Source organism: Zalophus californianus, chromosome 7 (assembly GCF_009762305.2).
Source record: "Zalophus californianus isolate mZalCal1 chromosome 7, mZalCal1.pri.v2, whole genome shotgun sequence".
Lineage (NCBI taxonomy): Eukaryota > Metazoa > Chordata > Mammalia > Carnivora > Otariidae > Zalophus > Zalophus californianus.
In genome coordinates, this window is record NC_045601.1 from 146,139,967 (window position 1) to 146,212,055 (window position 72,089).

At 39.8% G+C, this 72,089-nt stretch overlaps 2 protein-coding genes across 3 annotated transcripts; both read right to left on the reverse strand.

The window, feature by feature from the left end:
- Positions 1 to 24,662: 24,662 nt before the first annotated feature.
- On the reverse strand, positions 24,663 to 25,607 carry LOC113927492 (olfactory receptor 2W1-like). The gene has a single exon (XM_027603359.2). It carries the CDS (start codon positions 25,605 to 25,607, stop codon positions 24,663 to 24,665), a length of 945 nt encoding a protein of 314 aa, XP_027459160.2.
- Positions 25,608 to 47,041: 21,434 nt separating this feature from the next.
- Positions 47,042 to 52,674, reverse strand: LOC113927419 (olfactory receptor 2W1-like). 2 transcript variants are annotated; one of them, XM_027603238.2, is made up of 2 exons: positions 51,761 to 52,674; positions 47,042 to 47,048 (listed from the first exon to the last, which is right to left on the reverse strand). In XM_027603238.2, the coding sequence occupies exons 1-2, from the start codon at positions 52,672 to 52,674 to the stop codon at positions 47,042 to 47,044; spliced, it is 921 nt and encodes a 306-aa protein (XP_027459039.2). The 2 variants fall into 2 exon arrangements, with proteins under 2 accessions (XP_027459039.2, XP_027459038.2); XM_027603237.2 differs by lacking the exon at positions 47,042 to 47,048 and having other exon boundaries at positions 51,730 to 52,674.
- Positions 52,675 to 72,089: the final 19,415 nt, after the last annotated feature.

Sequence of the window (72,089 nt, forward strand, 5' to 3'; positions counted from 1 at the left end):
TCCTTCTATTTTCAATGACAGCCTGGCTGGATATAGTATTCTTGGCTGCATATTTTTCTCATTTAGTGCTCTGAATATATCATGCCAGTCCTTTCTGGCCTGCCAGGTCTCTCTGGATAGGTCTGTTTCCAGTCTAATGTTTCTACCATTCTAGGTTACAGATCTCTGGTCCCGAGCTGCTTTCAGGATTTTCTCTGTCTCTGAGACTTGTAAGTTTTACTATTAGATTTCAGGGTGTTGATCTATTTTTATTGATTTTGAGATGGGTTCCCTGTGCCTCCTGGATTTTGATGCCTGTTTCCTTCCCCAAAATAGCGAAGTTCTCTGCTATAATTGGCTCCAGTATACCTTTCCCCCCCTCTCTCTTTCTTCTTCTTCTTCTTCTGGGATCCCAATTATTCTAATGTTGTTTCATCTTATGGTATCACCTATCTCTGGAATTCTGCCCTCGTGATCCAGTAGTTATTTATCTCTCTTTCTCAGCTTCTTTGTTTTCCATCATTTGGTCTTCTGTATCACTAATTTTATCTTCTGTCTCATTTCTCCTAGCATTTAGAGTCTCCATTTTTGTAGTCTCCCTCTTTTTTAAATTTTTTATTGTTATCTTAATCACCATATATTACATCATTTGTTTTGGTGTAGTGTTCCATGATTCATTGTTTGTTCATAACACCCAGTGCTCCATGCAGAATGTGCCCTCTTTAATACCCATCACCAGGCTAACCCATCCCCCTACCCTCCTCCCCTCTAGAACCCTCAGTTTTTTTTTCAGTGTCCATCATCTCTCCTGGTTTGTCTCCCCCTCTGACTTACTCCCCTTCATTCTTCCTCTCCTGCTATCTTCTTCTTTTTCTTTTTTCTTAAAATATGTTGCGTTATTTGTTTCAGAAGTACAGATCTGTGATTCAACAGTCTTGCACAATTCACAGCGCTCACCGTAGCACATACCCTCCCCAATCAATGTCTATCACCCAGCCACCCCATCCCTCCCACCCCCGACCACTCCAGCAACCTTAAGTTTGTTCCTGAGATTAAGAATTCCTCATATCAGTGAGGTCATATGATACATGTCTTTCTCTGATTGACTTATTTCACTCAGCATAACAGCCTCCAGTTCCATCCACGTTGTTGCAAATGGCAAGATCTCATTCCTTTTGATGGCTGCATAATATTCCATTGTGTATATATACCACAGCTTCTTTATCCATTCATCTGTCGATGGGCATCTTGGCTCTTTCCACAGTTTGGCTATTGTGGACATTGCTGCTATAAACATTGGGGTGCACGTACCCCTTCGGGTCCCTACATTTGTATCTTTGGGGTAAATACCCAGTAGTGCAATTGCTGGATCGTATGGTAGCTCTAATTTCAACAGTTTGAGGAACCTCCATACTGTTTTCCAGAGGGGTTGCACCAGCTTGCATTCCCACCAACAGTGTAGGAGGGTTCCCCTTTCTCCACATCCCCGCCAACATCTGTCGTTCCCTGACTTGTTAATTTTAGCCATTCTGACTGGTGTGAGGTGGTATCTCATTGAGGTTTTGATTTGGATTTCCCTGATGCCGAGCGATGTTGAGCACTTTTTCATGTGCCTGTTGGCCATTTGGATGTCTTCTTTGGAAAAATGTCTGTTCATGTTTTCTGCCCATTCTTGATTGGATTATTTGTTCTTTGGGTGTTGAGTTTGATAGATTTTGGATACTAGCCCTTTATCTGATAGGTCATTTGCAAATATTTTCTCCCATTCTGTCGGTTGTCTTTTGGTTGTGTGGACTGTTTCTTTTGCTGTGCAAAAGCTTTTTATCTTGATGAAATCCCAATAGTTCATTTTTGCCCTGGCTTCCCGTGCCTTTGGTGATGTTTCTAGGAAGAAGTTGCTGCGGCTGAGGTCGAAGAGGTTCCTACCTGTGTTCTCCTTTAGGATTTTGATGGACTCCTGTCTCACATTTAGGTCTTTCAACCATTTGGAGTCTATTTTTGTGTGTGATGTAAGGAAATGGTCCAGTTTCATTCTTCTGCATGTGGCTGTCCAATTTTCCCAACACCATTTGTTGAAGAGACTGTCTTTTTTCCATTGGACATTCTTTCCTGCTTTGTCAAAGATAAGTTGACCATAGAGTTGAGGGTCCATTTCTGGGCTCTCGATTCTGTTCCATTGATCTATGTGTCTGTTTTTGTGCCAGTACCATACTGTCTCGATGATGACAGCTTTGTAATAGAGCTTGAAGTCCGGAATTGTGATGCCGCCAGCTTTGCTTTTCTTTTTCAGTATTCCTCTGGCTATTCTGGGTCTCTTCTGGTTCCATACAAATTTTAGGATTATTTGTTCCATTTCTTTGAAAAAAGTGGATGGTATTTTGATGGGGATTGCATTGAATGTGTAGATTGCCCTAGGTAGCATTGACATCTTCACAATGTTGGTTCTCCCAATCCATGAGCATGGAACGTTTTTCCATTTCTTTGTGTCTTCTTCAATTTCTTTCCTGAGTATTTTATAGTTTTCTGAGTACAGATCCTTTGCCTCTTTGGTGAAATTTATTCCTAGGTATCTTATGGTTTTGGGTGCAATTGTGAATGGGATCGACTCCTTGATTTGTCTCTCTTCTGTCTTGTTGTTGGTGTATAGGAATGCCACTGATTTCTGTGCATTGATTTTATAGCCTGCTACTTGACTGAATTCCTGTATGAGTTCTAGCAGTTTTGGGGTGGAGTCTTTTGGGTTTTCCACATACAGTATCACATCATCTGCAAAGTGTGAGAGTTTGACTTCCTCTTTGCCGATTTGGATGCCTTTGATTTCTTTTTGTTGTCTGATTGCTGTGGCTAGGACTTCTAATACTATGTTGAATAGCACTGGTGAGAGTGGACATCCCTGCCGCGTTCCTGACCTTAGGGGGAAAGCTCTCAGCTTTTCCCCATTGAGAATGATATTCGCTGTAGGTTTTTCGTAGATGGCTTTTATGATATTGAGGTATGTACCGTCTATCCCTATACTCTGAAGAGTTTTGATCAAGAAAGGATGCTGTACTTTGTCAAATGCTTTTTCTGCATCTATTGAGAGGATCATATGATTCTTGTTCTTTCTTTTATTAATGTATTGTATCACGTTGATTGATTTGCGGATGTTGAACCAGCCTTGCAGCCCAGGAATAAATCCCACTTGGTCGTGGTGAATAATCCTTTTAATGTACTGTTGGATCCTATTGGCTAGTATTTTGGTGAGAATTTTTGCATCCATGTTCATCAAGGATATTGGTCTGTAATTCTCCTTTTTGATGTGGTCTTTGTCTGGTTTTGGGATCAAGGTAATGGTGGCCTCATAAAATGAATTTGGAAGTTTTCCTTCCATTTCTATTTTTTGGAACAGTTTCAGGAGAATAGGTATTAATTCTTCTTTAAATGTCTGATAGAATTCCCCTGGGAAGCCATCTGGCCCTGGGGTTTTGTTTGTGGGGAGATTTTTGATGACTGCTTCAATTTCCTTAGTGGTTATAGGTCTGTTCAGGTTTTCTATTTCTTCCTGGTTCAGTTTTGGTAGTTGATACATCTCAAGGAATGCACCCATTTCTTCCAGGTTATCTGATTGGCTGGCAGAGAGTTGCTCATAATATGTTCTTATAATTGTATTTCTTTGCTGTTGGTTGTGATCTCTCCTCTTTCATTCACGATTTTGTTGATTTGGGTCATTTCTCCTTTCTTTTTGATAAGTCTGGCCAGGAGTTTATCCATCTTGTTAATTGTTTCAAAGAACCAGCTCCTAGTTTCATTGATCTGTTCTATTGTTCTTTTGGTTTCTGTTTCATTGAGTTCTGCTCTGATCTTTATTAATTCTCTTCTCCTGCTGGGTTTAGGCTTTATTTGCTGTTCTTTCTCCAGCTCCTTTAGGTGTAGGGTTAGGTTGTGTATTTGAGACCTTTCTTGTTTCTTGAGAAAGGCTTGTATTGCTATATACTTTCCTCTCAGGACTGCCTTTGCTGTATCCCAAAGATTTTGCACAGTTGTGTTTTCATTTTCATTGGTTTCCATGAATTTTTTAAATTCTTCTTTAATTTCCTGGTTGATCCATTCATTCTTTAGTAGGATGCTCTTTAGCCTCCATGTATTTGAGTTCTTTCCGACTTTCCTCTTGTGATTGAGTTCTAGTTTCAAAGCATTGTGGTTTGAAAACATGCAGGGAATGATCCCAATCTTTTGGTACCGGTTGAGACCTGATTTGTGACCTAGGATGTGATCAATTCTGGAGAATGTTCCATGGGCACTAGAGAAGAATGTGTATTCCTTTGCTTTGGGATGGAATGTTCTGAATATGTCTGTGAAGTCCATTTGGTCCAGTGTGTCATTTAAAGTCTTTATTTCCTTGTTGATCCTTTGCTTAGATGATCTGTCCATTTCAGTCAGGGGGGTGTTAAAGTCCCCCACTATTATTGTATTGTTGTCAATGTGTTTCTTTGCTTTTGTTATTAATTGCCTTATATAATTGGCTGCTCCCATGTTCGGGGCATAGATATTTACGATTGTTAGATCTTCTTGTTGGATAGACCCTTTAAGTAGGATATAGTGTCCTTCTTCATCTCTTATTACAGTCTTTGTTTTAAAATCTAGTTTGTCTGATATAAGGATTGCTACCCCAGCTTTCTTTTGGTGTCCATTAGCATGGTAAATGGTTTTCCACCCCCTCACTTTCAATCTGGGGGTGTCTTTGGGTCTAAAATTAGTCTCTTGCAGACAGCATATGGATGGGTCTTGTTTTTTAATCCAATCTGATAGCCTGTGTCTTTTGATTGGAGCATTTAGCCCATTTACATTCAGGGTAACTATGGAAAGACAGGAATTTAGTGCCATTGTATTGGCTATAAGATGACTGTTACTGTATGTTGTCTGTGTTCCTTTCTGATCTTTGCTGCTTTTAGGCTCTCTCTTTGCTTAGAGGACCCCTTTCAATATTTCTTGTAGGGCTGGTTTCGTGTTTGCAAATTCCTTTAGTTTTTGTTTGTTCTGGAAGCTTTTTATCTCTCCTTCTATTTTCAGTGACAGCCTAGCTGGATATAGTATTCTTGGCTGCATATTTTTCTCGTTTAGTGCTCTGAAGATATCTTGCTAGTCCTTTCTGGCCTGCCAGGTCTCTGTGGATGGGTCTGTTGCCAATCTAATATTTTTACCTTTGTAGGTTACATATCTCTTCTCCCGAGGTTTTTTCAGGATTTTCTCTTTGTCTCTGAGACTCGTAAGTTTTACTATTAGATATCGGGGTGTTGACCTATTATTATTGATTTTGAGAGGGGTTCTCTGTGCGTCCTGGATTTTGATGCCTGTTTCCTTCCTCACATTAGCGAAGTTCTCTGCTATTATTTGCTCCAATATACCTTCTGCCCCTCTCTTTCTTCTTCTTCTGGGATCCCAATTATTCTAATGTTGTTTCGTCTTATCGTATCACTTATCTCTCGAATTCTGCCCTCGTGATCCTGTAGTTGTTTCTCTCTCTTTTTCTCAGCCTCTTTATTTTCCATCATTTGGTCTTCTATATCACTCATTCTCTCTTCTGCCTCATTTATCCTAGTAGTTAGTGCCCCCATTTTTGATTGCACCTCATCAATAGCCTTTTTGATTTCGACTTGGTTAGATTTTAGTTCTTTCATTTCTCCAGAAGGGGTTTCTGTAATAACTTCCACGCTTTTTTCAAGCCCCGCTAGTATCTTTAAAGTCATGATTCTGAACTCTAGGTCCGACATCGTACTAATGTCCGTATTGAGTAGGTCCCTGGCTGACGGTACTACCTCTTGTTCTTTTTGCTGAGGTGATTTCTTTCGTCTTGTCATTTTGTCCAGAGGAGAATAGATGAATGAGAGAACAAAATGCTAACAGGTTTACAACGTCCCCAGCAAATATACTGTATACAAATCAGAAAAGACCTGAAACCGGGGGAAGAGAAAGGGAAAGAACAAAAAAAGAAAGAGAAACAAAAAAAAAAGAAAAGATAAAAACAAAAACAGAACAATACAAAAAAAGCAGAATATGATCAAATATGATCAGGCTAGTGCATAGATCAGCGTCACACACTAGATTTTTGGCGTATTTTGGTCTGTTAGAAAAAAGTGCCTCCTAAAATTTTACAGGAAGAAAGACATATATGTACAAAATAAGGGTTGATACAATGAAGGGATAGAAGATGACTGTAAAGATGAAAATTATAAAAGATTTTATAAAAGGACTTGATAAGAAGTTGTTTGAAAAAACAAAGAAGATTTAAAAAAAAAAAGAAAAAAAGGAGAGAATGTGATCAGGCAGGAGACTAGAACAGAGCAATACACTAGTGATTTAGGGTATATTTTGATCTGTTAGAAGAAACTGTATCTCAAAATTTTAAAGAGAGAACAACTTATATATATATGCCAAAAATAAGGGTAACTACTATGAAGGGATAAAATATGACTCTGAAAATGAAAAATAAAAAATGTTTTTTTTTTTAAAAGAGATTGATAAGATGTTGGTTGAAAAAGGGAAAAAGAAAAAGAAAAAAAAACAGTTAACAAAAATTAACTTTGATGAACTAATGAATCATGGTAAAAAAAAGCCATGAATTCTCTGTGCAGTATTCCCCTAGCGCTGGAGTTCTCCCGTTCTCCTTGATCGGTAAACTTGGTCTTGGCTTGCTGGCTGTTCGTGCTGATCTTCTGGGGGAGGGGCCTGTTGCCGTGGTTCCCAAATGTCTTTGCCGGAGGCTGAATTGCCCCGCCCTTGTCGGTCCGGGCTAAGCAAGCTGCTCGGGTTTGATCTCAGGAGCTTTTGTTCCCTGCAAGCTCTCCGTACAGCCTTGGAGGACCAGGGCGAAAATGGTGGCCTCCCAATCTCCACCCGGAGGAGCTGAGAACTCGGGGCCCCGCTCCTCAGTGCGCCCCCAGAGAAAAGCAGTCACTCCCTTGTCCCCTGTGTCCGGCCGCTCTCCGTGCTCACCCGGCCTGTGACCGAGCGTTTGTATCTCTGGCACCCGACCCCGTGTGGAGTCTCCAAACCCAGCAGATCCCTGTGGTGCGCTCCCGCGCTGCTCCTCCCCGGGAAGGAAGGGGAGTCTCCCCGGATCTGCCGCCTGTTGGGTCCCTGCTGGAGGAGCAGTGGCCCGACTGGGCTGCGGATCACAGTTTATGGCCACCCCGAGCTGAGAGCCCGCGCCTCAGCTCCGTCTCTGCAGCCGGCTTCCCCGCTCCGATCCCTGGGAGCTCTGGCGCACTCAGGCACCCCCGGTCTTTCTGTGACCCCAAGGGTCCTGAGACCACACTGTCCCGGGAGGATTCCACCCCCTGCTTAGCCACTGCAGCGATGTCCGTCAGCGGAGCCGGCTTATAACAGTTCCGATGTTGTGCTCCGCGGCTCTAGCACTTGCCAGAAGCGGCCGACGGAGGCCCCCTCCCCCGCCGTCTATCCTCCCGAATATCGCCTCGGATTCACTTCTCCGCACGTCCTACCTTCCAGTAAGTGGTCGCTTCTCTGTTCAGAGAGTTGTTGCTACTCTCCTCTTTGGTCTCCTGTTGAGTTTGTAGGTGTTCAGAATGGTTTGATCCCTATTCAGCTGAATTCCTGAGACCAGACGAAATCTAGGTCTCCTACTCCTCTGCCATCTTGCTCCGTCTCCTAGAGTCTCCATTTTTGATTGCACCTCGTTAATAGCCTTTTTTGATTTTGACTCGGTTAGATTTTAGTTCTTTTATTTCTCCAGAAAGGGTTTCTCTAGTATCTTTCATGCTTTTTTCAAGCCCAGCTAGTATCTTTAAAATCATCATTTTGAACTCTGGTTCTGACATCTTACTTATGTCCATATTGATTAGGTCCCTGGCAGTCGGTATTGCCTATTCTTTTTTTTGAGGTGTTTGTTTTCCGTCTTGTCATTTTGTCCAGAGGAGAATAGATGAATGAGAGAACAAAATGCTATCAGGATAACAATGTCCCCAGAAAATATACACTGAACAAATCAGGAAAGACCTGAAACTGGGGGAAAAGAAAGGGAAAGAAAGAAAAAAGAAAAAAAAAAGATAAAAACAAACAAAGAAAAACAGAATATGATCAAATATGATCAGGCTGGTGCATAGATCAGTGCCACACACTAGATTTTGGGCGTATTTTGGCCTGTTAGAAGAAAGTGCCTCCCAAAATTTTAAAGAAAGAAAAACTTATATATGTACAAAAATAGGGGTTAATATGATGAAGGGATGGAATATGAGTATAAAGATGAAAATTATAAAATATTTTATAAAAGGAATTGATAAGATAATAAATTGGTTGAAAAAAGAAAGAAGAACATTTAAAAAAAAACGAGAGAATGTGATCAGGCAGGAGACTAGAACAAAGCCATACACTAGAGATTTAGGGTATATTTTGATCTGTTACAAGAAACTGTATCCCAAAATTTTAAAGAGAGAACTATATATATATACCAAAAATAAGGTTAACTACTATGACGGGATAGAATATGACTCTTCCAGAAAGTGGTTGCTTTTCTGTTCAGAGAGTGGTTGCTATTCTTTTCTTTGATCTCCTGTTTAGTTTGTAGGTGTTTAGAATGGTTTGGTCCCTATCCAGCTGAATTCCTGGGACCAGACGAAATCCAGGTCTCCTACTCCTTCGCCATCTTTCTCCTCCCCCCATAATTATTCTTCTTAACAGGACTTGAAAACACCAGCTGTAGAAAAATACATATAATGCCATATACTTCAAGTTTAAATACCTACATCTTATTTCATTTTATGTTAGGATATATTACTATGTAATAAAATGTAAAGAACAGTAAAGACAAAATAAAATTCATAATAGTGATCACCTCTGAGAAGAGGGACTGTAATTGTGCAGGAGTAAATAGGATGCTTTTATTGTATTGATGATATTGTGCTTTATTTCTTAAGTTGAGCAATGTGGGTAGGTGTGCTTTCAAGAAGAATGAAATGATAGCAGGGCCAAACCTCAGATTCAGTAACAGTCTACTTCTGTGCTGTCTCAATTTTAACCAACTCTGGACTATGAAATCCTATGTCCATTTTTATTTTTTCCTTTTTTATTTCTTAGATTTTATTTAATTTCAAGTTAAAGAGGTAAAATTTAGTGATTCATTACTTGCATATAACACCCAGTGCTCATTACATCAAGTACCCTCCTTAATTCCCATCACCCAGTTACCCCATCCCCCCCACCTCCCCTCCAGCACCTCTGTTTGTTGCTAGATTGAGTCTCTTATGATTTGACTTCCTCAACGTTTTCATCTTATTTAATTTTCCTTCCCTTCCCCTATGTGCATATGAGTGAAATACATGGTATTTGTCTTTCTCTGACTGATTTATTTCACTTAGCATAATACCCTCTAGTTCCATCCACATTGTTGCAAATGGCAAGATTTCATTCTTCTTTATGGCTGAGTAATATTCCATTGTATTTATACACACCACATCTTCTTTATCCATTCATCTACTGATAGACATCTGGGCTGTTTCCATATTTTGGCTACTATTTACATTGCTGCTATAAACATGGGGGTGTATATGCCCAGTGAAGTCACTATTTTTGTATCCTTTGGATGAATACCCAGTGGTACAACTGCTTGGTGGTAGGGTAGTTCTATTTTTAACTTTTTGAGGACTCTCCATACTGTTTTCTAGAGTGGTTGTACCAGCTTGCATTCCCACTAACAGTGTAAGGGGTTCCCCTTTCTTTGCATCCTAACCAAGGATCTGTTGTTTCCTGACTTGTTAATTTTAGTCATTCTGACTGGTGTGAGGTGGTATCTCATTGTGGTTTTGATTCATATTTCCCTGATGCTGAGTGATGTTGAGCATCTTTTCATGTTTCTGTTAGCCATTGGAATGTCTTCTTTGGAGAAGTGTGTTCATGTCTTCTGCCCATTTCTTGAGCAGATTTTTTGGTTTTTGGGTGTTGAGTTTTATAGATTTTGGATATCAGCCCTTTAACTGGCAAGACATTTGCAGTATCTTCTCCCATTTGGTAGGTTGCCTTTTAAGTTTTGTTATTTCCTTTGTTGTGCTGAGGCATTTTTGTCTTGATGAAGTCCCAATAGTTTAGTAAGAAGTTGCTGTGGCTGAGGTCAAAGAGATTGCTGCCTGTGTTCTCTAGGATTTTTATGGATTCCTGTCTCAGATTTATGTCTTTCACCCAGTTTGAATTTATTTTTTGTATATGGTATAAGAAAGTCATCCAGTTTCATTCTTCTGCATGTGGCTGTCCAATTTTCCCAATACCATTTGTTGAAGAGACTGTCTTTTTTTCCATTGGATATTCTTTCCTGCTTTACAAAGATTAGTTAACCCTAGAGTTGTTGGTTCATTTTTGGGTTTCTGTTCTGTTATATTGATTTATGTGTCTGTTTTTGTGCCAGTACCACACTGTCTTGATCCCCGTAGCTCTGTAATGTGGCTTGAAGTCCAGAATTGTGATTTGCTTTTCTTTTCTTTTTCAAGATTGCTTTGGCTGTGTGGGATCTTTAGTGATTACATACAAATTTTAGGATTGTTTGTTCTTGCTCTGTGTAAAATGCTGGTGGTATTTTGACAGGGATTGCATTAAATGTGTAGATGGCTTATGGTAGTATAGACCTTTTAACAATATGTGTTCTTCCAATCCATGAGCATGGAATGTTTATCCATTTATTTGTGTCATCTTCAATTTCTTTCATAAGTGATAGTTTTTCAGAGTACAAATCATTTACCCTTTGGTTAGGTTTATTCCTAACTCCCTTATGGTTTTCTTATGTACAGTAAATGGGATCAATTCCTTGTTTTTTATTTCTGCTGCTTTATTTTGGTACATAGAAATGCAATAGGTTTTTTTAGTTTGATGTTGTATCCTACAGTGTTATTCAATTATTTATCAGTTCTACAAAATTTTTGGTGGAATCTTTTGCTTTCTTTCTTACTTTTTATTTCTTTCTTCCTTTCTACCTTTCTTTTCCTTTCTTTTCCTTTCCTTCTCCTTCTTCCTTTTTAAAAAATCTATTTATTTGGGCGCCTGGGTGGCTCAGTTGGTTAAGCGACTGCCTTCGGCTCAGGTCATGATCCTGGAGTCCCGGGATCGAGTCCCACATCGGGCTCCCTGCTCAGCAGGGAGTCCTTCTCCCTTTGACCCTCTTCCCTCTCGTGCTTTCTATGTCTCATTCTCTCTCTCAAATAAATAAATAAAATCTTTAAAAAAAATCTATTTATTTATTTATTTTTAATTTTATTATGTTATGTTAGTCACCATACAATACATCATTAGTTTTTGATGTAGTGATCCAGATTCATTGATTTCCTATAACACCCAGTGCTCCATGCAGTGTGTGCCCTCCTTAATACCATCACCGGGCTAACCCATCCCCCCACCCCCCTCCCCTCTAAAACCCTCAGTTTGTTTCTCAGAGTCCATAGTCTCTCATGGTCCATCTCTCCCTCCGATTTCCCCCCATTCATTTTCCCCTTCCTCCTAATGTCCTCCAGGCTATTCTTTATGTTCCACAAATAAGTGAAACCATATGATAATTGACTTTCTCTGCTTGACTTATTTCACTTAACATAATCTCCTCCAGTTCCATCCATGTTGATGTAAAAGTTGGGTATTCATCCTTTCTGATGGCTGAGTCATATTCCATTGTGTATATGGACCACATCTTCTTTATCCATTTGTCTACAACCCAATTTTGAGTCTCTAAACCTTATGGACTTCTGTAGCATGAACCCATGCCATTCCTCCTAGGGGAAAGAGGTGGAGGGGTCTCACTGTGCTTCTGCCTTTTGCTGGGCCCCTGCCCAGAGAGTGGTCGTGTAACTATATAGTGGTTTGCAGTTTATGGCAACACAGAGCAGAAAGCCAGTGCCTAGATTCGCTGTGGTCAGCTGGCTTCCCTGCCACGCTCAGGCAGTCCCATTCTTTTTGTGACCCTGAGAATCCTGAGACCACGATGTCCCACTGGGATTCCACTCCACTTTGCCACCTGAGCAGCTTTAAGCAGGGATGTTCCCCACCGTAGCAGACTTCTAAAAGTTCTGATTTTACACTCTGCCAATTATGATACTTTGCTGTAGCCTCCTTAAGCAGGCTCTTCCCCATGAGGTATCCTCTGATATATTCCCTTGGATTCACATCTCTGCACCTACTACCTTGCAAAAAGTGGTCGCTTTTCTATTTGTAGAATTCCAGCAATTCTTTTCTCAGATCTCCAACTGATTTCACAAGTATTAAGAATGATTTGGTAACTATCTAGCTGAATATCAGGCACCAGGCAAAATTTGGGTCCCCTACTCCTCTGCCATCTTAACTATGATGTATTTTTTATATTGATTTTTAATCCTGCAACTCTACACAATTTGTTCAGATGTTCTAACAGTTTTTTGGTGGATTCTTTAGGATTTTCTATATATGATATGTCATCCACATATACAGATGATTTTATTTCTTCTTTTCTGATTTGGATGCCTTTATTGTTTTTCTTGCCTAATTGTTCTGGCTAAAAGTTCTAGTATTGTGTTGAATAGAAGTGGTATGGGTGGACATAGATCATTGAGTGTGATATTAGCTTTGGGTTCATCTTGTAGTCCTTTATCATGTTGTGGTATCAGCCAACTCAGAGACTGAACGCAGGGCTCACAGGGACCCAACTGTCATGAAAAAGCGGGGAGGGGAGTGTGCCTCCTTTGAAGGTGCACTGAAGTTGGTGCAGAGACCTGGAATACTGGTCCTTATTATGATGGGGGTGATCAGGGCGTATACCTGAAGGGCAAGCATCCCCTAGCAGTTCCTGTGGCACCTGTGGGATCTGTGACATGACCCTCCAATAGGCACCATGGCATCTGTGGCATGAAGTAGAAATGCTGGCAGTGCACTTAATGCGTGGACTATACTGGTTTGCATGTATACTGGTAGGCATATAACATTTGGAATTTGAAGTTTGGAGATCTTTCATGAGGAAGGGAAGCCCAAAATGGAGACACTGCACATTCTGGTAACACGAAATTGGGGGCTGACACATAAAAAGAAAAATAATGGTAATAAAGAAAAGCAATAGGCCATATTATACTCGGAGTTCATGGAACATTTCTTACCAGCAAGATACAATGATACAAAGGACAGAAACTTTTTTTGATGTTTTCATTGGCTAAGAAGAACATAAAATGTGACCCATGTTTTCCCATGGCTACTATAAATGTGTGTACTTAAAATTGTCGATTAAAAAAAGTAAAATAAAATCTTAGATAAAAATAAGTGAAAATTATTCTTTGTCAGTATTTCTTTTTATGCCACCACTGCATCCTAAAACAGTGTCTAATTTCTTTTGGTCCTCAACTCCAAAGAAAATCTATGGTTTTATAAAGCAGTGATAGTAATGAGTGTCCTCCTTAGGAAGTATCTGCTGTTTTTGACAAATGACAAATAGCTAATATTATACTCTCTTACAAAGGAATTGTTTTCTTTTAACACTGAGCTGCCTTTGTTTAACAGAACTGAAAGCAAATAGCAGAAATATCCTTACATCTGTTTAGGACAGGTTTACTGCCAACAGAATTATGAACATTTTCAGTTTTCCACCCTGTTTAGATTCAGAATTGTGGGGAAGGGATTTTCAACCTATGTCTGTTATTTGTAGCATTCCTGCTTGTATCTTTAAAAAATGTTTATGTGGAAGCACATAACTACTACAACCAGGAATGACCAAGGTGTCTATTTCCTACAATTCCTGATAGCACATTGTGTTACCAACCTTTTTTTATAGTAAGCCAGGGAGTCACCGTTATTTTAACCTGATTAACTGAGGTGATCATTGGGTCCAAGGTGTCAGTCACTAACCTAGAAAACCATTCAAGCCTTTCTCAGGCACTAGAGCCTGAGTATGTGTGCCTATGAGTCAGTTTGGCCCCAGGGAGGCTGGGGGGAGATCACAGTCATCATTGCAACAGGGACAAACAAGTGATATAACACTGAGATATTGTTTTTCTAATCTTGTCATTATCAGCATCTCCCTACTGATGACATTTTCACATCACAGTTATACTACATGTCTTTTCATGCACAGTGGCTCTTAGGAAGGTCACTAATAATCACTGTATGAGCTGAGAATATTAAAATAAGTGTTTATGTGGCAGCAGATAAACTAATATAACCAGGAAAGAGTGAGATGTCTGTTTCCCCAAACTCACAATAATACTTTGTGTTATAAAAACTTTTAAATGTTATTCCAGGGTATCTCCAGGTTTTGAACCTGATTGAGGCCATCCTTGGATGCAAGGTGTCAGTCACTTTCCTAGAAGACCGTTCATGCTTTCCTCAGGCGCTAGAGCCTGGGCAGGTTTCCTCATCCATCATTTTGTCTCACAGGAGATCTCTGTCATCTGTGCAGACAGTGTCAAGCACATGCTATAACACCAAGACATTGTTTTTCCAGTCTTGTCATTGTCGGCATCTTCCTCCCAATGACATTTTCACATTACAGTTACTTGGTGTGTCTGTTAACATACAGTGGCTCTTTCTAAGGCCACCAATCACTGTACTAGCTGAGATTTTTTTCCACTCCTCTAGGAGCCAAGTTTTTCTCCCTTGGGAGTGATTTATCTGATGTGAATGCATACATTGGGAGAAATAAATCAGCTACTCAGTGTGACCCAATAGTATGGAAGGGAATAATTTAAAAGGAAATCAACTAAAACATTAGCAGTCATTATTTCTAGGTTATGAGATAATGAGAAACTTTTTCTTTTATTCCTCCTGTTTTTCTCATGTCCAGATACACACTTACAAGGATTCTATAGTATTATGCAGGTGAATGAAGAACTAAACTATTTCCCTTCTTCTAGGTTTCAGGTGTTGCAAATGTCCTGAATGTTAAAAGCCTGAAGATGTTGCTCCTGTATTCATTACCTAATGAATATTTGCCATATTCTGTAGAATAAGAACATTTTTGTGTATATTTATTAAACTTTTCATTCACTTAATCATTCTCCAGATACTTGCTGAATATGTAATTCAAGTCCAGAAGCCAATTTAGACATAGGAAAATCACACATGAATAAGAGGTTCTCTGTTGTTGAAAAGCTCACCAATGCCTTTCCTCAGACATACATACAGAAAAATATATAAAAAGATATCAAATAGTGACAGGGACAAATTTTGGAGGGAATTCACGGGGCAGATTGATGAGGTTTGTAAGGAATTTTCAGAAGAGTAAGATCTCAATTGAATGTAGATATCAAATAAGAGGTTTGTAAGTGATAAATCACTAGTTTATCAAGGTTGGGGATGAGCTTTTCTCAGAAAGAACAGTTGATATTTGTTTCTAGGGGCCACAATTTTCATCATTCTGTATGTTCTCCTCCCAAAGTCCTTACAACACCATAAAGTTTTATATTGTCTCTAGGCCTTCTTGTCTTTGGATATCATCATCCTCTCTGATTCCTTATTATTCCCAAGGCTTACACAACTGGCATGTTAAAATTACTTGCAAAAAGGAATCAAAACTTTAAAATAAAGGCATAGGCGCAGCCTTCAGGTGCCTTGAGCTGGAGGCGTGCGTTTGGGGGGCCTGAGCGTGTGGGCGGAGGCGGTGTGCCTGGAGATGCCCCGCAGAGGTAGCTCTAGTGGCCGGAAGGAGATTGAAGAAGAGAGTAGCAACAACTCTCTGAACAGAGAAGCGACCACTTACTGAAAGGTAGGACGTGCGGAGAAGTGAATCTGAGGCGATATTCGGAAGGATAGACGGCGGGGGAGGGGGTCTCCGCCGCCTCTGGCAAGTGATAGAGCCCCGGAGCACAAACCGGAACTTTTAAGAAGTCGGCTCCGCTGAGGAACGTCGCTCCAGTGGCTAAGCGGGGGGTGAAACCCTCGCGGGACAGTGTGGTCTCAGGACCCTTGGGGTCACAGAAAGACCGGGGGTGCCTGAGTGCAGCAGAGCTCCCAGGTATCGGAGCGGGGAAGCCGGCTGCAGAGACGGAGCCGAGGTGCGGGCTCTCAGCTCGGGGTTGCCATAAACTGTGATCCGCAGCCCAGTTGGGCCACTGCTCCTCCAGCAGGGACCCAACAAGAGGCAGAGCTGGGGAGACCCCTTCCTCCCCCAGGAGGAGTGGCGTGGGAGCGCACCTCAGGGATCTGCTGGGTTTGGAGACTCCACACCGGGTTGGGTGCCAGAGATAGAAATGCTCGGTCACAGGCCAGGTGAGCACGGAGTGCAGCTGGAGACTGGGGAGACGGGAATGATTGACTGCTTTACTCTGGGGGCGCACTGAGGAGCGGGGCCCCGAGTTCTCAGCTCCTCCGGGTGGAGAGTGGGAGGCCACCATTTTCACCCTGGTCCTCCAAAGCTGTACTGAGAGCTTGCAGGGAACAAAAGCTCCTGAGATCAAACCCGAGCAGCTTGCTTAGCCCAGATGACAAGGGCGGGGCAATTCCGTCTCCAGCAAAGACGTTTGGGAACCACGGCAACAGGTCCCTCCCCCAGAAGATCAGCACAAACAGCCAGCAAGCCAAGACCAAGTTTACCGATCAAGGAGAACGGGAGAACTCCAGCGCTAGGGGAATACTGCACATAGAATTCATGGTTTTTTTTACCATGATTCATTAGTTTTTCAAAGTAATTTTTTTTTTGAATTTTTCTTTTTCCCTTTCTCAACCAACATCTTATCAATCCCTTTTTTAAAAAAACATTTTTTATTTTTCATCTTTAGAGTCATATTTTATCCCTTCATAGTAGTTACCCTTATTTTTGGCATATATATATAAGTTGTTCTCTCTTTAAAATTTTGAGATACAGTTTCTTCTAACAGATCAAAATATACCCTAAATCACTAGTGTATGGCTTTGTTCTAGTCTCCTGCCTGATCACATTCTCTCCCTTTTTTCTCTTTTTTTCCCTAAATCTTCTTCTTTCTTTTTTCAAACAACTTCTTATCAATTCCTTTTATAAAATCTTTTATAATTTTCATCTTTACACTCATCTTCCATCCCTACATTGTATCAACCCTTATTTTGTACATATATAAGTCTTCCTTTAAAATTTTAGGAGGCACTTTCTTCTAACAGACCAAAATACTCCCAAAAGCTAGTGTGTGGCACTGATCTATGCACTAACCTGATCATATTTGATCATATTCTGTTTTTTTTTGTTTTGTTCTGTTTTTGTTTGTTTTTATCTTTTTCTTTTCTTTTTCCTCTTTCTTTTTTCTTTCTTTCCCTTTCTTTTCCCCTGGTTTCAGGTCTTTCCTGATTTGTATAGAGTATATTTGCTGGGGAAGTTGTTAACCTGTTAGCATTTTGTTCTCTCATTCATCTGTTCTCCTCTGGACAAAATGACAAGACGAAAAAAATCACCTCAGCAAAAAGAACAAGAGGTAGTACCGTCTGACAGGGACCTACTCAATACGGACATTAGTACAATATCAGACCTAGAGTTCAGAATCATGACTTTAAAGATACTAGCTGGGCTTGAAAAAAGCGTGGAAGTTATTAGAGAAACCCTTTCTGGAGAAATAAAAGAACTAAAATATAACCAGGTAGAAATCAAAAAGGCTATTAATGAGGTGCAGTCCAAAATGGGGGCACTAACTGCTAGGATAAATGAGGCAGGAGAGAGAATCAGCGATATAGAAGACCGAATGGTGGAAAATAAAGAGGCTGAGAAAGAGAGAAACAACTACAGGATCACGAGGGCAGAATTCGAGGGATAAGCGATACGATAAGATGAAACAACATTAGAATAATTGGGATCCCAGAAGAAGAAGAAAGAGAGAGAGGGGCAGAAGGTATATTGGAGCAAATAATAGCAGAGAACTTCCCTAATGTGGGGAAGGAAACAGGCATCAAAATCCAGGAGGCACAGAGAACCCCTCTCAAAATCAATAAAAATAGGTCAACACCCTGACATCTAATAGTAGAACTTATGAGTCTCAGAGACAAAGAGAAAGTCCTGAAAGCAGCTCGGGAGAAGAGATATGTAAACTAGAATGGTAGAAACATTAGATTGGCAACAGACCTATCCACAGAGACCTGGCAGGCCAGAAAGGACTGGCATGATATCTTCAGAGCACTAAACGAGAAAAATATGCAGCCAAGAATACTATATCCAGCTAGGCTGTCATTGAAAATTGAAGGAGAGATAAAAAGTTTCCAGGACAAACAAAAACTAAAGGAATTTGCAAACACGAAACCAGCCCTACAAGAAATATTGAAAGGGGTCCTCTAAGCAAAGAGAGAGCCTAAAAGCAGCATAGATCAGAAAGGAACACAGACAATATACAGTCACAGTCACCTTACAGCCAATACAATGGCACTAAATTCCTATCTTTCCATAGTTACCCTGAATGTAAATGGGCTAAATGCCCCAATCAGAAGACACAGGCTATCAGACTGGATTAAAAAACAAGACCCATCCATATGCTGTCTGCAAGAGACTCATTTTAGACCCAAAGACACCCCCAGATTAGCATTACCATGCTAATGGACACCAAAAGAAAGCTGGGGTGGCAATGCTTATATCAGACAGATTTTAAAACAAAGACTGTAATAAGAGATGACGAAGGACACTGTATCCTGCTTAAAGGGTCTATCCAACAAGAAGATCTAACAATGTAAATATCTATGCCCCGAACATGGGAGCAGCCAATTATATAAGGCATTAATAACAAAAGCAAAGAAACACATTGACAACAATACAATAATAGTGGGGGACTTTAACACCCCCCTGACTGAAATGGACAGATCATCTAAGCAAAAGATCAACAAGGAAATAAAGACTTTAAATGACACACTGGACCAAATGGACTTCACAGACATATTCAGAACATTCCATCCCAAAGCAACAGAATACACATTCTTCTCTAGTGCCCATGGAACATTCTCCAGAATTGATCACATCCTAGGTCACAAATCAGTTCTCAGCCGGTACCAAAAGATGGGGATCATTCCCTGCATATTTTTTTAAAATTTTTTTATTGTTATGTTAATTCCCTGCATATTTTCAGACCACAGTGCTTTGAAACTAGAACTCAATCACAAGAGGAAAGTCGGAAAGAACTCAAATACATGGAGGCTAAAAAGCATCCTACTAAAGAATGAATGGATCAACCAGGAAATTAGAGAAGAATTTAAAAAATTCATGGAAACCAATGAAAATGAAAACACAACTGTTCAAAATCTTTGGAATACAATAAAGGCAGTCCTAAGAGGAAAGTATATAGCAATACAAGCCTTTCTCAAGAAACAAGAAAGGTCTCAAATACACAACCTAACCCTACACCTAAAGGAGCTGGAGAAAAAAAACAGCAAATAAAGCCTAAACCCAGCAGGAGAAGAGAAATAATAAAGATCAGAGCAGAAATCAATGAAATAGAAAGCAAAAGAACAGTAGAACAGATCAACGAAACTAGGAGCTGGTTCTTTGAAACAATTAACAAGATGGATAAACCCCTGGCCAGACTGATCAAAAAGAAAAGAGAAATGACCCAAATCAACAAAATCATGAATGAAAGAGGAGAGATCACAACCAACAGCAAAGAAATACAAACAATTCTAAGAACATATTATGAGCAACTCTATGCCAGCAAATTAGATAACTGGAAGAAATGTCTGCATTTCTAGACATGTATCAACTACCAAAATTGAACCAGGAAGAAATAGAAAACCTGAACAGACCTATAACCACTAAGGAAATTGAAGCAGTCATCAAAAATCTCCCCACAAACAAAACCCCAGGGCCAGATGGCTTCCCTGGGGAATTCTACCAAACATTTAAAGAAGAATTAATACCTATTCTCCTGAAACTGTTCCAAAAAATAGAAATGGAAGGAAAACTTCCAAACTCGTTTTATGAGGCCAGCATTACCTTGATCTCAAAACCAGAAAAAGACCCCATCAAAAAGGAGAATTACAGACCAATATCCTTGATGAACATGGATGCAAAAATTCTCACCAAAATACTAGGCAATAGGATCCAACAGTACATTAAAAGGATTATTCACCACGACCAAGTGGGCTTTATCCCTGGGCTGCAAGGTTGGTTCAACCTCCGCAAATCAATCAACGTGATACAATACATTAACAAAAGAAAGAACAAGAATCATATGATCCTCTCAATAGATGCAGAAAAAGCATTTGACAAAGTACAGCATCCTTTCTTGATCAAAACTCTTCAGAGTATAGGGATAGAGGTTCCTATAGACCTACCTCAATATCAAAAAAGCAATCTATGAAAAACCTATAGCAAATATCATTCTCAATGGGGAAAAGCTGACAGCTTTTCCCCTAAGGTCAGGAACGCGGCAGGGATGTCCACTATCACCACTGCTATTCAACATAGTATTAGAAGTTCTAGCCACAGCAATCAGACAAAAAGAAATCAAAGGCATCCAAATTGGCACGAGGAAGTCAAACTCTCACTCTTTGCAGATGATATGATACTTTATGTGGAAAACCCAAAAGACTCCACCCCAAAACTGCTAGAACTCATACAGGAATTCAGTAAAGTGGCAGCATATAAAATCAATGCACAGAAATCAGTGGCATTCCTATACAGCAACAACAAGACAGAAGAGAGACAAATCAAGGAGTCGATCCCATTTACAATTGCACCCAAAACCGTAAGATACCTAGGAATAAATCTTACCAAAGAGGCAAAGGATCTGTACTTCAGAAAACTATAGAATACTCATGAAAGAAATTGAGGGAGACACAAGGAAATGGAAAAATGTTCCAAGCTCATGGATTGGAAGAAAAAATATTGTGAAAATGTCAATGCTACCTAGAGCAATCTACACATTTAATGCAATCCCTATCAAAATACCATCCACTTTTTTCAAAGAAATGGAACAAAGAATCCTAAAATTTGTATGGAACCAGAAAAGACTCCAAATAGGCAGTGGAATGTTGAAAAAGAAAAGCAAAGCTGGCTGCATCATAATTCTGGACTTCAAGCTCTATTACAAAGCTGTCATCATCAAGGCAGTATGGTACTGGCACAAAAACAGACACATAGATCAATGCAACAGAATCGAGAGCCCAGAAATGGACCCTCAACTCTATGATCAACTCATCTTCGACAAAGCAGGGAAGAATGTCCAATGGAAAAAAGACAGTCTCTTCAACAAATGGTATTGGGAAAATTGGACCGCCACATGCAGAAGAATGAAACTGGACCATTTCCTTACACCACACACAAAAATAGACTCCAAATGGTTGAAAGACCTAAACGTGAGACAGGAGTCCATCAAAATCCTAAAGGAGAACACCGGCACCAACCTCTTCGACCTCAGCCGCAGCAACTTCTTCCTAGAAATATCGCCAAAGGCAAGGGAAGCAAGGGCAAAAATGAACTCTTGGGACTTCATCAAGTCCCTGTTTCTTTTGCATAGCAAAAGAAGCAGTCCACAAAACCAAAAGACAACCGACAGAATGGGAGCAAATATTTGCAAATGACATATCAGATAAAGGGCTAGCATCCAAAATGTATAAAGAACTTATCAAACTCAACACGCAAAGAACAAATGATCCAATCAAGAAATAGGCAGAAGACATGAACAGACATTTTTCCAAAGAAGACATCCAAATGGCCAACAGACACATGAAAAAGTGCTCAACATCGCTCAGCATCAGGGAAATCCAAAACAAAACCTCAATGAGATACCACCTCACACCAGTCAGAATGGCTAAAATTAACAAGTCAGGAAATGACAGATGTTGGCGGGGTTGCGGAGAAAGGGGAACCCTCCTACACTGTTGGTGGGAATGCAAGCTGGTGCAACCCCTCTGGAAAACAGTATGGAGGTTCCTCAAAAAGTTGAAAATAGACCTATCCTACGATCCAGCAATTGCACTACTGGGTATTTACCCCAAAGATACAAATGTAGGGATCCGAAGGGGTACGTGCACCCTGATGTTTATAGCAGCAATATCCACAATAGCCAAACTGTGGAAAGAGCCCAGATGTCCATCAACAGATGAATGGATAAAGAAGCTGTGGTATATATACACAATGGAATATTATGCAGCCATCAAAATGAATGAGGTCTTGCCATTTGCAACGACGTGGATGGAACTGGAGGGTGTTATGCTGAGTGAAATAAGTCAATCAGAGAAAGACATGTATCATATGACCTCACTGATATGAGGAATTCTTAATCTCAGGAAATAAACTGAGGGTTGCTGGAGTGGTGGAGGGTGGGAGGGATGGGGTGGCTGGGTGATAGACATTGGGTAGGGTATGTGCTATGGTGAATGCTGTGAATTGTGCAAGACTGTTGAATCACAGATCTGTACTTCTGAAACAAATAATGCAACATATGTTAAGAAAAAAGAAAAAGAAGAAGATAGCAGGAGGGGAAGAATGAAGGGGAGTAAGTCAGAGGGGGAGACGAACCATGAGAGATGACGGACTTTGAAAAACAAACTGAGGGTTCTAGAGGGGAGGGGGATGGGGGGATGGGTTAGCCTGGTGATGGGTATTAAAGAGGGCACATTCTGCGTGGAGCACTGGGTGTTATGCACAATGAATCATGGAACACTACATCAAAAAGTAATGATGTAATGTATGGTGATTAACATAACAATACAAAATTAAAAAAAAAATAAAGGCATAGTGTTTTCCCTGTGGAATCCTGGGAACCACAAGGTTTGAGGATGGGAAAGAAATGACTATTAATCCTTATAACCCCCACACTCCTACCCAAATACTCCAGGTGGATGGTGGCTTACTAGGACTTGAAATCACAGAGCAAGGGCACAATGAATGTGAGGATTCTCACGTGCAGACAGGATTGCCAGTCTCTGAAATGGCTGTCTTGTAGAGAAGGGTAGTACTTTTCTCTCCAGCATAGAGATTCTCAGAGTTTGGTTGTATTTACCAGTAAAACGAAGTAAAAAATATATGGGGAACAAACGTGAAATTGCTAAATTTTTGTTTTGTGAAATATGATCATCAAGACTTTGTCCAAAAAATTACCATCTACTACCATCATAATTCAATAAAAAATGAACATTATAAAACTAAAGAACAAGAAGATAGTATTATTAATAAATAATTGAATACTCTTTTGGATTTGATTTCACTTCAGCAGAGCTCATTTCCTTTATTTCTCTTATCTAAGTGCCTATTGAAACCATTATCCACCTCCTTTCACAGGTGTATAGGAAGGAAATTAATTAAAAAGCCCTGTTAATTTTCTGTTTAGAGACTCAATATCTCCCTATTCTCAGTAACAGTGGTTCTCAAACTTTAGCCTAATCACCTGTAGTGCTTGTTAAAAAACATCAATTACTGGGTCCATCCTCAGATGGTCAGTAGGTCTGAGGTGGGCCCAAGAGTGTGCATTTGTGATAAGGGGCCAAGTGATGCAGTTGCTGCTGATTGAAGGACCACACTACCTTCCAGGAAAAAGCCCAAACTCCTTATCAGGCCACAGAGGGTAAAAGTTAATCTACTCTAATAGACCTCAAAATAGAGTGGCTTAGGGACACCTGGGTGGCTCATTTGGGCTAAACGTCTGCCTTCAGCTCAGGTCATGATCCCACGTCCTCGGATCGAGTCCCACAGCGAGCTCCCTGCTCAGTGGGGAGTCTGCTTCTCCCTCTGCTTGATCCTCCCCTTGCTTGTGCACTCTTTCTCTCTCTCTGACAAATAAATAAATAAAATCTTAAAAAAATGTTTTATGGTGATTAACATAATAAAAAAAGAATGACGGAAAAAACCCCCTAAAATAGAATGGATTAAATAATATTAAATAATATAGAAACTTTTTCTCCTATAGTAGTGTGGAGGCATTGCTGTGTTTGTTTAGGGTTTTTGACAAAGTTAGGTACCCTCCACATTCACATTCCAGCCAATGGGAAGGGGAGGGAGAAGGGTGAGAGCAAAGTCTTCATATCTGAGAAGATAACTCAGGAGTTGCCCACATTGCTTCCCTGGCATTGTGTTGGTGGAGGCCAGGCACAGAAATGTGATATGCAGCATGGGACCCTGTGCCCAGTTAAAACTAGAAGCCAAATGTGGAATGGGTATTGGTGGGTAGTTGGTCTCCCCCACAAAGGCCTTGCTGGCAGGATCGGGTGCCTGAAAGGGAGTGTTGTTTCCCATGAAATTGGCAATTCTGGGAAGAAAGAAATCAGGGTGGATCCAGTGCAATCCTACATTAAAATAAGTTTCCTTCTGAAATATTTGCTTAATATGTTGTACTTATCTCTATTACTGTACTTAATCACATTTCATAATTATGTGTTTACTTATTTGTGGCCCCTGATTAATCTTTTTAAAAAAATATTTATTTATTTGAGAGAGACAGAGATAGCAAGAGAGAGCACAAGTGGGAAGGAGGGGGAGAAGCAGACTCCCCGCTGAGCAAGGAGCCTGATTCAGGGCTGAATCCCAAGACCCTGGGATCATGACTTGAGCTAAAGGCAGACACTTCACCGACTGAGCCACCCAGGTGCACCAACCCCTGATTAGTCTTGAAGTTTTCTAAGTGTATGAATTGAAGTTTCTTTTTTTATGTATCTGTATCTTTATCTTATAATTTCTGTCTTCTTTCTACCTATTTACAAAGCCAGTGCCTAGTACAATTCTTGGTACATGATAAACACCGATTAAATGCTCTTTGCATAAATGAATCCATTCATCTTCTGTTGGTAAAGGTCAATGTTATTTTTTTAGCTGTTTTCCATGTAACTCATGACTTTGCTGACCTTTTTTCTACACACAGTGTTCTCTTTACTGCGCTCTTTACATCTTTGTTTCTTAAAGTATAGATTAGAGGGTTAAGGGTGGGTGTGATGATGGTGTAAAAGAGAGAAAGGAACTTCCCCTCATCTTGGGATGTGCTATTCTGTGGCCTCATGTACATGTAAATGATTGTTCCATAAAACAGAGTTACTACTGTGAGGTGGGAACCACATGTATTAAGGACCTTACTCCACCTTGCCTTTGACTTGATCCTCATGACAGCTTGAGTGATAACTCCATATGAGATGAGAATTAGTGATATAGGTGCTAGAAGAAATATCACTCCAAGAGCAAAGACAGTGATCTCAATTACTTTTGAGTAGACACAAGCCATCTTGACCAATGCTGGCATCTCACAGAAAAAATTATCCACTTCCCGGTGCCCACATCTGGGTAACTTCAAAGTCAAGGAGCAAACAGTTAAGGCGCTGCCAAGGCCACCTAACCAGGCGGTGAGCACCATCTTCTGGCAAAGCTGAGGGTGCATTATTACTGTGTAGTGAAGAGGTTGACAGACAGCGGCGTAGCGGTCATAGGCCATCACAGCCAGGAGAAGACATTCTGTGGCTCCAAGGTCAAGGGCAAAGAAGAATTGGAGCACACACCCTGCATAGGTAATAGACTTTGTCAGACCCCATAGATTTACCAGCATCTGGGGGATAATGCTATTTGCATAGCAGAGATCCAAAAAAGACAAATTGGATAAGAAGAAATACATGGGAGTATGGAGCTGGGTGTCTAGGTAAGATACAAGAATGATGGTTGTGTTTCCTACCAGAGTCACAACATAGAAGATGAAGACAACCCCAGAGATGACGCGTTCTAATTGGGGCCGATCAGAAAACCCCAGCAGGATGAAATCTGTTGTGAAACTTCCATTGTTCGTGTCCATGGCTCCTTAGGAAGGTCTAGGAGACAAATCAGAGTAATAATAAGTAGTGTCTACCCCAGGTAAAAATAAAAATCTCTGTAGTTTGCCATGAGTGTCCCAAATTCAGTTGTTTGTGTGCTCGCTCCCATTTAGAACACCTCTATTAATATTTCCCTGTGTTAAATGCTCAATATTTCCTTCTTTGTGTTTACTCATAACCAGAGTGATCTAACAATAATATGGTAAACCCAATCACACTGAATTGTAAATCATTGAAAGAACTTAATAAGTCATGACACCTATAGTTCCATGTACTTGAACAGCTAATAAATCCATGTAGTTAATGATATAATTTAGGAGTGGGATATATTTTGAGGAGTTGTCCTTCTTAAATGTATGACATAAGCATCACTCTATCGTGACAATTTTTTCCCTTATCAAAGGAGTGGAGTTTGGGGTAAAAAGTTAAATGATCCATTTTCTTGAGATAAACTTCACCATTTGGTAGTAGGATCACTTTTCATATTCACTTCCAAATGTGTGCTTTCCAGCCATTGTAATCTCCATCACCATCAACCTCCTCCTCATGTTTCCCCTCCTATTCATCTTTGCAGACATGGCTGTTCCTGTATCAATTTTAGTGTTCTTCACTATACTTCCCTTTTTTGTTGCATGTGTTTTGGGTACTAGGAAATATCATCTTTCCTATTGACCTTCATTGCCATATACAGAGGCCCTGTGTTTCTTGGAATACCTGCCATAACGGCTATTACACTATTTAAATAGCCTACTGTCTTGTCACAGGGTAAAAATTGAACTTTTAATTCCAGAAACGTTTGGCTATCACATACCCACAGCAACCACCTGTGTTAGCTCCTACTCACCTGGCCATTCAGCCAAAGTAGCAAGGTAGGTTACTCAAACAAAAAGCAGCTATTTAAATGATTAGTGTGTTGTTTTTCTATGCAGAAATTAACAATCATAGGATTCAATTCTCTGGTTGCTTTGGAACCTTATTGATAAAATCTCATTTCACTTCTGAAAGATTACTGAAAAGAGATAAAACATATATTTCACTATTTCTGAATACTTTATCATTAAATAGGTGGAATATTTTATTACTGTATTAAAATTAATTTTTTAAGTTTCTATTCTTTTGGTTTGTAATTTTTTTCATATTAGTCCTGACCATGAACTTCAGAATTATGGTTCTTTATATTCATAGTGGGTTTGGAGCCAAGAAATAATAAATGTATTTGCTGCAGTTATAGTAAATAAGGTAAATTATCTATAGTATATCATTGTTACAAGCAGTTAAAACATGAAAATGTGACAATCATGAAGAAGGAACTGTTATTACCAAGTAGTATGAGATAGGGATGTATTATTTTTCGAAATGGAAATTGAATTTAATTAATGAATATGAAGTTTTTATGTGGTTGGATGTCAGCTAAATTGAGCATAGTGTAGATTCTGGACTCAGAGCTTGGTGTGAAATCCCAGCTTCACTACTTGGAGGTAATGTGTCCCTGGGCAGTTTTGTAAATGGTTTGTACACCATGTTCTCTATATGTTCAATGATGATAATAATATCCTGAAAGGGAGTTTGTGAAGATTAGTATTTGTGATAACACTAGGAACTATGCTTGGTTCATATTTAATTCTCAAAATTAAAAATTGTATTCACCAACCCATGAATTATTATTCTATTCACTCCTCACTCTCTTCATTTTTCACACTGGTGATTTTACCATGATGGTCTAGAACTAAACTGGAATGGTTAAAATTTTACGCTGGCATAACTTTTCAAAAGTGTAGACACTCATGTATGGAAAAGTGCCCACACACGATGTACATACTGAACTGATAAACCCAGAGGCAGGAGAGGACAGAGGACTTGGATCTCAACATGCCTTGATTACAAAATGCACTGGGTGTTCTTTAAAAATGTAGGATTGGGATAGTGTTGGGAATTAAAAGGCCATAGAATTTTAGAGTTGAAATAGACTCAGAAAGCATGATCCAGACTTCTGCCTTAGGATGGAGGTCTTCCACAGAATGTTCACACAACTCCTGTTTTCAGAGCTTCATACTCTTCTTTAATATTTGCCTCTTACTCTTTATGGGAGTCAGACATTCCTCTTTAGCAGAGCACTGGCTTTTTTTCTTTATTCTGGAAATAACATGGAATAAGACAATTCACCATGGCTTCATTATAAAAAACAGTTTTGTTACACAGTAAAAGAGATGCTCAATGAGTTAAGGTGAATATTCTTGTAACTGACACTCAGGTCAAGAAACAGAACCCTACCAAGCATTGCAGGAGCTTCTATTCATGACTTGTCTGATCATTACCCACCCTGTTGTCCAAAGTATCCACTATCCTGATGTTTATAGTAATCTCCTTGTATTTTAAACTTTATTACTCAAATGTGCATCTCTAGACAACATTGTTTAGTTTGACTCCTTAAACATTTTTTTATATATCTTTTGAGTTTCCTTTAATAGTAGAAGCTATTATCAAATATACTCTTAGCTTAACATAAAGTTCCAAGATTAAGGGCTTGATGATTGTCAGCTCTTCCTAACACTGTGATGTTTAAGTACCATGCTTTTCTGGTTGCTATCCTTGGACTCACCATGGCTTATCAAATGCCTTGATTATGAGTTGAGAGTGTGCTATACCACACACAAGAAGGCTGTGAGCATCCATGATGCACATGCAGTTTCTAAAATATATGTAAATATATATAAAATATATGTTAGCTAGGTTTAGCAGGTGAAATACATTACCAGCTCAGTTTAAGTTTTGGGTACCATAAGAACCCAGTATCCTATTGGAAGTGTGAAGCCTGAAATTACACTTTATGTAATTTTATGTTGTGAATCCAAATATAGGACTTTTCAAAGCCTTGGTTTCAAATTTTAGCTATTATTATAATTTTAATTTAAGCGTGGATGTGATATAAAAACTACAGAGCACAAGCAGAAGTAACATATTAAGAAAGCAGCATCAATGTTTTCAGCCAAAACAGGTTTTCATTTTTCACAATATGAAATCCAGTTTCTAATAGTATAGCATGAGTTTACATGTTACTTTGTTCAGTGAAATGTAAGAGAAATGAAGCAGACATATTTAAACATAATTTCAACGTGCAGAATGATGTGGAGGGGAAACGAGAAAGAAAATCGGAACATATTTACGTTTCAGGAGGGAAGAATTCACAGCTGTTGTGTTCTTATGTAGTCCAAAGGTACCCATGTTCCCATGATGCTGAGCCTTCATTTCAAGGGTAATCAGGGAAAGATTCTTGTTTGGCAAGTTAGTGAGTCCATGAAATACTGATTAGTCACCACTGTCTTGTACTAACACCACGATCACATTTACATTGAAATGCAACAGCTGAACTAAGATTCATTGAAGTCTCTAACGTGGATGCTGGAGAACTATTTGTGGGACTGGTGGAAAAATTGCTGAATTTGGTTTGTTAAGTGTATTTTTGATGGGATATGTGTAGTCTTTTCGTGTATACTCCTGTTAGACACAATTGTAGGTGGGATCTCTGCCCAATTAAACCAGGAGAGCCCTCCCTTGGTCTATGTATGCTCCAGGAAGTGTTTATGTAGGACTCTAAAGGCTAGTATGTTAAGGTGGTGTAGACCCTGGGGACTAGTGCCCCACAGAGGTGATTAACAGAACTTACACTATGGTCAGAGGGTTATCCAAACAACCATTTTAGGAAGGCTTCCCTTAAGATTTTGGGTTTCATCTTGTCTTTTTTTTTTTTCCTTAAAGATTTCCTCCGTGAAAATTAATCAGAGATGACTATTATTATGTAATAAATTTACTGTTGAAGACTAAAAATATAATTTAAGCCATATCTATAAATTTAAGAGATTTAATTGAACTGTGTTTTTTTTTCCAGTGGGTAAGATATCAGTCACATTGGAGAAATATAGGCAATTATGTAGGTGTTATTTTTTTTTAAGATTTTATTTATTTATTTGAGAGAGAGAGAGCACATGAGAGGAGGGAGGGTTAGAGGGAGAAGCAGACTCCCTGCTGAGCAGGGAGCCCAATGCAGGACTCGATCCCGGGACTCCAGGATCATGACCTGAGCCGAAGTCAGTCGCTTAACCAACTGAGCCACCCAGGTGCCCCTATGTAGGTGTTATTTTTGCAGGAAAGAAAACACTTGCTATTTTTAAAATTCACTTATTTTTTATTATGTTCAATTAGCCAAATATAGCACATAATTAGATTTTAATGCAGTATTCAGCGATTCATTAGTTGTGTATAACATCCAGTGCTCATCACTACACGTGCCCTCCTTAGTACCTATCACTAAATTGCCCTATCCCCCCACCCCCTCCCTTCTGTAACCCTCAGTTTCATTCCCGGCATCCAGAGTCTCTCATAATTTGTCTCCTCCTCTGATTTCATCCCATTCAGTTTTCCCTCCCTTCTCCTGTGGTCCTCCACACTATTCCTTATGTTCCACATATGAGTCAAACCATATGATAATTGACTTTCTCTGCTTGACTTATTTCACTGAGCATAACCCCCTCCAGTGCCATCCATGTGGATGCAAATGGTGGGTATTCATCCTTTCTGATGGCTGAGTAATACCCTATTGTATATATGAACCACATCTTCTTTATCCATTCATCTGTTGAAGGGCATCTTGGCTCCTTCCACAGTTTGGCTATTGTGGACATTGCTGCTATGAACATTGGGGTGCAGGTGCCCCTTCTTTTCACTACCTCTGTATCTTTGGGGTAAATACCTAGTAGTGCAAATTCTGGGTCATAGGGTAGCTCTATTTTTAACATCTTGAGGAATCTCCATACTGTTTTCCAGAGTGGCTGTATCAGCTTGCATTCCCACCAACAGTGTAAGAGGGTTCCACTTTCTCCACAACCTTTTTTTTCATTATTTAATAAATATTTATTGAGTTAATTATGGGCAAATGCAAAATCACAGTGCTGGATGATCCTTTGTTAAGTACACACTTCTTCATATCAATACAAAGCATGTATAGAGCCTTCTCTGTGCCAGCTGCTGAGGGTACAAAGACGGAGAGCACCTCAGATGATGTCACCTGGGAAGATATTCTTTTCTCGCCTTTTCTCTATTATTTTGTTTTCAGATTTTTTTTTCATTTTTATCTTTCATCTTATTTTATTTTTTTAATTATGTTGTTAACCACTATATAGTACATCATTAGATTTTGATGCGGTGTTCAACGATTCATCAGTTGCATATAACACCCAGTGCTCATTACAACACATGCCCTCCTTAGTACCCATCACCCTGTTACCTCATCTCCCTACACCCCTTCCCTCTGAAACCCTCAGTTTGTTTCCCAGGGTCCATAGTCTCTCATGGTTTGTCTACCTCTCTGATTTCTCCCCCTTCAGACTTCCCTCTTTTCCTCTATGATCCCTCTGTGCTATTCCTTATGTTTCAGATATGAGTGAAACCATATGATAATTGACTTTCTCTGCTTGACTTATTTCACTTACATAATCCCCTCCATTTCCATCCCTGTCAATGCAAATGGTAGGTATTTATCCTTTCTGATGGCTGAGTAATATTCCATTGTGTATATGGACCACATTTTCTTTATCCATTCATCTGTTGAAGGGCATCTTGGCTCTTTCCACAGTTTGGCTATTGCGGACATTGCTGCTATGAACATTGGGGTGCGTATGGTCCTTCTTTTCAGTACATCTGTGTCTTTGGGGTAAATACCCAGTAGTGCAATTGCTGGGTTATAGGGTAGCTCTGTTTTTAACATCTTGAGGAACCTCCACACTGTTTTCCAAAGTGGCTGTACCAACTTGCATTCCCACCAAAAGTTTAAGAGGGTTCCCCTTTGTCCACAACCTCTCCAACATTTGTTGTTTCTTGCTTTGTTAATTTTTGCCATTCTAACTGGTGTAAGGTGGTATCTCAAAGTGCTTTTGATTTGAATTTCCCTGATGGCTAATGATGAACATATTTTCATGTTTCTGTTAGCCATTTGTATGTCCTTTTGACTGGATTATTGTTTTTTGGGTGTTGAGTTTTAGAAGTTCTTTTTTTTTTTTAAAGATTTTATTTATTTATTTGACAGAGAGAGAGCACAAGTAGGCAGAGTGGCAGGCAGAGGGAGAGGGAGAAGCAAGCTCTCCACTGAGCAGGGAGCCAGATGTGGGGGCTCAATCCCAGGACCCCAGGATCATGACCTGAGCCGAAGGCGGCTGCTTAACCGACTAAGCCACCCAGGTGCCCCGAGTTTTAGAAGTTCTTTAAAAAGTCTTGGATACCAGCTCTTTATCTGTAGTGTCATTTGCAAATGTCTTCTCCCATTCTGTGGGTTACCTCTTAGTTTTGTCGACTGTTTCCTCTGCTGTGCAAAAACTTTTTATCTTGATGGAGTCCCAAAAATTCTTTTTACTTTTGTTTCCCTTGCCTCTAGCAACGTGTCTTGAAAGAAGTTGCTGTGGCCAATGTCAAAGAGGTTACTGCCTATGTTCTCCTCTAGAATTTTGATGGATTCCTGTCTCACATTGAGGTCTTTCATCCTTTTTTTCATAATTTTATTAATTTGGGTCCTTTCTCTTTTCTTTTGGATAAGTCTGGCCAGTGGTTTATCGATCTTATTAATTCTTTCAAAGAACCAGCTTCTAGTTTCATTGATCTGATCTGTGTTTCTGGTTTCTAATTCATTGATCTCTGCTCTAATCTTAATTATTTATCTTCTAATGCATGGCTTGGGCATTGTTTTTTGCTTTTTCTCTAGTTCTTTAAGGTGTAAAGTTAATTGGTGAATTCGGGATTTTTCTATTATTTTGAGTGAAGCTTGGATGGCTATGTATTTCCCCCCCAGGACCGCCTTTGCAGTATCCCATAGGTTTTGGACTGATGTGTTTTCATCCTCATTGGTTTCCATGAATTGTTTAAGTTCTTCTTTGATTTCCTGGTTGACTCATTCTTGAGCAGAGTGGTCTTTAGCTTCCAAGTGTTTGAATTTCTGCCAAATTTTTTCTTGTGACTGAGTTCCAGTTTAAAAGCATTATGGTCTGAGAATATGCAGGCCATAATCTCAATCTTTTGGTATCAGTTGGGACCTGATTTGTGACCCAGTATGTGGTCTATTCTGGAGAAAGTTCCATGTGCACTTGAGAAGAATGAGTATTCTCTTGTTTTAGGGTGGAATGTTCTGTATCTATCTATGAAGTCCATCTGTTCCAGTGTGTCATTCAAAGCTCTTGTTTCTTTGTTGATTTTCTGCTTAGATGATCTGTCTATTGCTGAGAGTGGAGTATTGAGGTCTCCTACAATTAACATATTGTTTTCAATATGACTCTTTATTTTGGTTAACAGTTGGCTTAGGTAGATGACTGCTCTCATGCTGGGGGTGTAGATATTTACAATTGTTAGATCTTCTTGTTGGATAGACCCTTTAAGAATGATATAATGTCCTTCTGTGTCTCTAACTATAGTCTTTAGTTTAAAATCTAATTTGTCTGATATGAGAATTACTACCCCAGCTTTCTTTTGAAGTCTGTTGTCATGGAAGATGGATCTCCATCCCTTCACTTTCAGTCTGCGTGTGTCTTTAGGTTCAAAATGAGTCTCTTGTAGACAGCTTATGGGTGGGTCCTGTCTTTTTATCCAATCTGCAACCCTGTGCCATTTTATGGGAGCATTTAGACCATTCATGTTGAGTGATTATTGAAAGATATGAATTTATTGTCATCATGTTGCCTGTGAAGTTCTTGTTTTTATAGATTGTCCCTGTAAATTTTTGTTGTATATCACTGTTGGGGTCTTTCTCCTTTTATAGAACCCCCCATAATATTTCTTGCAGGGCCAGCTTAGTGGTCACATATTCTTTCAGTTTCTGCCAGTCTTGGAAGCTCAGCACCTCTCCATCCATTCTAAAGGACAGCCTTCCCAGATAAAATATTCTTGGCTGCATGTTCTTCTCATTTAGTACCCTGAATCTGTCTTTCCAGCCCTTTCTGGCTTGCCAAGTCTCTCTGGATAGGTCTGACCTTATTCTGATGTTCCTCCCTCTCTACTTAAGGAATCTCTAACCCCCTAACTGCCCTTAAGATGGATTCCTTGGCTCTAAGATTTTCGAGTTTTACTATTACATGCTGGGACGTTGGCCTGTTTTCCTTGATCTTGGGAGGGGTCCTCTTTGCCTCTAGGACATGGGTGTTTGTTTCATTCCCCAGATTAGGGAAGTTCTCAGCTATGATTTGCTGAAGTATATCTTCTAGTCCTCTCTCTCTCTCTCCACCCCCTCCGGGATTCCAATAATACTGACGTTGGAACATTTTATGGTGTCACTTATTTTTCTGATTCTATTTTCATGGACTTTCAGTTGTTTTTCCCTGGCCTCCTCTTTTTCCTTCTTGTCTATCAATTGGTGTTCTAGATCACTAATTCATTCTCTGCCTCGCTTACCCTAGCTGTTAGATTATCTAAATTAGATTGGATCTCTGATGGAATTTTTAAGTTCTGCCAGTTCAGCTTTCATTTCTGCCCTTAGAGACTCTATGTTGCCATTAATCAATTTCTCCATTCTAACTATTTTCTTCACAATTGCTACCCTGAATTCCATCTCCAACATCTTGGTTATATCTGTATCCATTTGTGAATCTGTGGCAGAAGTCACAGTCTCTGAGTCGTTCCTATTTTGGGGGTTCCTCCTCCTAGTCATTGTGTTGATGGGTATTTGAGGGAATGTACAGAGTCCAAATTATTGACAGCAACCCAAGCAAGATGCACCTGTTTTATAGGGACCTTAGGGTGTTGGCCTCTTGTTCTCCCAGCCTGTCTTCTGGAGGAGGGGCCTGCTGTGCTGTTACTCAGGCAACCCTGTTTGGGCAGAGTTGCCCTGCCCCTGTTGGGGGGGGAGTGGGCTCAGTGAAAACCGGTTTTGGGGGGCTTTTGTTCTCTGGTGGCTTTCCCTGGTGGCTTTCTGCATCTCTTCTGAGAGTCAGAGCAGAAGAGATCATTTCCAACCCTCTGCCTCAGAGCAGAGAGATCGCAGTCTGTTCTTCAGTGAGCTCTCCAGGCCACACTATCTCCGTTTCTGTCTCTGCTGATATAAACTGCAGCATCCTAGGTTGTTTGCCCCTCAGCAGGGCTCCCAGTCCTCACCTCCAGATTGGGGTACAGGCCTATGTCTCTGCCCTTTGGGCTTCTAAAACCACCAGTCACCCCCAGTTTGCACTCGGGGCCCCATTGCTCCAGGTTTCAGGCCAGGTGGCTGCCCTAAAGTCCTTTTCCCCCTGCTGCCAGTCTGCAAGTCTGTGCCCTGTCTCAAATTTGGGACCCCGATGTGGGACTTGATCCCAGGACCCTGAGTTCATGAACTTAGCTGAAGGCAGATGCTTAACGACTGAGCCACCCATGTGCCCTCATTCATAGCATTTTTATGTTCGGCCTGATTAGATCTCATTTCTGTCTTTAGAGATTCTATGTTGTCCTTAATATTTTTCTCAAGCCTAGATATTGACTTCATAATTGTTACTCTGAAGTCGATTTCTGACATCTTGTTTATATCCATATCCATTAGGCCTGTGGCAGAAGCCACAGTCTCTGATTCTTTTCTTTGTTGGGGGTTCCTCCTCCTAGTCATTCTGTTGAAGGATGGTTGAGTGAATGAACAGAATCCAAAATACCAACCACGACCCAAGCTAGATGCACCCTAGAAAACTCTGGAGTGGTCAGACACCACCACCAAAAAACAAAGCCAAAATGAAACACAGGACTAAAATTAAAAAATTGAAAAAATAAAAATAATTTTAAAAATAAAAAAAATAATAAAAGGAGTGGGAGGGTTGGGGGCACTATAGTCTCTCAGTGTGGACAAAGCAGGATGTCTTAGTTGTTCCTGGGTGTATTTTGGTCTGTGTGTTAGAGGCCACTATGTCCCCAAATTACTAGGCAGTTAAAACTTGTATATATAAAAAGGTAAAACTGACTAGAGTGAAACACGGGCTAAAATAAAGCATATATGTATATAAAATATAGATGTGTAAATATACACGTTCAAAAAGCGACTATGAAATATTAGTTGGTATAATAGACATCTCATTGAAATGAGAACAAGGTATAAAGAAAAATGGGGCAGGGGAAAATGACATGAGAAAAGGGAAAAAAGAGAAGAAAAGGAGAATTATATCTGAAAAATAAACAAGTTGTGAGGCCACACCTGGAGCTCAATGTACAATTTTGCCCTGGTGTTGGGATTTTACAGTTTCATAGGACCCGAAGGATTGTCGTGCACCTGTTCTTCCAGCCTGTCTTCTGGGGGAGGGGGCTGCTACAGCGTTTCTCAGGTATCCCTGCCTGGGCGGAGTTGCCCCATCTCCTGCCACGGGGAGGTGCTTATTCAAAACCTATCTTCTGAGCCTCATTTTGTCCCTGGGGCCTTTCTGTGCCTTTTCAGGGGATCAGAGCAAAAATGCCTGGAGCCAAACCTCTGACCCAGAGCAGAAAATTTGGTTTGCCCTCTTTAAGAAACTCTCCAGGACAGTCTCTACTTCTGCTTGTGTCTCTCAAAACTAGCCTCCCACGCTGCGTGCCCACAGCCACTCTCTACGAAGGGTTTTCAGGGGCCCAGGTTATCTCTGCCCTTTGTGCTTCTAAAACTGCCAGTGGCTGTGGGCTCCTGCGCACACCTGAAGGTCTAGAATCAGGTTTGGGTTCCGCCCTAAAGACTCTTCCTAGCCACCACCGCTCTGCGAGTTTTTACCCTTTGGGGAGCACAGGTTCCATATTTTTTCAGGCTGTTCAAGGAAAGAACAGATATCAATATGTCTGGTTCTTGGTTTTTGGTCCCTTCCTGGGCTCGCTTACCATAACCTGCTTCCTGGCTCCAGTGCTCCGGCCCTCTACCGGTTAAGGAAGCCCCTTTTGCTCTGGGGTTCCTCATATCCTGAGACCACAATGCCCTACCCAGAATTCTGCCTTTTCATTTCCAAAGCCCCCTTCGGGGAGGGGTGTCTCTTACTAGAGCAGATTTCTAAGGGCTCCAATTTTGCGCTCCAGTGTTCTACCACTTCCCAGGCACCAGTTTATGGTGGCTCCCTCCCTCTTCTGTTTATCTTCGGATATCTCCCTGCAAATTCACAACTTTGCACTTCCTACCTTGCCAAAACTAGTCGCTTTTCTTTTCTTTTTTTAATTAACATATAATGTATTATTTGTTTCAGAGGTACGGGTCTGTGATTCATCAGTCTTACACAATTCACAGCACTCACCATAGCACATACCCTCCCCAGTGTTCATCACCCAGACACCCCATCCCTCCCATCCGCCTCCACTCCAGCAACCCTCAGTTTGTTTCCTAAGATTAAGAGTCTCTTGTGGTTTGTCTCCCTCTCTGGTTTTGTCTTGTTTAATTTTTCCCTCCCTTCCCCTATGATCCTCTGTCATGTTTCTCAGCTTCCTCATATCAGTGAGATCAAATGATACTTGTCTTTCTCTGATTCACTTATTTTACTTAGCATAATACCCTCTAGTTCCATCCACATCGTTGCAAATGGCAAGATTTCATTGTTTTGATGGCTGCATAATATTCCATTGTATATGTAGACCACATCTTTTATTTTTTTAAAGATTTTATTTATTTAATTGACAGAGAGAAGGAACACAAGCAGGGGGAGTGGGAGAGGGAGAAGCAGGCTTCCCGCCGAGCAGGGAGCCCGATGCGGGGCTCGATCCCAGGACCCTGGGACCATGACTGGAGCTGAAGGCAGTTGCTTAACCAACTGAGCCACCCAGGCGCCCCTAGACCACATCTTTTTTTATCCATTCATCTGTTGATGGACATCTAGGTTCTTTCCATAGTTTGACTATTCTGGACATTGCTGCTACAAACATTGGGGTGCATATGTCCCTTTGGATCACTACATTTGTATCTTTGGGGTAAATACCCAGTAGTGCAATAGCTGGGTCATAGGGTAGCTCTACTTTCAACTTTTTGAGGAACCTCCATACTGTTTTCCAAAGTGGCTGCACCAGCTTGCATTCCCACCAACAGTGTAGGAGGGTTCCCCTTTCTCCGCATCCCCGCCAACATCTGTTGTTTCCTGACTTGTTAATTTTAGCCATTCTGACTGGTGTGAGGTGGTATCTCATTGAGGTTTTGATTTGTATTTCCCTGATGCCAAGGGATGTTGAGCATTTTTTCATGTGTCTGTTCTTCTTTGCAGAAATGTCTTTTCATGTCTTCTGCCCATTTCTTTTCTTAAATTTAATTGAATTTTATTACGTTATGTTAGTCACCATACATTACATCATTAGTTTTTGATGTAGTGTTCCATGATTCATTGTTTATAACACTCAGTGCTCCATGCAGTACGTGCCCTCCTTAATACCCATCACCGGGCTAACCCATCCGTCCACCCCCCTCCCCCCTAAAAACCTCAGTTTGTTTCTCAGAGTCCATAGTCTCTCATGGTTCATCTCTCCCTCCGATTTCCCCCCCTTCATTTTCCCTTCCTTCTCCTAATGTCCTCCATGCTATTCCTTACGTTCCACAAATAAGTGAAACCGTATGATAATTGACTTTCTCTTTTTGGCTTACTTCAGTTAGCATAATCTCCTCCAGTCCCAACCATGTTGATGTAAATGTTGGGTATTCATCCTTTCTGATGGCTGAGTAATATTCCATTATATATAAGACTATTTCTTGATTGGATTATTTGTTCTTTGGGTGTTGAGTTTGTTAAGTTCTTTTTTTAAAAAAAGATTTTATTTATTTATTTGACAGAGAGAGAGCGTGAGAGGGAACACAAGCAGCGGGAGTGAGAGAGGGAGAAGCAGGCTTCCCGCAGACAGGGATCCTGATGCAGGGCTTGATCCCAGGATCCTGGGATCATGACCTGAGCCGAAGGCAGATGCTTAACACTGAGCCACCCAGGTGCCCCGAGTTTGATAAGTTCTTTATAGTTTGGATATAGTTCTTTATCTGATATGTCATTTGCAAATATCTTCTCCCATTCTGTTTGTTGTCTTTTGGTTTGTTGACTGTTTCCTTTGATTTGCAGGAGGTTTTTATCTTTTTTTTCAATCTTTAAATTTTTTTATTATGTTAATCACCATACATTACATCATTAGTTTTTGATGTAGTGTTCCATGATTCATTTTTTGTGCATAACAACCCAGTGCTCCATGCAGAACGTGCCCTCTTTAATACCCATCACCAGGCTAACCCATCCCCCCAACCCCCTCCCCTCTAGAACCCTCAGTTTGTTTTTCAGAGTCCATCGTCTCTCATGGTTCCTCTCCCCCTCCCATTTACTCCCCTTCATTCTTCCCCTCCTGCTATCTTCTTTTTTTTTTCTTAACATACTTTGCATTATTTGTTTCAGAGGTACAGATCTGTGATTCAACAGTCTTACACAATTCACAGCGCTCACCATAGCACATACCCTACCCAATGTCTATCACCCAGCCACCCCGTCCCTCCCACCTCCCCACCACTCCAGTAACACTCAGTTTGTTTCCTGAGATTAAGAATTCCTCATATCAGTGGGGTCATATGATACATGTCTTTCTCTGATTGACTTATTTCACTCAGCATAACACCCTCCAGTTCCATTCACGTCGTTGCAAATGGCAAGACCTCATTCCTTTTGATGGCTGCATAATATTCCATTGTGTATATATACCACAGCTTCTTTATCCATTCATCTGTCGATGGACATCTGGGCTCTTTCCACAGTTTGGCGATTGTGGACATTGCTGCTATAAACATCGGGGTGCACGTACCCCTTCGGATCCCTACATTTGTATCTTTGGGGTAAATACCCAGTAGTGCAATTGCTGGATCATAGGATAGCTCTATTTTAAACTTTTTGAGGAACCTCCATACTGTTTTCCAGAGTGGTTGCACCAGCTTGCATTCCCACCAACAGTGTAGGAGGGTTCCCCTTTCTCCGTATTCCCGCCAACATCTGTTGTTTCCTGACTTGTTAATTTTAGCCATTCTAACTGGTGTGAGGTAGTATCTCATTGAGGTTTTGATTTGGATTTCCCTGATGCCGAACGATGTTCAGCACTTTTTTATGTCTCTGTTGGCCATTTGGATGTCTTTGGAAAAATGTCTGTTCATGTCTACTGCCTATTTCTTGATTGGATCATTTGTTCTTTGCGTGTTGAGTTTGATAAGTTCTTTATAGATTTTGGATACTAGCCTTTATCTGATATGTCATTTGCAAATATTTTCTCCCATTCTGTCGGTTGTCTTTTGGTTTTGTGGACTGTTTCTTTTGCTGTGCAAAAGCTTCTTATCTTGCTGAGGTCCCAAGAGTTCATTTTTGCTCTTGCTTCCCTTGCCTTTGGCGATGTTTCTAGGAAGAAGTTGCTGTGGCTGAGGTCGAAGAGGTTGCTGCCTGTGTTCTCCTTTAGGATTTTGATGGACTCCTGTCTCACGTTTAGGTCTTTCAACCATTTGGAGTCTATTTTTGTGTGTGGTGTAAGGAAATGGTCCAGTTTCATTCTTCTGCATGTGGCTGTCCAATTTTCCCAACACCATTTGTTGAAGAGACTGTCTTTTTTCCACTGGACATTCTTTCCTGCTTTGTCAAAGATGAGTTGACCATAGAGTTGAGGGTCCATGTCTGGGCTCTCGATTCTGTTCCATTGATCTATGTGTCTGTTTTTGTGCCAGTACCATATTGTCTTGATGATGACAGCTTTGTAATAGAGCTGGAAGTCCGGAATTGTGATGCCGCCAGCTTTGCTTTTCTTTTTCAACATTCCTCTGGCTATTCGGGGTCTTTTCTGGTTCCATACAAATTTTAGGATTATTTGTTCCATTTCTTTGAAAAAAGTGGATGGTATTTTGATGGGGATTGCACTGAATGTGTAGATTGCTCTAGGTAGCATTGACATCTTCACAATATTTGTTCTTCCAATCCATGAGCATGGAATGTTTTTCCATTTATTTGTGTCTTCCTCAATTTCTTTCATGAGTATTTTATAGTTTTCTGAGTACAGATCCTTTGCCTCTTTGGTTAGATTTATTCCTAGGTATCTTATGGTTTTGGGTGCAATTGTAAATGGGATCGACTCCTTAATTTGTCTCTCTTCTGTCTTGTTGTTGGTGTATAGGAATGCCACTGATTTCTGTGCATTGATTTTATATGCTGCCACTTTACTGAATTCCTGTCTGAGTTCTAGCAGTTTTGGGGTGGACTCTTTTGGGTTTTCCACATACAGTATCATATCATCTGCAAAGAGTGAGAGTTTGACTTCCTCTTTGCCGATTTGGATGCCTTTGATTTCTTTTTGTTATCTGATTGCTGTGGGTAGGACTTCTAATACTATGTTGAATAGCACTGGTGAGAGTGGACATCCCTGCCGCGTTCCTGACCTTAGGGGGAAAGCTCTCAGCTTTTCCCCATTCAGAATGATATTCAGTGTAGGTTTTTCATAGATGGCTTTTATGATATTGAGGTAAGTACCCTCTGTCCCTATACTCTGAAGAGTTTTGATCAAGAAAGGATGTTGTACTTTGTCAAATGCTTTTTCTGCATCTATTGAGAGGATCATATGGTTCTTGTTCTTTCTTTTGTTAATGTATTGTATAACGTTGATTGATTTGCAGATGTTGAACCAACCTTGCAGCCCAGGGATAAATCCCACTTGGTCGTGGTGAATAATCCTTTTAATGTACTGTTGGATCCTATTGGCTAGTATTTTGGTGAGAATTTTTGCATCCATGTTCATCGAGGATATTAGTGTAATTCTCCTTTTTGATGGGGTCTTTGTCTGGTTTTGGGATCAGGGTAATGCTGGCCTCATAAAACGAGTTTGGAAGTTTTCCTTCCATTTCTATTTTTTGGAACAGTTTCAGGAGAATAGGTATTAATTCTTCTTTAAATGTTTGGTAGAATTCCCCTGGCCCTGGGGAAAAGCCATCTGGCCCTGGGCTTTTGTTTCTTGGGAGATTTTTGATGACTGCTTCAATTTCCTTAGAGGTTATAGGTCTGTTCAGGTTTTCTATTTCTTCCTGGTTCAGTTTTGGTAGTTGATACATCTCTAGAAATGCAGACATTTCTTCCAGGTTATCTAATTTGCTGGCATAGAGTTGCTCATAATATGTTCCTAAAATGTTTGTATTTCTTTGGTGTTGGTTGTGATCTCTCCTCTTTCATTCATGATTTTGTTGATTTGGGTCATTTCTCTTTTCTTTTTGATAAGTCTGGCCAGGGGTTTATCAATCTTGTTAATTGTTTCAAAGAACCAGCTCCTAGTTTCGTTGATCTGTTCTACTGTTCTTTTGGTTTCTAGTCCATTGATTTCTGCTCTGATCTTTATTATTTCTCTTCTCCTGCTGGGTTTAGGCTTTATTTGCTGTTTTTTTCTCCCGGTCCTTTAGGTGTAGTGTTAGGTTGTGTATTTGAGACCTTTCTTGTTTCTTGAGAAAGGCTTGTATGGCTATATACTTTCCTCTTAGGACTGCCTTTACTGTGTCCCAAAGATTTTGAACAGTTGTGTTTTCATTTTCATTGGTTTCCATGAATTTTTTTTTAAAGATTTTATTTATTTATTTGAGAGAGAGAGAATGAGAGATAGAAAGCACGAGAGGGAAGAGGGTCAGAGGGAGAAGCAGACTCCCTGCTGAGCAGGAAGCCCGATGTGGGACTCAATCCCGGGACTCCAGGATCATGACCTGAGCTGAAAGCAGTCGCTTAACCAACTGAGCCACCCAGGCGCTCTCCATGAATTTTTTTAATTCTTCTTTAATTTCCTGGTTGACCCATTCATTCTTTAGTAGGATGCTCTTTAGCCTCCATGTATTTGAGTTCTTTCCGACTTTCCTCTTGTGATTGAGTTCTAGTTTCAAAGCACTGTGGTCTGAAAATATGCAGGGAATGATCCCCATCTTTTGGTACCGGCTGAGAACTGATTTGTGACCTAGGATGTGATCAATTCTGGAGAATGTTCCATGGGCACTAGAGAAGAATGTGTATTCTGTTGCTTTGGGATGGAATGTTCTGAATATGTCTGTGAAGTCCATTTGGTCCAGTGTGTCATTTAAAGTCTTTATTTCCTTGTTGATCTTTTGCTTAGATGATCTGTCCATTTCAGTCAGGGGGGTGTTAAAGTCCCCCACTATTATTGTATTGTTGTCAATGTGTTTCTTTGCTTTTGTTATTAATGCCTTATATAATTGGCTGCTCCCATGTTCGGGGCATAGATATTTACAACTGTTAGATCTTCTTGTTGGATAGACCCTTTAAGCAGGATACAGTGTCCTTCGTCATCTCTTATTACAGTCTTTGTTTTAAAATCTGTCTGATATAAGCATTGCCACCCCAGCTTTCTTTTGGTGTCCATTAGCATGGTAATGCTAATCTGGGGGTGTCTTTGGGTCTAAAATGAGTCTCTTGCAGACAGCATATGGATGGGTCTTGTTTTTTAATCCAGTCTGATAGCCTGTGTCTTCTGATTGGGGCATTTAGCCCATTTACATTCAGGGTAACTATGGAAAGACAGGAATTTAGTGCCATTGTATTGGCTGTAAGGTGACTGTGACTGTATATTGTCTGTGTTCCTTTCTGATCTATGCTGCTTTTAGGCTCTCTCTTTGCTTAGAGGACCCCTTTCAATATTTCTTGTAGGGCTGGTTTCGTGTTTGCAAATTCCTTTAGTTTTTGTTTGTCCTGGAAACTTTTTATCTCTCCTTCAATTTTCAATGACAGCCTAGCTGGATATAGTATTCTTGGCTGCATATTTTTCTCGTTTAGTGCTCTGAAGATATCATGCCAGTCCTTTCTGGCCTGCCAGGTCTCTGTGGATAGGTCTGTTGCCAATCTAATGTTTCTACCATTCTAGGTTACAGACCTCTTGCCCTGAGTTGCTTTCAGGATTTTTTCTTTGTCTCTGAGATTTGTAAGTTTTAGTATTAGATGTCAGGGTGTTGACCTATTTTTATTGATTTTGAGGGGCATTCTCTGTGTCTCCTGGATTTTGATGCCTGTTTCCTTCCCCAAATTAGGGAAATTCTCTGCTATAATTTTCTCCAGTATACCTTCTGCCCCTCTCTCTCTTTCTTCTTCTTCTGGGATCCCAATTATTCTAATGTTGTTTCATCTTATGGCATCACTTAACTCTCGAATTCTGACCTCGTGATCCAGTAGTTGTTCATCTCTCTTTTTCTCAGCCTCTTTATTTTCCATCATTTGGTCTTCTCTATCACTAATTTTCTCTTCTGCCTCATTTATACTGGCATTTAGAGCTTCCATTTTTTATTGCACCTCATTAATAGCCTTTTTGATTTCTACTTGGTTAGATTTTAGTTCTTTTATTTCCCCAGAAAGGGATTCTCTATTATCTTCTATGCTTTTTTCAAGCCCAGCTAGTATCTTTATAATCATCATTCTGAACTCTAGTTCTGACATCTTACTAATGTCCGTATTGATTAGGTCCCTGGCCGTTGGTACTGCCTCTTGTTTTTTTTTTTTTTTTTTTTTGAGGTAAATTTTTCCATTTTGTCATTTTTGTCCAGAGAAGAATAGATGAGTGAGAGAACAAATTGCTAAAAGGGTAACAACTACCCCAGAAAAATATACACTAAATAAATCAGAAGAGACCCGAAACTGGGGTGGGGAAAAAAAAGAATGTGATCAGGTGGGTGAATAGAACAGAGCCACACACTAGATTTTGCGTGTTTTTTGGTGTGTTAGAAGAAACTGCCTCCCAAAATTTTAAAGAAAGAAAAACGTATATATACAAAAATAAGGGGAAATATAATGAAGGGACGGAATATGACTCTAAAGATGAAAATTAAGAAAGATTTTAAAAAAGGAATTGATAAGACAAGAAGTTGGTTGAAAAAAGAAAGAAAAAAAAGGGAGAGAATGTGATTAGCCCTCCCGGACCACCCTTTCTAAAATAGTACTTTCCATCACTCTCTCATAACTTTGCATTATCTTACTTTCTTTATTTTTTTAAATTCAGCTTTACTGAGGTGTAACTGAGATATAAAATTGTAAGATATTTAAAGTGTACATCAGGGGCACCTGGGTTGCTCAGTTGTTAAGCGTCTGCCTTTGGCTCAGGTCATGATCACAGAGTCCTGGGATTGAGCCCCACATCAGGCTCCCTACTCAGCAGGAAGCCTGCTTCTCCCTCCCCCACTCCCCCTGCTTGTGTTCCCTCTCTCACCATCTCTCTCTCTCTGTCAAATATATAAATAAAAAATTCTTAAAAAAAATAAAGTGTACATCATGGTGATTTGATATTTGTATACATTATGAAAAGATACCCTCCTTCCATGTGGATAATTAACACATCTATCACCTCATGATTCAAATTTTTGGTTTGGTTTAGTTTGCTGAGAACATTTAAGTTCTACTCTCTCAGCAGATTTCAATTATAAAATACAGGGTTATCAACTATAGTCGCCATTTTTTACATGAGATCCTTAGACCTTATTGATATTATAGCTGAAGTTTCTACCTTTTTATCAACTTTTCCCTTTTTCCATGACCCTGAGGGCCTGTCACTCATTTTTTTCATAGTTTCGATGAATTTGACTCTTTTTTTAAGATTCCAAATATAAGTGATGTTATGCAGTATTTGCCTTTCTCTGACTTATCTCGCTTAGCATTATGCCCTCAAGGTCCATCCATGTTGCCACTATGGTAGGATGTCCTTTCACATGGATGAGTGACATTCTCTTTCATATATATGTAAAATCATAGATTATATCATATCTCATATAATCATAAATTAATTGCTTGTGTATGTATGAATTTTTTTCTAGGATTTCTCTTTTGTTCCATTGATCTATGCATCTCTTTTTATTTTAATACCATCCACGTTTTGATTACTATGGCTTTGTAATATAATTTGAAATCAGGAAGTGTGATGCCTTGACCTTTGTTGTTCTTTCAAGATTGCTTCTGCAATTCAGGGTCTTTTGTAGTTCCATACAAATGTTAGGATTATTTGTTGTATTTCTGTGAGAAATGGCATTGGCACTGTGATAGGGATTGCATCAAGTCTGTAGCTTCCTTTAGGTAGTATGTAAATTTTAACAATATTTTTCCAATCCATGAGCATGGACTATCTTTCCACTTATTTGTGTCTTCCATTATTTTCCTCAGCTCTTTTTTAAATTTTATTTTATTATGTTATGTTAGTCACCATACAATGCATCATTAGTTTTTGATGTAGTGATCCATGATTCATTGTTTTCATATAACATCCAGTGCTCCATGCAATATGTACCCTCCTTAATAACCATCACTGGGCTAACCCATCCCTCCATCCACCACCCCCAACCTCCTCCCCTCTAAAACCCTCAGTTTGTTTCTCAGAGTCCATAGGCTCTCATGGTTCGTCTCCCCCTCTGATTCCCTCCCCCCTTAATTTTTCCCTTCCTTCTCCTAATGTCCTCCAGGCTATTCCTTATGTTCCACAAATAAGTGAAACCATATGATAATTGACTTTCTCTGCTTGACTTATTTCACTTAACATAATCTCCTCTGCTCCCATCCATGTGGATGTAAAAGTTGGGTATTCATCCTTTCTGGTGGCTGAGTAATATTCCATTGTATATATGGACCACATCTTCTTTATCCATTCATCTGTTGAAGGGCATCTCAGCTCTTTCCACAGTTTGGCTATTATGGACATTGCTGCTATGAACATTGGGATGCATATGGCCCTTCTTTTCACTACCTCTGTGTCTTTGGGGTAAATATCCAGGAGTGCAGTTACTGGGTCATAGGGTACCTCTATTTTTAACATCTTGAGGAACCTCCACACTGTTTTCCAAAGTGGCTGTACCAACTTGCATTCCCACCAACAGTGTAAGAGGGTTCCCCTTTCTCTACAACCTCTCCAACATTCGTTGTTTCTTGCCTTGTCCATTTTTGCCATTCTAACTGGTATAAGGTAGTATCTCACTGTGATTTGAATTTCCCTGATGGCTAATGATGATGAACATTTTTTCATGTGTCTGTTGGCCATTTGTATGTCTTCTTTGGAGAAGTGTCTGTTCTTGTCTTCTGCCCATTTTTTGACTTGATTATTTGTTTTTTGGGTGCTGAGTTTGAGAAGTTCTTTATAGATCTTGGAAATCAGCTCTTTGTCTGTAGTGTCATTTGCAAATATCTTCTCTCATTCTGTCGGTTGCCTCTTTGTTTTGTTGACTGTTTCCTTTGCTGTGCAGAAGATTTTTATCTTGATGAAGTCCCAAAAGTTCATTTTTGCTTTTGTTTCACTACCTTTTAGAGATGAATCTTGAAAGAAGTTGCTGTGGCTGATGTCAGAGAGGTTACTGCCTGTGTTCTCCTCTAGGATTTTGATGGATTCCTGTCTCACATTTAGGTCTTTCATCCATTTTGAGTTTAACTGTGTGTATGGTGTTAGAGAATGGTCGAGTTTCATCAGCTCTTAGAGTTTTCAGTGTACAGGTCTCTCAGGTCCTTGGTGAAACTTATTCCTACCTATTTAATTCTTTTTGATGCAATTGTAAATGAGATTAATTTTCTTAATTTCCCTTTATGGTAGCTTGTTATTAGTTTATACAAATGATGTATTTTTGTATATTTATTTTGTATTAAGCAACTTAACAGAATTTGTTGAGTAGTTCTAACATCTAACAGGTTTTGGTGGAGTCTTCAGGATTTCTACATATGATATCATCTCACATACATATACAGATGATTTTATTTCTTCCTTTCTGATTTCTGTGCCTTTATTGTTTTTCTTGCCTACTTCTTGCCAGAAGTCTGGCTGGGACTTCTAGTACTTTATTGAACAGAAGTGGTGCTGGTACATATCCATGGTTGAGTGTGATGTTAGCTTTGGGCTTGTCATGAAGCCGTTATCATGTTGTTGTATCAGCCAACTCAGAGACCAAATGCAGGGCTCACAGGGACTGATCTGTCATGAAAAGGAGTAGAGTGGAGTGGGCCTCCTTCAAAGGCCCACTGAGATTGGTCAGAGATCTGGAACACTGGTCCTTCTTACAATAGGGGTGGTCAGGGCCTGTCCCTGAAGGACCATCATTCCCCAATAGGGCCTCTGGCACCTGTGGCACCAAGCAGAACTGTCAGTACTGCACTCAGTATGGGACATACACTGGTTGGCGTGCACACTGATGGGCAGTTACATCTGGGATTTGAAATTTGGAGATCATTCATGGGGAAGGGGAGCCCAAAAATGGAGACACTGGACGTTCTGGTAATATTGCAATTGGGGGATGATGCATAAACTGGAAAATAATGATAAAGAAAAGCAACAGGCCATATTTGTACTCAGAGATCATGGAATATTTCTTAGGAGCAACATACAATGATACAAAGGGTAGAAACTCTTGATATTTTAGTTGGGTAGCAAGAATGTAAAACGTGACCCATCCTTTTCATGCGGCTGCTATCAATGTGCACTTAAAAATAGATAAAATAGGTGAAAGTTAAGTTATTCTTTGGCAATAATTCCTTTGATGTCACCACTGCATCCTATCAGAGTCTAATTTCTCTTGAATCCTAAATTTCAAACCCTCCCCCCAACAAAACTATGGTTTTATAAAGCAGTGAGTGTCATTAGTGTCCTCCATAAGAAGTAACTGCTGTTTCTGGCAAATGACAAATAGCTAATATTATTCTCTCTTACAAATTAATTATTTTCTTTAAACACAAATCTGCCTTTTTTAAAAACCAGAACTGAAAGAGCAGAAGTAGCCTCACATCTATTTAGGACACATCTATTAGGTTTGCTGCCAACAAAGTTATGAACATTTTCATTTTCCAAACTGATTAAATTCAGAATTGTGGGTAAGAGATTTTCAGCCTATGTCTGTCATTTTGTAGCTGTCCTGTTTATTTCTTTAGAAAGTGTTTTTGTGGCAGCAGATCACTACGACAATCAGGAAAGACTGAGGTTTCTGTTTCCCCAAATTCCTGATAATGCATTATGTTATCAAGCTTTTTATATAGAATGCCAGGGAGTCTCCAGCATTTGACCTTGATTAGCTGAGGCCATCACTGGGTCCAAGATGTCAGTCACTTACCTAGAAGACCATTCATACCTTCCTCAGGTGCTAGAGCCTGCACATGTTTCCTCATCCATCATTTTATCTCAGGGGAGATCTCAGTCATCTGTGCAGACAGGGACAAGCACGTGCTATAACACTGAGACATTGTTTTTCCAGTCTCGTTGTCATTGTCAGCATCTTCCTCCCAGTGACATTTTCACATCACAGTTACATGGTGTGTCTGTTCGTGTACAGTGGCCTTTGGAGGGCCACCAATCACTGTACTAGTTGAGATTTTTTCCACTCTTCTGGGGCCAAGTTTTTCTCCCTTGGGAGTGCTTTATCTGATGTGAATGTATACATTGGGAGAAATAGATCAGCTACCAGTGTGACCCAAACTTTAGTAGGAAAGGGAATAGTTTAAAGGGAAATTAACTAAAAAGTTAACAGTCATTATTTCTAGGTTATGAGATAATGAGAAACTTTTTCTTTTATTCCTCCTGTTTTTCTCATGTCCAGATACACACTTATAAGGATTCTATGTTAGTATGCAGGTGAAAGTAAAACTATACTGTGCGTCCCTTCTCTTAGGTGTCAGGTGTTGCAAATGTCCTAAATGTTAAAAGCCTGAAGGTGTAGCTCCAGTATTTATTACCCAATGAACAGTTGTCACATTCTGTAGGATAAGAACATTTTCATGTATATTTATTAAAAAAAACTCTTCAGTCACTTAATCATTATCCGGACATTTACTGAATATATAATCATGTCAGAAGCCAAATCAGACACAGTAAAGTCACACACGAATATGAAGTTCTATGTTGTTGAAAAGCTCACCAATGCCTTTTCCTCAAACATATACACAACAAATATAGAAAAGGATAATGCCAATGTAGTGACTGGTTTTGGAGGGAATTCACAGGACAGATTGATGAGATTTGTAAGGATATCTCTCCTAAAGTAAGATAGCAACTGATTTTGAGTTGAGTAAAAGGTTTGTAAGTGATAAATCACTAATTTATTAAGTTTATTAAAATTAACTTAATAAACTAAGACTAGTTTGCTAAGATCGGGGATGAGCTTTTCTCACAAAGAACAGTTGATACTCATTTCCAGTGTCCACACTGTCACCATTCTAAATGTTCTCCAAACAAAGTCCTTACAACACCATAAAGGTTATATTGTCTCTAGGGCTTCCTGTCTTTGGGTATCATCATCACCCTCTCTCAGATTCCTTAATATTCTCAAGGCTTACACACTTGGCAATTTTCAAGTTACCTGCAGAAAGGAAAATTTATTTCTAAATTTTTTTGTTTTGCAGCATAAAAATTATTTTATTTTATTATTTTTAAATTTTTATTATGTTCAGTTAGCTACCATATAACTTAACCAACTAAAATACATTATTAGTTTTTGATGTAGTTTTTTAAAATTTTTGTTGTCATATTCAATGAGGAATCAAATGTTTAAAATAACAGTATAATGTTTTCCCTGTGGAATCCTGGGAATCACAAGGTTTGAGGACGGGAGAGAGAAGACCATTAACCCTTACAACCCTCATAACCCCACCCAAATACTCCAGGTAGATTGTAGCTTATTTGGCCTTGTAATCACAAAGCAAGGGCACTGACAATGTGAGGACTCTCACATGCAGAGAGAATTTCCAATTCTGAAATGGTTGACTTGTAGAGAAGGGGAGTAGTTATCTCTCCAGCATAGAGATTCTCAGAGTTAGAATGTATTTACCACTAAAAAAAAGGGGGGGGGGGAACTAATATGAGATAGCTAAATTTTTATTTTGTTAAATAAGAAGATCAAGGCCCTTTCCAAAAAATTACCATTACTACCACCATAATTCAACAAAACAAGGAATATTATTAAATAAAATAGCAAGAAGATAGTATTAAATAAAGAATATCCTTTTATGGTGATTTCATTTAGAGGAAACTCCTCATATTCCTTTATTTCTTTTTTTTTTTTTTTTTTTTTCATATTCCTTTATTTCTCTTATCTAAGCACCTAGAGAAACCATTACCCACCTCCTTTCTCAGGTGTATAGGGAGGAAATTAATTAAAATCCATAAAACTATGTTAATTTTCTGTTTAGAATCCAACATCTCCCTATAATAGTGGTTCTCAAACTTTAGCCTGCTTACCTGTAGTGTTTGTTGAAAACATCTGTTGCTGGGTCCATTCTCAGATGATTGGTCAGTAGGTCTGAGGTGGGCCCAAGAGCGTGCATTTCTGATATGGTGCCAAGTGATGCTGTTGCTGCTGGTCCAAGGACCACACTACCTTATAGGAAATGCCCAAACTCCTTACCAGGCCATGGAGGGTAAAAGTTAAGCTACTCTAACAGATCCCAAAGCAGAGTGGCTTAATTAATATTAAATAATATAGAAGCTTCCTCTCCTATAGTAGTTTGGAGGCATTTCTCTATTGGTGGGTGGTTCTTTTTCCATCTTATTGTTCCATTCCCTCTTAGGGTTTGGTAAAGCTAGGTACCCTCCACATTCACATTCCAGCCAAGAAGAAAGGGAGGGGGAAGAGTGAGAGCAAATGATTTCATGTTTGAAAAGATAACTCAGGAGTTACACACATGAAATCTCTGGCATTGTGTTGGTGGAGGCCAGGTTCAGAAATGTGATATGGTGGCCCTGTGCTGGTTAAAACTAGAAGCAGAAGATAGAGTGGGTATTAGTGGGTAGTTGGTCTCCAGCACAAAGGCCCTGCTGGTGTATCAGGTGCCTCTAAGAGTATGTTATTTCCCATAAAATTGGTAAGTCTTGGAAGAAGTAATCAGTGTCCTAATCCTGCATTAAAATAAATTTCCCTGTGAAGTATTTTCTTAATACTTTGTACATATTTCTATTACTGTACTTAATCACATCTCATAGTTCTGTTTACTTATCTGTAGCCCCTGATTAGTCTTGAAGTCTTTTAAGTGTATGACTTGAGTCTCTCTTTCCTTATAATTTCTCTCTACTTCCTACTTATTTACAAAGTCAGTACCTAGTATAATTCTTGGTACATGATACACACCCAGTAAATGGTATTTGCATAAATGAATCAATACATCTTCTGTTGGTAAAGGTCAATATTATTTCCTTAGCTGTCTTCCATGTAACTCATGATTTGGCTGACCATTTTTCTACATACAGTATTCTCTTTACTGCACTCTTTACATCTTTGTTTCTTAAAGTGTAGATCAGAGGGTTAAGGGTGGGTGTGATGATGGTGTAAAAGAGAGTGAGGAACTTCCCCTCATCTTGGGAGCTCCTATTCTGTGGCTTCATGTACATGTAAATCAGTGTTCCATAAAACAGAGTTACTACTGTGAGGTGGGAAGCACATGTATTAAGGACCTTACTCCACCTTGCTGCTGACTTGATCCTCACGACTGCTTGAGTGATTACTACATATGAGATGAGAATTAGTGATAGAGGTACTAGAAGAAATATCACTCCAAGAGCAAAGACAATGATCTCCATTACTTTCGAGTGTACACAAGCCATCTTGATCAATGCTGGCATCTCACAGAAAAAATTATCCACTTCCCAGTGCCCACATCTTGGTAATTTCAAGGTCAGGGAGCAAAGAATTAATGCACTGCCAAGGCCACCTAACCAGGCGGTGAGCACCATCTTCTGGCAAAGCTGAGGGTGCATTATTACTGTGTAGTGAAGAGGTTGACAGACAGCGGCGTAGCGGTCATAGGCCATCACAGCCAGGAGAAGACATTCTGTGGCTCCAAGGTCAAGGGCAAAGAAGAACTGGAGCACACACCCTGCATAGGTAATAGACTTTGTTGGACCCCATAGATTTACCAGCATCTGGGGGATAATGCTAGTTGCATAGCAGAGATCCAAAAAAGACAAATTGGATAAGAAGAAATACATGGGAGTATGGAGCTGGGTGTCTAGGTAAGATACAAGAATGATGGTTGTGTTTCCTACCAGAGTCACAACATAGAAGATGAAGACAACCCCAGAGATGACGCGTTCTAATTGGGGCCGATCAGAAAACCCCAGCAGGATGAAATCTGTAGTGGAACTTCCATTGTTTTTGTCCATGGCTCTTTAGGGAAGTCTAGGAGACAAATCATTGTAATCAAAATAGCATCAGCCCTAAGTAGAAATAAAAATCTCTGTAGTTTGCCATGAGTATCCCAAATTCAGTTGTTTGTGGGCTCTCTCCCATTTGGAACACCTCTGTTAACACTTTGCTGTGATCATTGCCGAAAGCCTCTCTGTGTTTACTCATAACCAGTGGTTTTAAAAATAATATGGTAAACCCAATCACACTGAATTGTAAATCATTGAAAGGGTTTAATTATGCCATGACACCTATAGTTCTGTGTATTTTGGTTAAGTAATGAATCCATAAATTTAAGGATATTACTTAAGATTGGGATACATTTGGAAGAGTTGTTCCTTGTTGGAATTATGACATAAGCATATTTGGTTATGACAAATTTTTGCCTTATCCAAGATGTGGAATTTGAGGTAAAAAGTTAAATGACCCATTTTCTAGGGATAAGCTCCACTATTTGGTAGCAGGATCACTTTCCATAATCACTTACAAATGTGTTCATTCCAGCCATTTTCATCACCATCACCACCAATCTCTTCCTTGTTTTCCCTCCTATTCAACATTGTAGACACTGCTGTTCCTGTATCGCAGTTTTGGTGTTCCCCACTCTACTGACCTTTTTTGATGCCAGGAAAAATCATCTTTCCTATAAGCCTTCATTTCCATGTACAGAGGACCCATGTTTCTTGGAATGCCTTTCCTGACTGCTCTATAGCATTTAAATAACCTTACCGATTTGTTGCAGAGTTAAAAATTGAACTAATTCCAGAAGCCTCTGGTTACCACATATACACAGCAACCACCTGTGTCAGCTCCTACTCACCTGGCCATTCTGCAAAATTAGCAAGGTAGGTAACTCGAACAAGAAGCAGCTCAGTAAACAATCAGTGAATTGTTTTTCTTCATGGAATTTGCCACTTATATGAGTCAATCCTCTGCTTGCTTCAGAACTCTATAGATAAAAGCTCATTTCAATTCTAAGAGAATACAGGAAAGGGACAAGGAGCACATACATTTCACTATTTCTGAATACTTTACTGTATCATTAAATAGATGGAATGTTGATGAATTAGTTTATAAATATTTTTTAGTTTTTATTTTTTGGTTTATAAATATTTTATGCATAGAATTTTTGACCATGAGTATCAGACATAGGGTACTTTATATTCATAGTGTGTTTGGGACCAAGAAATAATAACTTTAGTTGCTGTCATTACAGTAAAATGAGGTAAATTAAATTGCCTATAACATATAATTTTCATAAGCAGTTTAGTTAGAATATGAAAATGTTATAATCATGTAAAGGAACTGTTATTACCAAGTAGTATGAGATAGGGATATAGTTTGTCTCAATACAACTTGGAAATTTAATTTAATTAATGAATATGAAGTTTTTATGTGGTTGGATGTCGGCTAAGTTGGGCATAGTGCTTAAGATTCTGGACTCAGACCTTGGTGTCAAACCCCAGCTTTACTACGCGGAAGTAATGTGTCTCTGGGCAGTTTTGTAATTTTTTTTACACCAGCTTCTTTATCTGGTCAGTGAAGATAATATTCCTCAAAGGGAGGTGGTGAGTGTTAGTATTTGTGAAAACACTAGGAATAGTGTTTGGTTCATATTCATTCTCAAAATTAAAAATTGTATTCACCTACCCACAAATTATTATTCTATTCACTCCTTCCTGTCTTCATTTTTCACACTGGTGATTTTACCATGATGGTCTAGAACTAAACTGGAATGGTTAAAATTTTATGTTTGCCTAGCTTTTTAAATGTACAGACACTCATGTACACAAAAGTGACCACAAGCATGATGTACATACTCAACTGATAAACCCAGAGGCAGGAGAGGACAGAGGACTTAGCTCTCAACGGGTGTAGATTACAAAATGCACTGGGCATTCTTTGACCATGTAAGGTTGGGATAGTGTTGGGAATTAAAAGGCCATAGAATTTTAGAGTTGAAATAGACTCAGAAAGCATGATCCAGCCTTCTGCCCTACGAAGGATGTCTTCCACAGAATGTTCACACAACTCCTATTAGTTTCAGAGTTTCATAGCTGTCCTTTAATCTGTGCCTCATCCCCACTCCTTATGTTGAGCTCAGAGATACCTCTTTAACATCCAAGCACTGGCTCTTTTTCTTTATTCTGGAAATAACATGGAATAAGTCAATTCAACATGACTTCATTATGAAGAATTTTTATTATACAACAAAACATGGATACAGAGAAAAACAAAAGCTTGATGAGTTCAGGTGAATATTCTTGTAACTAACAGGCAGGTCAAGAAATAGAATCTTGCCAAGCACTCCAGGAACTTCTCTTCATGACTGGTCCTGAACATTGCACTTCCCTGTCCCTCAAACTCTCCACTATCCTGATGTTTATAGTAATCACCCAGTTAAAAAACCCCAAACACTTATTTATTTTAGAGAGAGAGTTTGGGGGGAAGCGGCAGATGGAGAGGGAGAGAAACTCAAGCAGACTGAGTTGAGTGCAGAGCCCGAGGCATGGCTCAGTCACAGGACCTTGAGATCTTGCCCTGATCCAAAACCAAAAGCTGACCACTTAAACAACTATGCCACTCAGGTGCCCCTAGTAATCACCTTCTTGTATTTAATAGCTTGATTACACAAATGTGCATCTGTAGACAATATTGTTTAGTTTGACTCATTAAAAGTTTTTTGTATGTCTTTTGAGTTTCTTTTAATATTAGAACCTCTTATCAAATATACTCTTAGATTTATATTCCTAGACTGTTTGATGGCCGTCAGCTGCTTCTAATACTGTATGATGTTCAATTAGTATACTTTTCTGGTTGCTATCCATTGGACTCACCATGGTTTATCAAATGCCTTTGATTATGAATTGACAAATGAACACAGTACTTTAGGTGTGCTATACCACTGAAGAAGGCAGTGAGTATCCATGAGGCATGTACCATTTCTAAAATAAATGTTTGCTAGGTTTATCAGGGGAAAAACATTAACAGCTGAGTTTACGTTTTGGGTCATATAGGAATTCAGGTATCCTTATTGGAAGTGTTAAGCTGGAAATACACTTTGTGTAATTTTATGTTGTGAATCCAAATTTTGGACTTTTCCTCTATGCTGTAAACTATTTCATATTGATTTCATCCCTGGGTACAAATTTAACTATGATTGTAATTTTAACTTAAAAGTGAACGTGATATGAAAAAGGAGAAACCACAAGCAGAAGAAACAGATGCTAAAAAAGAGACATGTGATGTTTTCACTGAAACAGGTTTTCCCACGAAATGTAACACAAATGAAGCAAACATATTTAAACATAATTTGAATGTACAGAATGATGTGGAGAGTAAACTAGAAAGAAAATTAGAACATATTTACGTTTCAGGAGGGAAGAATTCACAGCTGCCATGTTCTTACATAGTCCAAAGGTACCCATGTTCCCATGACGATGAACCTTCATTTCACGGGTACTCAAAAGGATTCTTCTTTGGCAAGTTACAGAGTCCATGAAATACTGATTAGCCCCAACTACTGTGCTAACACCACAATCACATTTGTGTTTAAATGCAACAGCTGCACTACAATTCAGTGAAATCTCTAATGTGAATGTTGGAGAAAAACTATTTGTGGGACTGGTGGAAAAGTTGATGAATTTGGTTTGTTAAATGTATTTTTGATGGGATATGTGTAGTCTTTTCACGTACACCCCTGTTGGATACATTTGTGGGTGGATCTCTACCTAATTAAACCAAGAGAGCCCTCCCCTGGTCTTTGTGTGCTCCAAGTAGTGTTTATGTAGGAGTCCAGAGGCTAGTATGTTAAGCTGGTGTAGACCTGGGGACTGGTGCCCCACAGAGGTGATTAACAGATCTTGGACCATGGTCAGAAGCTTATCCAAACAACAATTTTAGGAAAGATTCCCTTAAGACATTGGGTTTCACCTGTTCTTTTTTCTTTATTTACTTTTAGATTTCCTCAATGGGAATTAATTTGAGATAAACTTATTTATGTATGAAATTTACTACTGAAAATTGAAAATTCATGTAAACGATGTCTATCAAAATTAACACATTTAATTGAACTTTGTTTTTTTCCAGTGGGTATGGCATCAATCTAATTGGAGAATTGTAGGCAATTATTTAGGTGTTGTGTTTGCAGGAAATACTTGCTTTTTAAAAATTAGTAAATAACATAAGTGTGTGGCTAATGAGTATCATCATTGTTCCAGTTTCAGTGAGTTAAAATAGTACCATTAACATACTGTAGCCTACCACTCAACTCAAGAACTGGGATCTTACTACCAGCCTATAGTTATCTCTATGCCTTTACACTCTTTCTTGTTCCTCTCTGACCCCCAGGGAAATCATGATCTTGAATTTTGTGTTTATCACACACTTGCATTAGAATATAATTTCTATATCAACCCACTCACATGTATATGTCAATGCCTAAATGGCATGTATTTTAAAGATTAGTTTATTTGAACTCCCACAAAAGTTCTCATATCTTATATGTGCTTTTGGGACTTTCCTTTTTTCACCTAACATTTAGTCAGTGAGATTATTCAATATTTTTTTTTGTTGGGTGTGGTTCATTTATTTCAACTACTGTATAATATTCTATTGTGTGACTATATTATAATTATTTTGTCTGTTGACTTTTTGATTACCATTCTTGGCTCATATGAAAGGCATTACGATGAATAATTTTGTTTATATCTCTTGGGTCTTGAATGCAGGAAGGTGTTTTGGGTGTATGTGTAGGGCAGAAATTGCTGGTTATGGGATAAGCAAACTACAAGGCATTTTCCTCCAAAGTGGTTCTATCAATTGATCCTACCCTAGTTTTGTATAAATTATTCCATTGATCTACATTTTCTCCAGTGCCTGGTGTTGCAGACTTTTAAATCATTACCAACTGAAAGATTATAAATGCTATCTAGCTGTGGCCTTGATTTTCATCTTCCTAATAACTAATGAGGTTTCTACATCTTCATATACTTACTGCTATGTATAATTGTCTTTCTATGAAAATCCCATTTGTTCATTCTAACAATTGTTCTCTGGCATTGCCTCTCTGTTTTTCTTATTAATTTTTAAGGGCTTTATAATTGCTTTTAACTGTTGATTGTGTGCCTTGCAACATTTTCTCTCAGTTTGTTGCTTGTCATTTTACTTTAAAAATGTGTCACTTGGACATCAGAATTTGTAAATTGAAGAATGGAAGAATCTTTTTTATTGTTATGCTATGTTAGTCGCCATACAGTACATCATTAGTTTTTGATGTAGTGCTCAATGATTCATTATTTGCATATAACACATAGTGCTCACTACAACACATGCCCTCCTTAATACCCCTCACCGGGCTACCCCATCTCCTGATTCCCCTCCCCTTTGAAGCCCTCAGTTTGTTTCCCAGAGTCCATAGCCTCTCATGGTCCATCTCCCCCTCTAATATCCCCCCCTTCCTTTTTCTCTTCCCTCCCCTAATGTCCTCCCTGCTATTCTTTATGTTCCACATATGAGTGAAACCATATGATAATTGACTTTCTCTGCTTGACTTATTTCACTTAGAATAATCCCTCAAGTTCCATCCATGTGGATGCAAATGGTGGGTATTCATCCTTTCCGATGGCTGAGTAATATTTCATTGTATATATGGACCACATCTTCTTTATCCATTCATCTGTTGAAGGGCATCTTGTCTCTTTCCACAGTTTGGCTATTGTGGACATCGCTGCTATGAACATTGGGGTGCATGTGCCCCTTCTTTTCACTACATCTGTGTCTTTGGGGTAAATACCCAATAGTGCAATTGCTGGGTCATAGAGTAGCCCTATTTTTAACTTTTTGAGGAATACTGTTTTCCAGAGTGGATGTACCAGCTTGCATTCCCACCAGCAGTGTAAGAGGGTTCCCCTTTCTCCACATCCTTGCCAGCATTTGTTGTTTCCTCTCTTGTTAATTTTTGCCATTCTAACTGGTGTAAGGTGGTATCTCAATGTGGTTTTGATTTGAATTTCCCTGATGGCTAATGATGTTGAACGTTTTTTCATGTGTCTGTTGGTCATGGTCATTTGTATGTCTTTTTTGGAGAAGTGTCTGTTCTGTCTTCTGCCCATTTTTTGATTTGATTATTTGTTTTTTGGGTGTTGAGTTTGAGAAGTTCTTTATAGATCTTGGATACCAGCCCTTTACCTGTAATGTCATTTGTAATTATCTTCTCCCAGTCCGTGAGTTGCCTCTTAGTTTTGTTGACTGTTTCCTTTGCTGTGCAGAAGCTGTAGAAAGAGAAATTAGGGAATTGATTCCATTTACAATAGCACCAAAAACCATAAGATATCTAGAAATAAATTTAACCAAAGAGGTAAAGGATCTATACTCTAGAAGCTAGGGGCCCTTATGAAAGAAATTGAGGAAGAGACAAAGAGATGGAAAAACATTCGATGCTCATGGATTGGAAGAATAAACATTGTTAAAATGTCTGTGCTGCCCAGAGCAATCTATACTTTCAATGCCTTCCCTATGAAAATACCATTGGCATTTTTCAAAGAGCTGGAACAAATAATCCTAAAATTTGTATGGAACCAAAAAAGACCCCAATCACCAAGGGAATGTTGAAAAAGAAAAACAAAGCTGGGGCACCACATTGCCTGATTTCATGCTATATTACAACGCTGTGATCACCAAGACAGCATGGTATTGGTACAAAACTAGACACATAGAACATGGAACAGAATAGAGTCTCCAGAAATGGACCCTCAACTCTTATGGTCAGTTAATCTTTGACAAATCAGGGAACAATATCCAGTGGAGAAAAGACATTCTCTTCAATAAATGCTGCTGGGCAAATTGGACAGGTATATATAGAAGAATGAAACTTGACCATTCTCTTACACCATACACAAAGATAAACTCACAATGGATGAAAGACCTCAGTGTGAGACAGGAATCCATCAAAATCCTAGAGAACATAGGCTGCAACCTCTTTGACATCGGCCACAGCAACTTTGTTCAAGACACATCTCCAAAGGCAAGGGAAATAAAAGCAAAAATAAACTTTTGGGACTTCATCAAGATAAAAAGCTTCTGGAAGAATCTTTTAATTAGTCTTTAAGAAATCCTCTATTCCAAAATGAGAAAGATAGTAAGCTATATTTTTTCCTAAACGTTTTAGAGTTATACCGTAAATACTCCTGGGATTAATGTATGTGTATGGTAGAGGGTGGGGGTCCAAATTTGTTTTTCCATATAAGTAACCAAATTCCAGTTTAATTTATTAAAATCACCATCATAGCTCTTGAATATATCAAGGTTCTGTATATGTGTGTGCGCATGTGAGGGTGCTGGTATATTTCTGGGCTTTGAATTCTGCTCTACCACTCAGTGTGTCTTTTCCTGCAATGATACCACTTAGTGTCAGTTTTTTATATCTTATTTTATTTAAATTCAATTCATTAACATATCGTGTATCATTAGTTTCAGATATAGATTTTGGTTATTCATCAGTTGCATATAACACCCAGTGCTCATCACATCACATGCCCTCCTTAATGCCCATCATCCAGTTACCCCATCCTCCAAGGCACCTCCCCTCCAGCAATCCTAAATTTATTTCCTATAGTTAAAAGTCTCCTATGGATTGTCTCCCTCTCTGATTTCCTCTTATTTTATTTTCCCTCTCTTCCCCTATGATTCTTTGTTTTGTTTCTTAAATTCAATATATGAGTGAAACCACATGATAATGTCTTTCTCTGACTGACTTATTTTGCTTAGCACAATACCCTCTAGTTCCATCCATGGTGTTGCAAATGGCAAGATTTCATCGTTTCTGATGGCTGAGTAATATTCCATTGTATATATATATATATACACTGCATCTTCTTTATCCATTCATCTGTCGATGGACTTCTGGGCTCTTTCATAGTTTGGCTATTGTGGACATTGCTGCTATAAACATTGGGATGCAGGTACCCCTTCAGATCACAACGTTTAAATCCTTTGTGTAAATACCTAGTAGTGCAATTGCTGGGTCATATGGTAGCTATGTTTTTAACTTTTTGAGGATCCTCCATACAGTTTTCCAAAGTGGCTCTACTAGTTTACATTCTCACCAACGGTTTAACAGAGTTCCTCATTCTCTGCATCCTCACCATTTGTTTTTTCCTGACTTGGTAATTTTGGCCATTTTTACTGGTGTGAGGTGGTATCTCATTGTGTGTGTGTATGTGTTTAATATGAGGTACAACTAATATATTAGTTTCAGGTGTACAATATACTGATTCAATATTTTGATATATTGCAAGATGATGATCACACTAAGGTTAGTGAACATTCATCACCCTACATAGTTATAAAAATGTTTTTTAATTCTTGTGATAAGGACTTTCAAGATTTCATCTCTGAGCAACTTTCAAACGTGTAATACAGTATTATTAACTATAGTCACCATGCTGTACCTTAGATCCCAATGAGTTAATTGTTTTATAACAACTTTTGAGCCCTTTCACCCATTTACCCACCTCCACCCCCACTTCTGGCAACCAGCCCTCTGTTCTTTATGTCTGACCTTATTTTATTTTATAAGACTTTACACATTGTCTCTAGACAATTGGGATCTAAGGTACAGCATCGTTGAACAATAGTGGCAAGAGTGGGCACCCTTGTCGTGTTCCTGATCTTAAGGGAAAGGCTCTCAGCTTTTCCCCATTGAGGATGATATTCGCTGTGGGTTTTTCATAGATGGATTTTATGAACTTGAGGAATGTTCCCTCTATCCCTATACTCTGAAGAGTTTTAATCAGGAAAGGATGCTTTATTTTGTTAAATGCTTTTTCTACATCAATTGAGAGGACCATATGGTTCTACTCCCTCCTCTTATTAATGTGTTCTGACACATTGATTAATTTGCGAATGTTGAACCACCCTTGCATCCTGGGGATAAATCCCACTTGGTCATGGTGGATGATCCTTTTAATGTATTATTGAATCCCATTAGATAGGATTTTGTTGAGGATTTTGGAATCCATAATTCATCAGGGATATCAGTCTGAAATTCTCCTTTTTGATGGGTTCTTTGCCTGGTTTGGGGATTAAGGTAATGCTGGCCTCATAGAATGAGTTTGGAAGTTTTCCTTCTGTTTCTATTTTTTGAAACAGCTTCAGTAGAACAGGTATTATTTCTTTTTTGAATGTTTGGTAGAATTCCCCAGGGAATCCACCAGCGCCCCCCCCCCCCCCGACTCTTGTTTTTTGGGAGGTTTTTGATCACTGCTTCAATCTCGTTACTGGTTATTGGCCTATTCAGGTTGTCAGTTTCTTCCTGTTTCAGTCTTGGGAGCTTATAGGTTTCTGATGGACAGATCATCTAAGCAGAAAATCAACAAGGAAACAAGAGCTTTGAATGATACACTGGACTAGATGGACCCCATAGATATATACAGAACATTCCACCCTGAAACAACAGAATACTCATTCTTCTCGAGCGCACATGGAACTTTCTCCAGAATAGACCACATACTGGGCCACAAATCAGGTCTCAGCCGATACCAAAAGATTGAGATTATTCCCTGCATATTCTCAAGCCACAATGCTTTAAAACTGGAACTCAATCACAAGAAAAAATTTGGCAGAAATTCAAACACTTGGAAGATAGAGACCACTCTGCTCAAGAATGTTTAGGTCAACCAGGAAATCAAAGAAGAACTTAACGCTTAACTAAATGCTCCCATAAAATGGCACAGGGCTGCAGAATGGATAAAAAGACAGGACCCATCCATGTGCTGTCTACAAGACACTCATTTTGAACCTAAAGGTACATCCAGACCGAAAGTGAAGGGATGGAGATCCATCTTCCATGCCAGCGGACCTCAAAAGAAAGCTGGGGTAGCAATTCTTATATCCGACAAATTAGATTTTATTTTATTTTATTTATTTTTTTTAATTTTTTATTGTTATGTTAATCACCATATATTACATCATTAGTTTTTGGTGCAGTGTTCCATGATTCATTGTTTGTTCATAACACCCAGTACTCCATGCAGAACGTGCCCTCCTCAATACCCATCACCAGGCTAACCCATCCCCCTACCCCCCTCCCCTCTAGAACCCTCAGTTTGTTTTTCAGAGTCCATCATCTCTCATGGTTCGTCTCCCCCTCTGACATACTCCCCTTTTCTTCCTCTCCTGTTATCTTCTTCTTTTTCTTTTTTCTTAAAATATGTTGCGTTATTTGTTTCAGAAGTACAGAACTGTGATTCAACAGTCTTGCACAATTCACAGCACTCACCGTAGCACATACCCTCCCCAATGTCTATCACCCAGCCACCCCATCCCTCCCAGCCCCAACCACTCCAGTAACACTCAGTTTCTTTCCTGAGATTAAGAATTCCTCATATCAGTGAGGTCATGTGATACATGTCTTTCTCTGATTGACTTATTTCACTCAGCATAACACCCTCCAGTTCCATCCACGTCGTTGCAAATGGCAAGATCTCATTCCTTTTGATGGCTGCATAATATTCCATTGTGTATATATACCACCTCTTCTTTATCCATTCATCTGTCGATGGGCATCTTGGCTCTTTCCACAGTTTGGCTATGGTGGACATTGCTGCTATAAACATTGGGGTACACGTACCCCTTCGGGTCCCTACATTTGTATCTTTGTGGTAAATACCCAGTAGTGCAATTGCTGGATCGAATGGTAGCTCTAATTTCAACTGTTTGAGGAACCTCCATACTGTTTTCCAGAGTGGTTGCACCAGCTACCATTCCCACCAACAGTGTAGGAGGGTTCCCCTTTCTCCACATCCCCGCCAACATCTGTCATTCCCTGACTTGTTAATTTTAGCCATTCTGACGGGTGTGAGGTGGTATCTCATTGAGGTTTTGATTTGGATTTCCCTGATGCCGAGCGATGTTGAGCACTTTTTCCTGTGCCTGTTGGCCATTTGGATGTCTTCTTTGGAGAAATGTCTGTTCATGTCTTCTGCCCGTTTCTTGATTGGATTATTTGTTCTTTGGGTGTTGAGTTTGATAAGTTCTTTATTGATTTTGGATACTAGCCCTTTATCTGATATGTCATTTGCAAATATTTTCTCCCATTCTGTCGGTTGTCTTTTGGTTTTGTGGACTGTTTCTTTTGCTGTGCAAAAGCTTTTTATCTTGATGAAATCCCAATAGTTCATTTTTGCCCTGGCTTCCCGTGCCTTTGGTGATGTTTCTAGGAAGAAGTTGCTGCGGCTAAGGTCGAAAAGGTTGCTACCTGTGTTCTCCTTTAGGATTTTGATGGACTCCTGTCTCACGTTTAGGTCTTTCAACCATTTGGAGTCTATTTTTGTGTGTGGTGTAAGGAAATGGTCCAGTTTCATTCTTCTGCATTTGGCTGTCCAATTTTCCCAACACCATTTGTTGAAGAGACTGTCTTTTTGCCATTGGACATTCTTTCCTGCTTTGTCAAAGATAAGTTGACCATAGAGTTGAGGGTCCATTTCTGGGCTCTCGATTCTGTTCCATTGATCTATGTGTCTGTTTTTGTGCCAGTACCATACTGTCTCGATGATGACAGCTTTGTAATAGAGCTGGAAGTCCGGAATTGTGATGCCGCCAGCTTTGCTTTTCTTTTTCAGTATTCCTCTGGCTATTCGGGGTCTCTTCTGGTTCCATACAAATTTTAGGATTATTTGTTCCATTTCTTTGAAAAAAAGTGGATGGTATTTTGATGGGGATTGCATTGAATGTGTAGATTGCTCTAGGTAGCATTGACATCTTCACAATGTTGATTCTCCCAATCCATGAGCATGGAACGTTTTTCCATTTCTTTGTGTCTTCTTCAATTTCTTTCATGAGTATTTTGTAGTTTTCTGAGTACAGATCCTTTGCCTCTTTGGTTAGATTTATTCCTAGGTATCTAATGGTTTTGGGTGCAATTGTAAATGGGATCGACTCCTTGATTTGTCTCTCTTCTGTCTTGTTGTTGGTGTATAGGAATGCCACTGATTTCTGTGCATTGATTTTATGTCCTGCTACTTGACTGAATTCCTGTATGAGTTCTAGCAGTTTTGGGGTAGAGTCTTTTGGGTTTTCCACATACAGTATCATATCATCTGCAAAGAGTGAGAGTTTGACTTCCTCTTTGCCGATTTGGATGCCTTTGATTTCTTTTTGTTGTCTGATTGCTGTGGCTAGGACTTCTAATACTATGTTGAATAGCAGTGGTGAGAGTGGACATCCCTGCCGCGTTCCTGACCTTAGGGGAAAAGCTCTCAGCCTTTCCCCATTGAGAATGATATTCGCTGTAGGTTTTTCGTAGATGGCTTTTATGATATTGAGGTATGTACCCTCTATCCCTATACTCTGAAGAGTTTTGATCAAGAAAGGATGTTGTACTTTGTCAAATGCTTTTTCTGCATCTATTGAGAGGATCATATGATTCTTGCTCTTTCTTTTGTTAATGTATTGTATCACGTTGATTGATTTGCGGATGTTGAACCAGCCTTGCAGCCCAGGAATAAATCCCACTTGGTCCTGGTGAATAATCCTTTTAATGTACTGTTGGATCCTATTGGCTAGTATTTTGGTGAGAATTTTTGCATCCATGTTCATCAAGGATATTGGTCTGTAATTCTCTTTTTTGATGGGGTCTTTGTCTGGTTTTGGGATCAAGGTAATGCTGGCCTCATAAAATGAGTTTGGAATTTTCTCTTCCATTTCTATTTTTTGGAACAGTTTCAGGAGAATAGGTATTAATTCTTCTTGAAATGTCTGATAGAATTCCCCTGGGAAGCCATCTGGCCCTGGGCTTTTGTTTGTGGGGAGATTTTTGATGACTGCTTCAATTTCCTTAATGGTTATAGGTCTGTTCAGGTTTTCTATTTCTTCCTGGTTCAATTTTGGTAGTTGATACATCTCTAGGAATGCACCCATTTCTTCCAGGTTATCTAATTTGCTGGCATAGAGTTGCTCATAATATGTTCTTATAATTGTTTGTATTTCTTTGGTGTTGGTTGTGATCTCTCCTCTTTCATTCATGATTTTGCTGATTTGGGTCATTTCTCTTTTCTTTTTGATAAGTCTGGCCAGGGGTTTATCCATCTTGTTAATTCTTTCAAAGAACCAGCTCCTAGTTTCGTTGATCTGTTCTACTGTTCCTTTGGTTTCTAGTTCATTGATTTCTGCTCTGATCTTTATGATTTCTCTTCTCCTGCTGGGTTTAGGCTTTATTTGCTGTTCTTTCTCCAGCTCCTTTCGGTGTAGGGTTAGGTTGTGTATTTGAGACCTTTCTTGTTTCTTGAGAAAGGCTTGTATTGCTATATACTTTCCTCTCAGGACTGCCTTTGCTGTATCCCAAAGATTTTGAACAGTTGTGTTTTCATTTTCATTGGTTTCCATGAATTTTTTTAATTCTTCTTTAATTTCTTCGTTGACCCATTCATTCTTTAGTAGGATGCTCTTTAGCCTCCATGTATTTGAGTTCTTTCCGACTTTCCTCTTGTGATTGAGTTCTAGTTTCAAAGCACTGTGGTCTGAAAATATGCAGGGAATGATCCCAATCTTTTGGTACCGATTGAGACCTGATTTGTGACCTAGGATGTGATCAATTCTGGAGAATGTTCCATGGGCACTAGAGAAGAATGTGTATTCCGTTGCTTTGGGATGGAATGTTCTGAATATGTCTGTGAAGTCCATTTGGTCCAGTGTGTCATTTAAAGTCTTTATTTCCTTGTTGATCTTTTGCTTAGATGATCTGTCCATTTCAGTCAGGGGGGTGTTAAAGTCCACCACTATTATTGTATTGTTGTCAATGTGTTTCTTTGCTTTTGTTATTAATTGCCTTATATAATTGGCTGCTCCCATGTTCAGGGCATAGATATTTACAATCGTTAGATCTTCTTGTTGGATAGACCCTTTAAGTAGGATATAGTGTCCTTCCTCATCTCTTATTACAGTCTTTGTTTTAAAATCTAGTTTGTCTGATATAAGGATTGCCACCCCAGCTTTCTTTTGGTGTCCATTAGCATGGTAAATGGTTTTCCACCCCCTCACTTTCAATCTGGGGGTGTTTTTGGGTCTAAAATGAGTCTCTTGCAGACAGCATATGGATGGGTCTTGTTTTTTAATCCAATCTGATAGCCTGTGTCTTTTGATTGGGGCATTGAGCCCATTTACATTCAGGGTAACTATTGAAATGTATGAATTTAGTGCCATTGTATTGCCTGTAAGGTGACTGTTACTGTATATTGTCTGTGTTCCTTTCTGATCTTTGCTGCTTTTAGGCTCTCTCTTTGCTTAGAGGACCCCTTTCAAGATTTCTTGGAGGGCTGGTTTCGTGTTTGCAAATTCCTTTAGTTTTTGTTTGTTCTGGAAGCTTTTTATCTCTCCTTCAATTTTCAATGACAGCCTAGCTGGATATAGTATTCTTGGCTGCATATTTTTCTCGTTTAGTGCTCTGAAGATATCTTGCCAGTCCTTTCTGGCCTGCCAGGTCTCTGTGGATAGGTCTGTTGCCAATCTAATGTTTCTACCATTGTAGGTTACATATCTCTTCTCCCGAGCTGCTTTCAGGATTTTCTCTTTGTCTCTGAGACTCGTAAGTTTTACTATTAGATGTCGGGTTGTTGACCTATTATTATTGATTTTGAGAGGGGTTCTCTGTGCCTCCTGGATTTTGATGCCTGTTTCCTTCCTCACATTAGGGAAGTTCTCTGCTATTATTTGCTCCAATATACCTTCTGCCCCTCTCTCTCTTTCTTCTTCTTCTGGGATCCCAATTATTCTAATGTTGTTTCGTCTTATCGAATCACCTATCTCTCGAATTCTGCCCTCGTGATCCTGTAGTTGTTTCTCTCTCTTTTTCTCAGACTCTTTATTTTCCATCATTTGGTCTTCTATATCGCTGATTCTCTCTTCTGCCTCATTTATCCTAGCATTTAGTGCCCCCATTTTTGATTGCACCTCATCAATAGCCTTTTTGATTTCGATTTGGTTAGATTTTAGTTCTTTTATTTCTCCAGAAAGGGTTTCTCTAATAACTTCCACGCTTTTTTCAAGCCCAGCTAGTATCTGTAAAGTCATGATTCTGAACTCTAGGTCCGACATCGTACTAATGTCCGTATTGAGTAGGTCCCTGGCTGACGGTACTACCTCTTGTTCTTTTTGCTGAGGTGATTTCTTTCGTCTTGTCATTTTGTCCAGAGGAGAATAGATGAATGAGAGAACAAAATGCTAACAGGTTTACAACGTCCCCAGCAAATATACTGTATACAAATTAGAAAAGACCTGAAACCAGGGGAAAAGAAAGGGAAAGAAAGAAAAAAGAAAGAGAAAAAGAAAAATAAAATAAAAAAAAGATAAAAACGAAAACAAACAATACAAAAAAGGCAGAATATGATCAAATATGATCAGGCTAGTGCATAGATCAGTGCCACACACTAGATTTTGGGCGTATTTTGATCTGTTAGAAAAAAGTGCCTCCTAAAATTTTAAAGGAAGAAAGACATATATGTACAAAATAAGGGTTGATACAATGAAGGGATGGAAGATGACTGTAAAGATGAAAATTATAAAAGATTTTATAAAAGGACTTGGTAAGATAAGTTGTTTGAAAAAAGAAAGACGATTTAAGAAAAAAAAAAAAGGAAAAAGGGAGAGAATGTGATCAGGCAGGAGACTAGAACAAAGCCATACACTAGTGATTTAGGGTATATTTTGATCTGTTAGAAGAAACTGTACCTCAAAATTTTAAAGAGAGAACAACTTATATATATATGCCAAAAATAAGGGTAACTACTATGAAGGGATAAAATATGACTCTAAAAATGAAAAATAAAAAATGTTTTGTTTTTTTTTTAAAAAAGGGATTGATAAGATGTTGGTTGAAAAAGGGAAAAAGAAAAATAAAAAAAAACAGTCAACAAAAATTAACTTTGATGAAATAATGAATCATGGTAAAAAAAAAAAAAAAAAAGCCATGAATCTATGTGCAGTATTCCCCTAGCGCTGGAGTTCTCCTATTCTCCTTGATCGATCAACTTGGTCTTGGCTTGCTGGCTGTTTGTGCTGATCTTCTGGGGGAGGGGCCTGTTGCTGTGGTTTCCAAATGTCTTTGCCGGAGGTGGAATTGCCCCGCCCTTGTCGGTCCAGGCTAAGGAAGCTGGTCCGGTTTGCTCTCAGGAGCTTTTGTTCCCTGCAAGCTCTCGGTACAGCTTTGGAGGACCAGGGCAGAAATGGTGGCCTCCCAATCTCCACTCGGAGGAGCTGAGAACTCGGGGCCCCGCTCCTCAGTGTGCCCCCAGAGAAAAGCAGTCACTTCCGTGTCCCCAGTCTCCGGCCGCACTCCGTGCTCACCCGGCCTGTGATCGAGCGTTGCTATCTCTGGCACCCGACCCCGCGCAGAGTCTCCAAACCCAGCAGATCCCTGCAGTGCGTTCCCGCACCGCTCCTCCCCGGGAAGGAAGGGGAGTCTCCCCGGATCTGCTGCTTGTTGGGTCCCTGCTGGGGGAGCCGTGCCCTGACTGGGCCGCAGATCACAGTTTATGGCAACCCCGAGCTGAGAGCCCGCGACTCTGCTCCGTCTCTGCAGCCGGCTTCCCTGCTCTGATACCTGGGAGCTCTGGCGCACTCAGGCTCCCCCGGTCTCTCTGTGACCCCAAGGGTCCTGAGACCACACTGTCCCGGGAGGATTCCACCCCCCGCTTAGCCACTGCAGCGACGTCCCTCCGCCGAGCCAACTTCTAAAAGGTCCGATTTTGTGCTCCGCGGCTCTATCACTTGCCAGAAGCGGCCGGCGGAGGCCCCTCCCCCGCCGTCTATCCTCCCAAATATCGCCTCGGATTCACTTCTCCGCACGCCCTACCTTCCAGTAAGTGGTCGCTTCTCTGTTCAGAGAGTTGTTGCTACTCTCCTGTTCGATCTCCTGTTGAGTTCGTAGGTGTTCAGAATGGTTTGATCCCTATTCAGCTGAATTCCTGAGACCAGACGAAATCTAGATCTCCTACTCCTCCGCCATCTTGCTCCGCCTCCGACAAATTAGATTTTAAACTAAAGTCTGTAGTTAGAGACACAGAAGGACACCATATCATTCTTAAAGGGTCTATCCAACAACATCTAACAATTCTAAATATCTACGCCCCCAACATGGGAGCAGCCATCTACATAAGCCAACTGTTAACCAAAATAAAGAGTCATATTGATAACAATACGTTAATTGTAGGAGACCTCGATACTCCACTCTCATTCACTTTAAGAGTGATTATTGAAAGATATGAATTAATTGTCATCATGTTGCCTGTGAAGACGTTGTTTTTATAGATTGTCTCTGTAAATTTCTGTTGTATATCACTCTTGGGGTCTTTCTCCTTTTATATGACCCCCCCTCTTAATATTTCTTGCAGGGCCGGCTTAGTGGTCACATATTCTTTCAGTTTCTGCCGGTCTTGGAAGCTCTGCATCTCTCCATCCATTCTAAATGACAGCCTCCCGGATAAAGTATTCTTGGCTGCATGTTCTTCTCGTTTAGTACCCTGAATATGTCCTTGCCAGGCCTTTCTGGCTTGCCAGGTCTCTGTGCATAGGTCTGACGTTATTCTGATGTTCCTCCCTCTGTGTGTAAGGAATCTCTTCCCCCTAACTGCCCTTAAGATGGTTTCCTTGGTTCTAAGATTTGCGAGTTTTACTGTTACCTGCCGGGGTGTGGGGCTGTTTTCCTTGATCTTGGGAGGGGTCCTCTCTGCCTCTGGGACACGAGTGTTTGTTTCATTCTCCAGATTAGGGAAGTTCTCAGCTACGATTTGCTCAAATACATCTTCTAGTCCTCTCTCTGTCTCCACTCCCTCCGGAATTCCAATTATTCTGACATTGGAACGCTTCATGGTGTCACTTTTTCTCTGATTCTATTTTCATGGATTCTGAGTTGTTTTTCCCTGGCCTCCTCTTTTCCCTCTTTATCTATTGTCTTCCAGGTCGCTTATTCATTCTACTGCCTCACCCTAGCTGTTAGATTATCTAGATTGTATTGGATCTCATTTATAGTATTTTTACGTTCTGCCAGTTCAGTTTTCATTTCTGCCCTTAGAGACTCTATGTTGCCATTAATTGATTTCTCCATTCTAGCTATTGTCTTCACAGTTGCTAGCCTGAATTCCATCTCTGACATCTTGGTTATATCTGCATCCATTTGTAAATCTATGGCCTAAGTCATAATCTCTGAGTCTTTCCTATTTTGGGGGTTCCTCCTCCTAGTCATTCTGTTGATGTGTGATTGAGGGAATGTATAGAGTCTAAATTATTGACCAGAACCCAAGCAAGATGCACTTATTTTCTAGGGACCTTAGGGTGCTGGCCTCTTGTTTTCCCAGCCTGTCTTCTGGGGGAGGAACCCTCCAAGCTGTTACTCAGGCAACCCTGTTTGGGCAGAGTTGCCCTGCCCCGCTGTGGGCTCAGTGGGAATCAGTTTTTGGGGCTTTTGTTCTCTGGCAGCTTTCCCTGGTGGCTTTCTGCAAGTCTTCCAAGAGTCAGAGCAGAAGAGACCATTTCCAACCCTCTGCCTCAAAGCAGAGAGATCGCAGTCTGTTCCTCATTGAGCTCTCTAGGCCCCACTGTCTCCGTTTCTGTCCGGGCTGCTAGAAACTGCAGCGTCCTGGGTTGTGCACCCCTCCGCAGCGCTCCCAGTCCTGCCTCCAGGTCGGAGCATGTCTCTGCCCTTTGTGCTTCTAAAACCACCAGCCACTCCTAGTTCATACTTGCGACCCTGCTGCTCTGGGTTTCCGCCCCAGGGGCTGCCCTAAAGTCCTTTCCCCACCACTACCGGTCTGGGTATCTGTGCCCTGTCCCCAGCGTGCGAGGCTGTCACTCACCAGCGGTGTAGGATCCCCATGGCCAGGCTCCCTCCTGCTGCTGTTTATCCTCTGATATCTGCCCATGGAATCACAACTCCTTGCTTCGGACCTCGAAACCAACCGCCCGTGATATTCTGTTTATAGAGATCCAGATCTTCTTACATCTCAGGCTGATTTCGTGGGTGCTCAGAGTGGTCTGGCAGATATCCAGCTCAATTCCTGGGACCAGTTGAAATAGGGTTCCCTACTCCTCCACCATCTTTTCTCTCTCCTACATTCTTTAATTTTTGAAAAATTTCTCACTGGTTATCCAGGAATGAGCAAACATAGATTGTGAAGCAGGTGCTTTTGCCTTACATGTATAATATAATGTCTTTTGAACCTCTTTGACTAAATCACAGTATTTTTCTCTCCCCTTTTTATTTGCCGTTGTTTTTCTTGCTAGTTTTAGCCCTACTTGTGGGGGCCATTTGAAGTCTAATGCTAGGTGAAATAAGTCCGTCAGAGAACGATAAATACTACACAATTTCACTCATATGTGGAATTCAAGATACAAAAGAATCAAA

Coding starts and splice junctions, on each gene's coding strand:
- LOC113927492 (XM_027603359.2), bottom strand. CDS start 25,607: ATGGACACGAACAATGGAAGTTTCACAACAGATTTCATCCTGCTGGGG.
- LOC113927419 (XM_027603237.2), bottom strand. CDS start 52,674: ATGGACAAAAACAATGGAAGTTCCACTACAGATTTCATCCTGCTGGGG.